This window comes from Streptopelia decaocto (genome assembly GCF_964273445.1).
Source record: "Streptopelia decaocto genome assembly, chromosome: 11".
In the NCBI taxonomy this organism is placed as follows: Eukaryota; Metazoa; Chordata; class Aves; order Columbiformes; family Columbidae; genus Streptopelia; species Streptopelia decaocto.
The window spans coordinates 8,631,639-8,703,727 of record NC_138666.1 but is presented as its reverse complement, the minus strand read 5'-3'; the positions used below and the strand labels follow the sequence as shown (position 1 = coordinate 8,703,727).

Below are 72,089 nucleotides of genomic sequence, written 5' to 3'. Positions count from 1 at the left end.
ATTTAATATATATTCCTGACATCTCGGTTCATATATGATAGGTGATGAAGAAAAAGGAGAATTAATAGAACATGTATAATTTATTTGTATGTGAGTGATGTATGCATGATCTCACATTAACTCTCATCTAAGAACCCATAATATAAAGTCCATATAAAATATATATAAAAGAGTGAACATATATCTTTAGTGAAAGTACAATGAAATATTGTATGGATTATAAATGGAGTGGAACTAGAAAATAAGCTCCTGCTGAGGTTGATTGCTCAAGTCATTCCAATTATGCAGGGAGCTTGTCATCCCTCCAAAGAATCAAAGTAGAATATTTCGGGCTTCTAATAATCTGTTCATTACGGTCTCACAGGTGAACATTCTTTCACAAAAAGTGAATGAAGCATCACTGAGAACCACAACAGAGGTAATCTGGAGGGTACTCCAGAAGAGTGGGTAATACAATTTTGTTTTACCTTTTGGGGCACAACTGTCAGCTGTACTGGCGGCCAAATATCCAGAAACTACCAATTAAAATGAAGGTGGATGTTCCCCCAATGCATCTGCTTTGATGGGGCTGCAAATATAGATGAGCTGAAATTTAGATGGCACTGGACTGCATTCATGACAAGGACTGACTAATGGAAGAAGGAGATCCAAGATTGAGGCTGATAACAAAATAAGTTTCAAATTTTATATTTTCATTATTTTTTTGCCCTTCAGTGAGCAATAATAATAAGAAAAGCCCCAGAGATACAGCTGGGTTCCAAGTAACTGTGTTCCTTAGCAATTCACAAAGAGATTAATTGCTGGCTTTGCTGAATGGTGGACAAGTGATTATTTTATGGTTCCTGTTGATACAGTTGTTTAAGTCTACACAACACAAAAAGCATACAGACAAATTATTTAAAGAGACATAACTGTATTTCTGGAATAGCCTTGAGATGCCTATAAAAGTTAAAGAAAAAAAGAAAAAGGAAGAAGCAAAAAAGATTATTAACAAAACCAAACTCTTATAAAGCCAACCTAAAAGCCCTTGAAGGGAATACCTAAGAGATCTGAACATCTCAGGCCCAGAGAAAAGGGAGGACACAATCATCTGCACCATATAGTCATTGGAGACCAACCCTGAATGTTATGTAGAGAGCTGGTTCTCTCATCTCAGAAGGAATATATCAGAAGTGGAAAAATTCAGAAAATGGAAACTAGGCTCTGCAATAACTGTCCATAAAAGCAATAATAGAGAAAATTGGGACTATCCAACCTAGGAAAATAATTACTTGGTGGGATTTGACAGAAATGTACAGAATTTTGAAAGGAAGGAGAAGGAATAACTGTTCAGCATCTCATTCACGCAAAAGTGGGGGCATCAAGTGAAGAAAGGGTGAGCATGTTCAAAACTACGGAAAGGAGGTAATTCCTACCACTACAGGTAGCAAATCTAGAAAGCTCTTTGCAAAAGGATGCTAGAGATTCCAGACATTTACATGGAGTCAAGAAAAAAAAAAGGAAATATACTTGGAAGAGAAATTAATTGCATATTGAAGATTAACAACCAAATTCGGCTCTCACTATGTATGGCCATCCTGTCAACACTGCAAATAAATAATGGATTTCTTTATTTACTCTACACAATGCAGCCTAAGGTACAGCTCTAGGCAGTGGAGACTAAGTTCTGACACCAGGAAACTGCTGGCAAGGTATTTCAGGTTGAATAGGCAGGATTAGGTATTAACACGGGAAGAAGAATACCACAAGAATATGTCAACGGTGCATTTTCAAAACCTAATCGAACACATCCACTTGGTGCTATGCTCTACTGAGCATACAGCTCAGGGTACCACTCTTTGCACTGTAATAGCAGTATAAAAACAAGATAATTACTAAAATCATGTGCAAAATCATGTGCATGGGGTTAGTTTTGTCAGTTAATTTACATCCAGATTGAGCCCCCAGTGGTGATCTGGATGTCTCATAACTACCCCAAGAACTTGGGCAGCTCACCTTCATCACACTTCTTCAGACTAAACTTGTAACAGCAGTGTAAGATTTGTTATTAAATCTGTTAGGCAAAAGCACATGAACTTAGTCAGGTATTTAAAACACTGTTTGCTTCATGCAAATGGGGATGCCACTCAGGGCCACAAGCAATTCTGGGAGCTCCAAAGACCCTATTGCTTAAAATGTTGACCTAATATAACCATTTTGTATACAAACTTAATTAGAAGTCTACTAATTAGACAGCTTCTTTGTAAAGTAAATATGCATGGATTATCATATGAGGTTTAAAGAAAAATCAAAATCAAGTTTATTTAAATGGATTGCAAAAAAACAGAGCAATGGAGATGGCAACTTAACATGTACATGATGTGTCAATATTTGCTCTACACAATTGTTTCTCTGAAGATTAGGAAGGCTGAATATATGGACGTGGTAGATAATTTGAGTTGAATCACAGTCCAGAACATATTTTTTATTAGGAGGAGGTGAAGTAATAGACTTTGATTAGCCATTCAATTAGTAGCCAGTACATGAACTCCAATTACTCATCCAGTATTTTCAATGAAAACTTTCAGACCAAGAATGAATAAAGCTTTTCAATAGTTTAATCTTCCCCAAATCACTTCAATTAATCTGAGGATCTGTAAAACTGGTGTGAGCCTACAAAGCAGATTTCCACCCACACCCCTCAGTTTAAGTCCTTTCCTTTCCCCAGAGGCAGCTCTTTGTTCCTCCTTCTTCTGCACCCTTACCCACTTCTCACAGAAAGATCTTCCAGCAAAAGGAAGATTCTCCTATTGAATTTCCCTTTAGCCTGTAAAAACATTAAGCTCTTACCAGAGGTGCTTCATGTACAATGCAATAATATTTGCACATGTTCGTAAATAGTTATTTTCATACCAAACATTTTCTCTATATATAGTGTTTCCCTGCTATCCCCCAAGTCTCTCTTTAGTTGCTTATTTCATCCTATTGTCGTTCCACCTGATGCAAGCAACATTAAAACTCCTTTTTCAGGGATGGGTTTAAAGCACCATTGGACTCTAATGAGGCAGAAGCACATGCTTAACTGCTTTGCTGAATTGGGGCCAAGAAAACTAAGTGACTTGCTCACGTATCTCCGTAAGCCAATTGATTTTGGCTCTTTTATCATCGTAGGTTAACACTGAGCTGAGAATAGCTCAAGCCATCCTCAGTGGGAAGGCTCTGCTTAGGGAAGTCATGTCTTGAAGGCAGTGAACATTCACTCTGAAAATCCTTCTCTGAGTCATCTTCTCGACGACTATTCAACTCTCTCTGCTCCCAGGGTTTGATATTTAGATGATCTGCAGCTAAGCCTCATGATCCATATTTTCCATTATTAATTGTTGGATATTACTTTAACTAGGCACTTTGTAAATTGGCTGAATAAGGAAAAGGTATTTCCAGCTACAGCCATCCACAGCTGCAATGCTTTATTTGCTAGATTTTGTATCAATATACTGAGAAGTTGTACTAACAACACAATCTTGAGTGTGCCTGTGTTACAGTCTGCAGAACCATGTACAGACAGAGGAGATGGCTGTAAACAAGCTACAAGCTACTGGAAGGAAAATTGCAATGGCAATAGAGTGATCACAGAGGTGAGCTTACTCCATTCCTCAGATGCACAAACCAACAAGTTCCATGAGGCACACAGGTATCTCATCAAAAGAGAACTCAAGATAAAAATGAAAGTGGAGATACTTATGTAGTAAATTAAAGTGGTGGTACTTATAACCATAATAAAAATACTATTAATTGTTAAGTCTGCTCAACTGGTATGCAAATCAGCACTGCGACACATGGAAATTTTATGTAATATAAAACCAATCCATTTGATTTAATGTAACTTAGAGTGGCAGGAATAGGAAGGGAGGAAAGAAACAAGCAAAATATGTATTTGGTTAATGCCGTTGCAGCAACATACTGAGATCAATTCAAGGCAAATTCCAGGGAGCCATAGACATTGAAAAAATATTTGTATGTTCCTCATTAAGTAATTACTATGCTTTACCACTTGGAAAACTCCAGTGAAATACAGAGAAGAGTCTTTTTATGACCAAACTGCATCCAAACTGCTTCATGCAAATAAGCCCCGTAAAAGCAGATTCATTCAACGCATGCAAATCTAAACTGCTAGATCCAGAACTAGGCTCATCTTGTGTAAAATTAGGTCAGTCTCTCCAATAGATGAAGGAATCTACAATGGTCGACACTTTTCAGAACAAATGACATCCTTTTCAAATTGGCTTCATTAGCCTTTCCTGCATGCAAGTAAAATGCAATTTAATTTCTTAAAGGGACTTCTCTCAACTGTAAAATTCATATGACTTGGTTTATGGAACAATATTTTCTTCTAACTTCTGATTTAAAAGTATAAGCTTAATAATCCATAAGGCTATGAACAACCTTTGTATTCAGTACAGAAAGCTTTTCAGTTAGCTGGAGTGAGCAGTCAGGTTTAGACACTTCCAGTCCATTAAACTAATTGAATAAGCAAAAATTCATTCTTCCAGAATAACCAGTTGCTCCAGGAAGTGATGCTGGCAATTAAGTAAGTGACACTCTTTCTTCTGAAGCAAGTGTCCCAGCAAGGAGTTCTGTGGAACTACACATATCTCCTTAGAACAAATCATTAAACAGAGACTCAGGCAACTTCAGAGAAGTACTGTGCACGCCCTGTTCTTTAATCACTTCCCAAGCGCATGTGCCCTATGAACTTCTCTCTGACCAAAGAAGGGTGTAAGTCTGTATATTTCAACATTATTGGGAAGGGATGACAGATGGGATGTCATCCATCTCTGCACACAGCAATGGCTGATGCTGTTTATCTGGGAGTGTTTCTCATCTCCAGAAAGGCAGCCAAGGATATATAAAGTAGGGATATGAGAAAGCTAAAGTGATTTAGCTGGATGAGCTTGAATTTAACAGGATTACTCCTTATTTTTATTAGAAAGCTATAATGTGATTCTGCTTTCTTTTTTTCCCCAGAACGGTCATCATGGTAACAGCAGAATTATCTGCATTCTATAGAATTCCTGCAGCAATATTATTGCACAGACTCACAGCAGTGTGGCATATTAAAGTGGTTTCACCATCCATCATATGTAACTGTCTGCTACACACTCAAGCCTCTGGAAGATTTAAAAAAACAACTACATTTTCCAGCCCCTTGCAAATGAAGAGCACACAGAGTTCAAGCTAATCCTAAAACCAGCTACCACACACAAAAGAGGTTTAGATGAAGAAGAAATATCTGAGACAAGAGTGACTAAAATATAATAGAAGTAAAACTGCTGTAATTTCTACTTTTTTCCCCCCACAGAGAGGGAGGCTGGGTTTCAAAGCACAGTGTTACAATTATCATTAGTAGAGCTGAATTGCTGTAGCATCACTTCCTAATGAGAGATTACCAGTCAAGGGTGTCTACTTATGTAAAAAAAATTGACTTGGTGACACAAATCCTAGATGGCAGACAAATCATGATATACTCAAGGACCCTCAGTTGACACTGGAGAAGGAAGACCATGCAGTACATGGCAGAACCTGAAGGAAGGAGTCAGTGACTTTTACCAAAAATAGCCACTACCTTTCAGAGTAATCCAAGGAAAAAACGTTTTTGCTCTATGCAGGAGACAGAAAGACAATAAGTTGCTTTGTATTGAACAGAAGCATATGTTTCTGAATATCGAAGTACCTTTTTACACAGCATGTGCAAGATAGAGTGATTAATTTGCTCTTACTCTATGGGTAACAGCCCCAAGTTTCATTTTGCAGGCTGTTAGGGATCACTAAGGGTGAAGGCTGTGCACCAACGGGGCCTGGTAACACCATCGTGGTAATGCCAGTCAGCCTCTGGAAATGCCTCTTTTACATCCTGCCCTTTGAGCCAGGTTTTCTGAGTATTGCTCCACTTTTTTATGTACAAATTTTTTCAGCTGTTGTTCTCAATACAACATCTGTGCTTATAGAACCAGACAAAAAAAAGATAAAAATCGTGGCCTTCTGGTTACTCAGTGACTTAGTTTTCAGGGGAGTTATGCTGAGCTCAAAATTTGGAAAACTTGAGGAACATGTTGGATGGAGCACGCTGAATAGATATCACTGTTTGTTAGACTAGATTCCTTCAAAAACCACAATAAATCCAATTCAAAGCTAGCCAAACAGTTCTCCTTTCTTCTTCTGGGAAACGAAACAAGATGTCTGGGTATAAGTTTTGAAACGCATGAGTTTCACAAAAGAAAGCTCAGACCTTTGTCAGCTCCTTCAGGCCATGTGAAAAGCAGCTTCAGTCACTCTTTTACAGCCTGATTGGTGCAGTAATAACTTAATTTGGCTGATTCTATAATTAAGAAGATACTTAGACCTGTCAGCAACAACACAGCCAGTTTGTTCTAAGTTTAAGCTGCATGACAAGGAAGATAGCAATCTTCAGGCTTCTGAGGATAATACATTAATATAATAGCTAATGCCCTGATGTAATTTTTTTCTCAATTTTATTTTCCCCTTCTCCTTTCTTCTCTTCCTTTTTTTTTCACTATCCAGACAAAATTGCATTAGAAATAGCTCTTATCATTTTAATAGTCTTTAAATTAGGCTGGCACAGCCTTAAATAAAGAGATATTTTATGGAAGAAAAAAAGAAAATAGAGAAACTGTTTGTAAAACATAACTCTTGTGCCCAAAGGGACATATCATTTTCATATTTTAAATCTGAATGCATTTTAGTTATTTTGTGTTTTTGCAGCAATCAGTTCACATTATGAGAATAGGGTAGTATAATTATGGAAATTAAGTACAGATTTCAGTTGAATGAACTCATCAGATGGAATTACAGCCTTTCTAGATTGGTCGTCTGGCTTTATGTCAGATGATTTGCATAAAACATTTAGCTTAATGAGAAGTAAACAACAAGACTGTGGAATGTATTAACCCAAGGGGGTCTGAGCTGACATGTAAGAAATATTAAGGTTGTAGGGTTGGGCTTTTTTTTTATTTTAAAGACAAAAAGGAAGCCTTGAGAGCAGATTAGGGACATAAAGGTAATTCTGGCTTGGATCGTAATTCTTCACGAGTGGTATTTTTCACCACCTACAGTCATACACTATAAAGTAATTTTTCAGGTTTATTTACTTTCAGTTGCCTGTAAGCAAAATCTGACATAATCTAGTTACCCTGTCAGATAGTGTTCATGGCTGCAAACGTGTCTTTGTGTTCAGTAGTTGAATTTTCTTCTGGTCAGTGATCTGGAACTTGCTCACATTACATTCCGGGATACCTAGTCATTTATCCATAATCTCTAGAGGGTCTGATTTTCGTTGGAAAACACAAAACCAAACCATACTTTTGCATCTTTAATCATTAAACTCAGAAACGCTGCCATCCTAAAAGCATATTGATAGCAAGCCTACATAGCGCACAGAATATTAAAGGGCTCTTTCTTTCTGTTCCCATGGCAGCATCTACTGCTGGGATGGCAGCATCTGGGCAGGGATTCTCCAGAAGGCCTAAGCAAAGTACGTGAGTGGTGCTTTTAAATCACAATTCTTCCTGTTAAGATTTTCAGGCTCTGCCAGTGGGCTGCCTTCCAGCCTGGTACAGCTTGGCATTTCCCTAATACTATTAATTCTGTGCTTCGTCTCATTGTAAATCATCTCTTGACATGTCTCCTTCTTATGCTAGAATCTGAACGTGGCCATTTACTATAACCCGGTGGTGTACTTGCACTAAGGGCACCTTGTTCTCTGCCTACAGTACCATGGGCTGTGAAGCGGAAAGACTGTAGAAGGAAGCAGAATTCCTTTTCTAGTATTTAAGAGACTTGGGACTTAATTAAACCTTCAACACTGTACCTCCAACAAGAGTAAGAATGTGGACAGATGATCACAAGAGACCAAGTTAGCGCATCTTAAGACATAACCACTCATTAGCTGAAAATTACCACCCGCAGCAGATGGGCAGCACTGCTTGTGAATGCAATTACTTCTGATCGTCTGGCCATACCTGCAGAGCCTCTTCAAACTCCAGTCCCTCTGATTGCAAATAAGGCGCTTGATTACTGAAAAGAAATGTCCCCAATTAAGAATGTACCATTCGCCATCCTCACACAGGGAAAAATAAAAGTCTGCAAAGACAAATTAATCCCTGTTGTTCTATCTTTCATTTAATCCACACATGTGAACATTTCAGGGAGCAACCCAGATCAGCCAGTGAAGCAGTGGTTAGAAATGCCATGGCAAGTGTTTTCATTAATGCAGTTCTGACTTAGAGGCATGAAATCAACCGCAGTGTTTAGACAGGATCCTGGAGCTGCAAATTTTAACTTTTTTTTTTATTCTCTGAAGAAAATCACCATATGAGACTGTCTGAGTAGAAGGGTATGAATAATCTTTCATCCAGAAGGCAAGGCTTCTTTTAGCCCTACCTAGGAAGGAACAGCACTGGGAGAGATTGCCTTTCGCCAGTTCATGATTGCTAGAGACAACATACAGAGAAGCAAGTTACCAATTCATTGAGTTGAAGAACAGCATGCCACATGTTGTGCTTAGATTTCAAAATAAAAAATTGTGTGGCAGTAGGAAATGGAAAAAGCCACTCTGCTTTTGCTGCCACACGTGTTCTTTCTACTGCTGAGCTCTCCTTAATGAAAAATTGGTCCAGGCTCGAAGCAGAGCAAGAGATGAGAATGAAATGGTGGTGCAGAAAACTACTGACCCTTGTGTCTAGTTGAATACAGAAGCAGCATAGGTAGGGGGTTCCTTACAAGAGTGTGTCTGACTCTATGAGCTTACGACTGGCTGCATTTAGGGAAACAAAGTGAAATGAGGAAATTTCAGTGTGCTGGATGAATGTGCAGATCTGAAGATAAAAGATGAGCTGAAGCAAATGAAAGGCTGATGGTTCAGTGGCCACAGAGCCAGTGTGAGGAGAACAGGATTGCTGTTCATTTCAGAAACATGTTATATAAAAAGACTTTGGGACCTGTCCCGTAGCAATTAAAATCAGTGGGAATTTTGCTTGCTATAATAGCTGATTTGGTGCTCCATTCTGAAGCCAGACCATGTGCCACCACCACAAACACCCTGGAAATTCTCTCATCCTTCTAGCTGCTCTGGTGAATATCATCCACGAAGAAATCCGTATCAAAACTGCAAAGGTCTCTTTGGAAAAGACTGAAGAACTCCCTGACTATTTGTTTTTCAAAATGGGCCCTCAGGTAATTCTAAGATTCAGGGGCATCCCAGCTACCTCAGACACTCCGGTAACATCCTGCTCACAACGAGCAATTGGCACCTTCTGTCCTATGGGGAATTTCCTTTCAGGAAAATGATTCTCTTACACAGTCTCACTATAGAAAGCACTTCAGGATGGTTTGGGTGAAGAAGGCTACAGGAGACTCTGAGATTGGTATATTTTAAAGATGTGAAGAAAGCAAGTGTCCTTCCTCTGCTACCAGAGGTAATGAAAATTATGTGCATTTCATACAGCTAGAGTAAATCAGCAGCAAAGCCCAGCCCCTTTTCATTTGTAATTCAACTGAATGATTGTTTCTTTCTCTTTGCCTTGCTTTGTGCTCTGCTGTATGAGGCCCTCAGCTCAGTCCTCAACTAAACAAAGTAATATTTCATGCTTAATAAACACATTCTACCCATTGATCACAAAATGCCTTCCAAAGGTAAATGAACATTCAAGACATGGAGAAAGACTATATGCCATTATTGAAGATTAGAAAATGAGGCTGACTGAGAATACAGGTACCTAAGTACAAAGTATACTCATATTCCCTTTCCTGTCACAGAATCACAGAATGTTAGGGATTGGAAACCTGTCCTTTAGGATCATCCTCCCAGGGGTAATACAGATTTCACTCAAAATTTCCCCGAATACCCAAAAATTATATTTTATAGCATGTGGTGCGGAATCATCTTTTTTTAAGAGGAATGGATTTCTTGCTCCTAGTTCAGGCTGAACAACTTACACACATGATTACAAACACAGCATTCAGCAAAATTTTTAACTCAGTGAAACCTGGCAACAAGACAGCCCCTGCCTTGTAGAAAAAGTGATGATACTGCGCATCATTTGATTTGTAGTAGCTTATTCCTTTGAGATACATTATGTCCCTGCTCCCTGTAAGCTTCTAATGCCGTCCTTACCTAGAATTTGGGGAAATCTTGCGGTCTCCCCTGGTCATTTCCCAGAACAGTTATATCCTGGGGACTGGGAAAGGATCTGAAAAAGGAGATTTCAGAGGAAAGACTGTCACAAAGTGAATACTACCCTCCAGCTGTCCACTTGAAGCTGGACCTGTGCAAAGAGGAATTCAAGATTCATTAAGGCAGAAATGGGAGCACTAGAAAACATAGTCTGGTGATTACACTATTCAGCTGGAATAGTTTGGGGATGTAAATTAAAGATTGTGAACAGTGCTCAAGTTGTTTACTGCATGTGGCTGCAAGTCACTTGTCCTATAAATCAGTGTTAGAGCTCCCGATGCCTCTACTAGTGCCTTATCCATCTATATTCCATAGACCCCTCTTTTATCAGCTACAACTTTTTATCAATTCTACAGCAAACCACATTGTAGAGAGGAGGAAAATTCCTTGTCTTTTTGGAACCAAGAAAACAATAAGAAAGTTGCAAACTTTCAGAACCATGGGAAGGAAAACTGTAACAAAACCTGAATCCCTTCAGCCCATTCCCTTCTGGTCTGCTCAGGGAACATTAAGTGATAACTACATTTTGATACCATGTCCTCTGTTTGAAGTACATATTCACAGAAATATTTGCTGTTCATTCCAGAACTTTCCCCCTGTTTTAGATTATGCCTTTGTGACATAAACTGCTAAACCGCTCAGAAAACAAAGTCTTATAATCATAATTTCATGTTTAATGTTGTCTGAGGGTGCAGAGGAAAACTGCGGGTGGATCTGCAAGTGTTATTTGTATTTCAACAGCTGTCAAAATGTACAAAAATAATATTTAGGTTTGAATAGGCATTGCCACTCCCATACATCAAGCAAAATGAATTTCAGAATGACTTCTTTACCTTCCAGAGGAAGAAGAAGGAAAAGTCTTTTTGCATGTAACTTCTTCCTCAACATTTTCTTCCCCAGGGGTTTTCCCTGTGGAGCAGCTCAGCCGCAGAGATTGCTTCTGACTCGCCACCTTTCATCACAGAGTAGCTCCGTCCTCCCTAACAGCAACCACTGTGCTGCAGTTCACACATCACAGGTGATGGGGACTGAGAATCCAGGCCCAGTCTGTTTTAAAGTGTGACATTTGGGGCACTTCCCTATCATTTAAATCACACTGAATTTTTAATTCTCTCCTTATAGAAGTCCTTCCTGCCCACACATTTCTGTTTCTGTATTTATTTATTGATCTACGTGGGGGTGGCAGGGAGGGGCGGGGATACGGTGTGCTAAAAGCACACTTATCTGAGCAGAGAATGTGTGGTGTGGGCGTATTTGTGAATTAACTCCTGTTTGAGGTTTCTTAACAGTTCGATGAGATTTGTAAAAATGTTGAAAAAGACCTGTTGATTGCATCCGTTTGTAATTACTAGTTGTTGAATGGGAGCATGCAGTAGGTATTTATTGAATTATGCTCTGAATGTGAATAGCATACTGCTGATTCTTAATTGCCTACTCTGATAGGTGGCTGACAGTGGGGCTTTTCATCTCATCCCACTTCCTCAGGAAAAAATAAATACATTTTCCTTTTCTTTTTTTTTGTTCTGTTTAACAGTATGCTGACATTTTATCGGCTAGAGCACGTATTTTTTGAAATATTATTTCAAAACCAGCGTTGCTTAGTAAAGTATAAGAGAAGTGGGGAAAGGACAAGCAATTACAGAGAAAAAACTACTCAAAAGCAGATATTATGAATAATTTCAGTGCTTCATGAAGTGCCCATGGAGGCCACTGAGACTTTCTGAGAACTTAAAGGAATTTTGCATCAAGTTCTTATATGTTTTGCTTTGTTTTGTTTTCTCCAAAACATGGTCAAATTTTCTGCCAATGTTAAGCGATGTAGCTTCACTGAAATCTCTGGAAATGTATCAGCTTATGCCAGAAGCATATGTCATCTATAGTATTTCTACAGAAAAAACAAATTCAAGCAAAATGTGTCTATATGAAGGTTCTTGACCCATGTCACAAAAGAAATTTTATAGTGATCATACTCGTCCATCTGTGCACACAAACACTGCTCACAAGTCTTAGAGGGGCAAAATTCTTCATATCCTTGTTTCCATTCCATAATAAATATCAGAAATATAAAGATGTATTTATTACACCTGCAGTCATTCACACTAGTTGAAAAGGAGCTTCAGCAAAGGGCACATTAGGACACGGTTTAGAGATAGTGACAAATCTCCTGATTTAATGCATTACCACATCCCACATGTGGCTGTAGCAGTTTTATCTTTGACAATAAAGGAGACATGAAACCTAATTGAGTTCAATTTAGAAGGGCTGTAGAACAAGCCAGATACAGTGGAAATTCTGTATTTTATAGTAGTATTGTAGCAATTTTTAACAGTAGCTGAAACTCATTTCCACACTTCTGACGCAGCCAGGGCTCCCAAATATAATTAAATTGGTATTCATCATTCAGCAATAAAGAGTACCATAGCACTGTGAAACAAAATTTCTTCAGGGCGTCTTAGCCCTTCTGTTTCAATTTCCTGAAGGCCAAGACAGCTGGAAGAAGATAAGCAAACATCCCTCCAGAAATGGGAAATAGGAATGTATTTCTGAGAAAGACTGGACAAGCAGTAGCATAGCAATGAAAACATGGAAGTGTTTACAAATACTTCAGGGGCATGCTGTCAATTTCGGGAGATGGGGACTCTGCATACAGATGGATAAACTAATTTTCTTTTGATGAGCTAATCCAATTCCTGCTGAAATACAGGCAAAGAACTGTAGTTTTGGGTATATGAATTTCATAATGTCCCATGTGATCTATTCCCACTTTCATCAACCAAACTACAGCACTATGAGGCCACAATAACCATAACAATATTTCCATGTCATATATGGGAAAGTTTAAGTTACAAACATCTCTGAGGGCCAGGAGCACAACAGTCACTTCTCTTACACCTTTAACTCACTAAAACAATCACAGATTCGTTCTTCTAAAATAATTGTTGCAATAACTAATCCCTAGCAGTCTTAGAGTCCAGAAACAGATAAAGCTGACAAGGCGGTTGACTTGTTTTCACAATGATTGTCATCCTTTAAAGGAAAAAAAAACCCAAAACACTGCATTTCCTCAAGTAGAACTCTCTCATTGCAGGCAGGAATTCTTTCTCCATGGCTTTGTATTGCTGCAGTTTCTTCAGCCCGGTCTCTGAACTTCAGTAATGCTGAAGACAGTGCTAATAAATGCCGTGTGTGCAGCATTGTTATCTGCACTGCACCAAGTCTGCATGCATTAGCAAAGCAGAACTTTTAATCATTTATGGAAATGTATGATGTAGCTCTTCATGGCATATTAGTGAAGTATTGATTGCTGTTTCAGACTTGTGTTTGTGCATTCTGTGCTAATGAAATTTGTACCAAAGACCGAATTGGACAGTGATGCCAATATACATATGTATAAACAAGGGTTATTTTGCAATGGTTCAGTCTCCATGATTATTTTAAGTAGTTTTATGGGAATAAGAGCAGTAAGCAGTAAGCTAGTTAAACCGCCCTTTAATGACCAATGAAAACAACCCAGATTTTCTGTTTTAAATGCTAACTTCACAACATAAGCATCAGCCAAGCAGCCTTTCCCAAATCTTTTGCATAGTCAACGTGTTTTGGCTCAAAATTAATGCACAAAGAGTGGCTCTTGAGACACAGGCAAAGGCATCTGTTATGCAGCATTTTGCATCCAAAAGCCACCTGTGGGTTCACAGATATTGCAAGGTGTTCACACATCAGAATGGACACTTTGTGGGATTTTCTGAAGTTTTATCTAAATAAATTTATTCTGTCAAGTACATTTGATGGGGTTTCCAACCAAACGATAACATGATTTTTCTGAGTCCCGGTTAACTCGACTGCCTCAATGTATGTTTTTCACCTGTCTATCTGCTTTGATTTGCATCTTTGTCATTTTTTCCCTCTTGCTCCAGCCAGGCTTTCTTTTGCTGATTCCCTTGCTGCTGCACAGCCTTTACCTTCCATGCTCACCACTGGACTGGACCAGAATTCATGTGGAGGGGACTATCAGCTGATGTTGCCTTCGAAGTCTGTATTGGCTCTTCAGTGTTGCTCAGAAACCAGCTCAGAGACTAAAATAGCCAATACTTTGTCACAGCAGCTGAAAGTAGTTTCACCTTTCACCAGATTTAATTACAGTATTCAAAGAGTTATGAGAATAAGACTTCTGAAAATCTGGCTTTAAGAGCTGAATTCAGTAACTACCCTTACGTTTCAAAAAAATAATCACAGTAGTAAAAAAGCCCAAGATTTCTGGGGTGGGGCAGGGAGCGGGAATTATAAAGTAATGTCAAAGGGAGCAGTTTCATTGCCCTTTGAAGATGTTTCAAGTTTTTAAAATGTTTGGATTCTTGAATACAACAAAAGGGGGGCAGGGCAGGTTGTTTTGGTATGTGAATATGCTTATGAACTACGTACATATGAATAAGGCTTTGTGTTCTGTCAATACTGTCACCTCCCGCCCTCACAATCAGAGGAATCCTGATGGATGGATGAAGCAGGTAAGGGAGTGCTCTGATTGCTGCTTTGTTTCCTTTTGTGACTTGGCTAAAACCCTGATGAAATTCTACCTCGCATTTGACACATTCTTCCTGTCAAAACTAGCAAATATATTCCCATGAAAAGCTTTTCTTGCAACAGGACTACATTTTTCTCACAGCAAAATTCCAGCAGGTTCTACTGACTAGATATAAGAAATAAATTTTCTACACTGAAGGTGGTGAGAGCCTGGTCCAGGTTGCCCAGAGAGGTGGTGGATGAACCATCCCTGGAGACATCCCAGGCCAGGCTGGACGGGGCTCTGAGCAACCTGAGCTGGTGAAGATGTCCCTGCTCATGGCAGGGCTTGGTCTGGGTGAGCTTTGAAGATCCCTTGCAACCCAAACTCTTCTGTGATTCTAAGAAAATGTGAGTAACAACAGTCTCAGAGACAAGAAGATGAGTGAATATAGAGGAGTCTGGTCTGCCTTGCAATTTAAGCTCTGTATCCTTTATAAAAAGCAATTCAAGACCTCATTTAAAGGTCTTTGCATTCAATAAAGAGACCACAGTGATTTAATGAACTTTGAGTCATATTCCGGTGCCGACGTTGGACTACAAACATTACCAACTGCAATCCTGTTTCCTCGCTAACGAGGTACAGCCTTGTGACAAAGCTCACCCATCCTGCCAGCCAGCATGTCCCATGTCAGTGTAAAGGGCAATTTCCAAATAGAGCCATTTGGTTTCCGTGCTGACAATATTAACAATGAGGCCAAGAACACTTTTCATACAGTGGACACCTGTATGCTTGGAATTAGACAGAGAACATCAGCTCATTTCATTTTGGCTTGCAGACAGTTGCAGGTGGCAAAGCTATTTGCTCACTTACAGCACAGAATGGACTTCAAGTATGAAGGAAAAGGCTCTATTTTTATTTCACAGCCCCCTCCTGTCACTTCCATATACGCTCATTTAGGATTTAGTAACAACCAGGTGTAAAATGAAGTATGTTCCTTCAGGAAAAAAATAAACAACAACAAACAAAACAAAGTGACCTTATATAATTCTGTAAATATTGTCAGGCCACAGGAATCAGAGCACTGCATTGTGTGGCATGGCTACAATTTGTCACAGCACAGTTATCAAAGGCACTGCACTAAATTTAGCAGAGCCATCTTTAGAGAAGCAGGAATGCTCCACACTGAAATCAAACGCTAAAAGCACAGACAGGATCTGAGTTCTGGTTCAGACTCATATGTGAGTCCACAAAGGGCAGCTGAAACCTTTCCTGTGATGGATTGGTTTGGTTATCAAGCTGTATTTCTTTAAAAAACAACTCAGGTGAAGTATGGGGGCCAGGAGGGAATGGACACGATTGGATTCTGATGGGTGGCTGAGAATGCTTTGGGGGTTTTGAGGCTGGTAGGCAGGAGATTTGCAGCACAATCGAGAACCTGTGGCTCATGATAAGAATGTGAAGAGCAGATAAACAGGCCCAGAGGAAAAAGTATATCTTTCTAGAGCCATGGGGAGCTGAGTTTGCTGCAACTCAGAGACTCATTGAATGAAGCAAACCTAAGCTTGGAGGCAAGAATCCATCTCCCTGGGCACCATGGACAAAGGGGGTGTTCTATTTTTGAAAATGGGATAAACTACATTTAACTACACGAGTTTGAGAAAGCAGTAATTTGAGAAGCACTTTCAGATCTTCAGAAAGGAAAAGCTATGTCTTAGACAGCAAGAAAAAACAGCAAATGAAATTGAGTGGTAGGAATAAAAAAACCCACAACATGTACAGTTATTTTCTATGAATGGTCTCAGACAATATTAAAAATACGGTTAGTAACAATAAAAATGCTTTTCTCAGCCTCATGCTTCATCTCAATCAACAACCAAACAGGCCTTTTAGTTTATGACACACAGAGCAGAACAAGACAAGCAGAACAAATGTAACAGAAACTAATTTTTGTCAATAAAGGAAGTAACTATGAGTGGCAAGACTCCCACTAGGACAGACACAGTTCTACCTATCAACAATTAGCCAACCTTGCCTATGAAGCCTCCACGGTCAAAGAATGTTTACTGCCCACTGTACCATGCAGGGGATGCAAATGGAAGAAAAAGCTTTTGGGGAGCTCTCTGCAGTAAGAACCAGGAAAGTGAAAGCAAGTAAAAAGAACTGAGAGAGAGAATTAAGCATGTTCCATCTTAGCTTTGGTGGGCATAGAAGCAGCTGTAAAGAATGACTAAAGGATGCAAAGTGACAGTGGCGGATGCAGAAATCAAGCATATGCTGAGGGAATCATCACCATAGTGTCACTCAGCAGAGACGGAGGTGTCTGCGTCTCCAAGAACACTGAAGCAGATGCAAAGCCCCTGCCAGCCCTAAGCCAACAACTCTCCGCAGTGCCCTTGCAGAGCCCAGGACAAAATCTCACCTCACAAGTGGGATTCTGAAGTGCAGATGCCACTCAGCAGACAAATAACACACGTGCACTGAACTGCAGCCAATTTCTCAGCTCTTCTTCCTTGATTTGCATATGCCAAATAATATGCCCTTTTTTTTTTTGCTGTAAAGATGCATACCTTTAAGATATCCTAATTTTTAATAGGAGGCATGATTTTTCTTATCATTTTTGTCATATAATTAAACCAAGTTTTCCTAGAAATGTGCCCTTAATCCATAGAAAAATACATAATTTGCTATAGCAGCTGCTATGAAATATTTTAAAAATCATTATTTTTAATCCCTATGATTACGTAATCTTAATTAATTATATTTTTAACTACTTTTCTCCTGCCTTATAAAACACAAAACTCTACTGTTTATCTTGTTATATCTAAATTAGCAGCATCCCCGAGCAGGTGCTACATTTGGAAGACAACATATTGTAAGCAATTAGAGAATTGTATGTAAATACATAATTTGTCTGAGGAAAAGAAAGCTCTTTGGTGTGATTAAGTATCATTTAAAAATTTTGTGTTAAAAAAAGGTAAACAAATTGCAAACTGGATGAGGCAGGATTGGAAAACACACTTCTCTGAAGGATGAGCCCAAGGAGACATTGAGTGTCTCTCTGTGATCAGCTGGTGAAAGTTCAGGGCTGAGTGCACAGTCTCATTTTGCAATCTTCGTTCCCTGGGGACTTTGCTCTTTGAGGAACTGATTAATTAGAACGTGGTTACTTCTCCACGAGCTGCTCCTTAATAAGAGTACATATCTGTGGCACACACACGCACACACGTACTCTGGGGATACTCCCTGGTTCGGGATGGAGGTGACTGTGATAGGAACCGTGAACAGACAGGGAATGCACCAGGAAAGGTGGACAGATGTTCTGATTTTTGGCTGAAAGTCTACAGATGTTAAAACTGAGCCCACGTAGAGATATGTTTTACAGCAGATTTTCCCTAGAGTTTTGTCCTCTCATAGGATTAAAAAAACCCTCAACTTCATAATGTCCAGAAGGGCAAGATCCACAGCCTTTCAGATGGCTGCAAACACCTAATACCCACTCATGGGTTTATATCTTGACTTACAGACCCAGTGTAAAACTCTGCAGGAAATTAGTGAAGGACCTTGGAAAACTCCTGCACTCCACAGCACTCCTGTGACAAAGTAAGTGGAATTATCCTTATTTTACTACTAGATAAAGCATTGTGAAAGAGAAAAATGGAGTGAGCATTCTCTCTGTCTAACTTTGGGTGCCAACTGCTTTCCAAATGAAGGAAAACAGCCACCCTGATGGATCTCTTCTGTCAAATGAACACATTTTAACATGAAGCATAACGAATATGGTGTGATTTTTATTCCTATTTCTGCCACTAAGTATTGTAACTTCACAGGCTCTGTGGAGATATGCCACTTAAATTAGACCCTTGAGGCCCCATGTAGTTGAAATCACTTACCAAGAATCCTACACCAAATAAGTAGTAAAAGCAGAATATTTTATTTTATCCACTGCAGTGTTCATTGGCACTGTCTTTTAGGCACACTGATGTACTTGTAGCAATCTCCTTAATAGCAGAACTGAAGCCTTCCACCAGGGCTGAAGTTTCCCTCTCTCAAGTCAGAAATCTGTTATCCTAGTGATCGCTATAGCTAGCAGTAGTGACTGCAGAACCATAATAAAGCATGGCTAAAGCACGTCCACAACCACGGCAGCAGAAAGTAGCTTTGCATTAAAGACTGCCTACCCTACCACTACAGCCTGCTCAACCTTGAAGAAAATTCTCCAAATCGATTTTATTTATTTTCAGGGCATATGAAATACATCAATTTTCCCCTCTGTTTACCTTTCTTAGATACAGATTGCCTCTCTCACAGGACAAGCAAGAGCTGAAGTCCAAGAAGTGAAGATTTCCTAGTGGAAAAGCATGAGATACAATGTTAGATCCATTTTAAATATGAGATTTGAGGATTCCAAGTTAAATACTTGAGTTTTTTCCTTACAGTCTGTGAGAAAGATAAATCAGTTGCGGACGTTGTATAACAGTGCAGCTGAAGTGCCTTTAGTATCTGACCTCATTCATTTGAACTTAGCTTGGGTGTCTTTACTATACTGCACTTTGCAATGCAAATATACCCTGATTTGACTGCACAGAAGTTGTTCTGCAAAGATATCACTGACCCCACCAACAACAGGAAATGTAGATCTGCACCGAGGGCAAAAACAAACCCATGAGTATTTCTTTGGCCACCTCACAAGGAAATAAAAGCAACGCTGCAGTAATTTAGGAGCAAATTGGCAAACTTGTAAAAGCCTCAGACATTCACTTCTCCCTACCGCATCACATCAGGCTGATTTGTACGACTAAGCTACAGCGGTGCTTTGAAGAGTATGTAGTGATGTCATGTCAGTATTTGCACTTGCCAGGAAAACGGGCTCTGGAAACCATGTCACACGTATGTCTATCAAGAAGTAGGGAGATGCAAGTCTGAAGAACTGGCAACTCTGAACCTCGTCTGAAAAAGCTTCTCCTTCCTTTTACTTTAGAGCCTTGACTGCCTTGCCTTCACAGATTACAGTGTTGCACATGATGAATAGCATATAGCAAATTAATACTTAAAAATTCAGCACCGAGAGGTAATTACTCAGCTAGCACAGGCTCACATTATTGATGCTTGGCTCCTTAAGAAGTTTTTTTTTTTTGGAGTGCCTATAAACTAAATTAAGACATTTAAAACATTACAGTATTACATATCATTAGTTTTTCTGATCTGCATATTTTAGCAATTGGTTATGTTATGTAGCAGGAAGAGTTGTTTCTTGCAGGTTATTACTGAGAAAAGCTTGGACTCGATTATCTGTTTGTAACATTTGATAAGAGAGAAAGTCTCCTCCATTTTGCTGCAACGGATTGCAGGTAAATGTAAAAAGCATCTCCTTCGTGTCCTCTGAAGATGTATACTGACGCATAAATCTCCAAAAGCTCTAGTTTTCCTACAACCACAGTGCCCAACTCCACCTCTCTCCAACTCTTTAGAAAACATCAAAGACCTCTGTGTGCTCTGTTACATACACCAAAGTACAGGACAGGTTCCTAATTGGGGCACTGTTAGCCTTGGCTTTAGTCAAAGCCTGATTTGTCAAACTGCACCATCTGAGGGGTCCAGAGTTAATCTTGCTATGATGGGAGCAGAAAGAACTCATTACCTGCCAGGAAACTTCAACTGATAAAAAAATCTGTAGCCCACAGCTCAGTGTTATCATCTTGCATAAAACATCAGGCTTGTTTTCCACTCAATTTTCAGAGACATAAAAATATGGATAAGGGTTTGAGGATTCCAGGAAACAAGAATGGAATAATGTTAGACTGGAAGTATCTACAACACATTCAATAGCCTGTGTCCGATATGAGAATGAGCACCATAGATAAATATCATTGCTCCTCTGGAGTAAAGAATACATTTATAATGATAACACATATTTTTGTAGAAAAATGAACTGTTCTAAGAGCCCAACCTAGATTTTGTCTCCCTTCCTCCTCCCTCCCAAAGGTCTAAACAGCATCACAAATTCTAAGTCCTTCTAATCCAAGGAGTTTTGCCCTGGCTTTCTTCACCCCAGAAAAATACAAGAGAGATGTTGGTCATAGAATTGTGGAGAAATTCTATGGGTGGGACCTTGGGAAGTCATCTAATCCACACTTCTGCTCCAAACAGGGTTGGGTCTGGAGTTGTATAAGGTTGCCAAGGCCCTTGTCCAGTCAAATTCCGAAAATTCCCAAAATAGAAATGCTGCCCCCTCTCTTTTTCACTCATTTGACCCCTGTCCAAGTGCTTACAAATCCTCACTGTGAAGAGTTTTTTCCTCATATCCAGCCGGAAATTTCTATGTTAAAATTTGTCATTGTTTTGCCTTGCTGTTCTGCGGTGCACTTCTGAGAAGAATCAACTCTGACTTGTTTAAAACCCTCATTTATGTCCTGGATGGTTGAAATTCCCTCAGCCTGCTGCTCTCCAGGCTAAACAAACCCAGTTCTCCCACCCTCTGCTTATATGTCATATGCTCCATCTCTCTTCCAAATTATGTGCTACTCAAAATGGATTTGGCGCTCCAGTTAATAAAGGTGTTTTGGGAAACTACTTTATTTGCATGCATGGCTGCTTGTGCATAATGCAACAGGTGTACCATGACTTTAAAATCAGTATGGTATAATGGCTCCAAAAATATCAGGGGCCAAAGTGGAGAAACAGTGTCACATAAAGAGATGGGATATAGAACTTAAAAGTTTACCAAATACATAGGACAAATCTATGAAGCACTTGGATTGTACAAGAGATTTGTACCAATTTTTGCAGAAGGCCATTGACAACTAGAACAATATTTGAATTTCCCTGCACATACCATTGGATGTTGAACCAAAACCACACAGACACTGGTTATAGTTAGTTGAATGACAGAATTAGGATCCTGAGGGCCTTGTGTGAAGTGGTTTTGGGTTAGGGCCAGGTACAGTTGGAATCACATTTGGATCAATGCCACAGGGCAAGAGGACTGCACAAAAATAATTATACAAACAATATTTTGCACTGTTAAGCAACTAAGGCATGATTTTGAGTGTATAATGTCTATTCACTTGCAATTGATCCAAATTGGATCTCATTCTTCATGAAAAGGTCTTGGGGAAGGGCCTGACAAATTGTCAGCTTTGTGCTGTACCTACATATGTTGCACAGCATACAGGGGTATAATCTTAAATTAATGTGGTTTATAACTGAAGCAAAACTCATCTAGTTCTGTGGTGTAGAACTGAATGGCTGCACTTGGCAGGCATTTGTGAGCATTTAAGACCTCTCTTTATAGGCAAAATAACAAGACTCATCAATCCCATATTGTGCTCTTTGCAAAAAAACAAAACAACAAAAATTCTGAAATTGGAAATACCATTTGTGAAGTAATCTTGCATTAAACAAAAGGCTTTAATTTGCTTCATTACATTTTATCTGAATAGATGTGCAACCAATAATATAGTAGAACTCTCTACATCAGCTATTAGTCCTCACTTGGCCTATCAACTTACCAAGTACTGGTTTATTCTGGGTCCTGGGGTTTACCTGTGAAAGTTTCTGTTGTCATGGTAGTTTCCTAACTACATGTTATGATAGGGAAACTAGTGATAGTAAAAGACACTTATGCTTGACACTGGTTCACAAACGACAAGGCAAAAGATCTGTGCCTCTGTTTTGTGTGAAAAGGTTTGCTTAAGGTGAAGGAACCGCAGGACAGTTTGGTGTAGAACAGAGACATCTACTGGAACCTGCTGCTGGCTGCTCCGCTCCTCCACCTCACCCACCTGCTCCCAGCCTCTGCAAAATTAACCTCGCATCATTTACATCCATCTCCCATTCGCTGCCGTTCCTTGTGCTGCAACGTCCAGGTGAATACTAAATCTCTGGTGTTAGTTGCCACATCTCTGGCACGGCAACAAGTGAGCAACCTCTGTGTTTAAGCTGGGTTTACAGAGGAATAAGGTTGTCTGGCTTTTGTGAGCTGGAGGTTTATTTGGGTCTATGTCCTGCTGCTGGCCACGCTCCAGTTAAGTTTAAGAAAAGGAATCCCAAGCAGAGAAGTTTGTTGTGCTGCAAGACTGTTGCTCATTTCTACAGGGAAGTGAAAGAAAAATTATCTTGCTTTTACAATGCACTTAAACTTCTTTCATGGTGGTTTGATTCAAAAGTGCTGAGAATCATTCTTCCTGCTTTGTTATAAGAAATACTGAGTAATCTCATCTCCTACTGAGGTGGGCTTTTTCTATTCTGCCTTTTTTTCTGCTTTTTTTTTTTCTGTTTTTCTCCTCTTTTTCTTTTTGAAAGCTGTTTGTGTACCCAAACAAGTGCTTTGTCTGGCTATCACATGCTACTTTTTCCCCAGCAACTATTCAATTTCCTGTAGTAATTTTAATTGAGATCTTAGATTAAAAGTGTTATGATCAGCCACCATTTTAAAGACACCCAAAGCTGCATTTGCATCTATCTTAATTAAGGTGTTTGGTAAGTGAAGCAGTACTCCTAAAATGAAGCTGATTGCTTCTCATGTCCTGCAAAATGATGTGGATAGACAATAACTGAAAAAATATTCTCTAATCTGCTTTGATAATATTTTAAAATTTATATTTGAGCTTACCATTGCACTGGTGTTTCCATGCAATAAGCTGCCATCCTATGGAGAGGAGTAGTTAAAGAGGTCAAATGATGCTGCAGTGAATCAGTGTAAACACACAATTATTAATGTTGCAGAAGGATTCTGTTCTTCAGATAACTGAGGAAAAAGCAAAAATGTAATTTAAACATGGTCAGTTCCACACAGCTCATAAAATTTTCATTTTAATTTTATTAAATATTACATGTAACATGTATATGTAATAAATATAATAACGATTCTATTTAGCATTACATGTTATTCTTTTTAAGAATTTTATGGAAGCCAGTGGGACAAAGTCCTTCTCTGTTCTTAACCTAAATTCTCATTAACTGTAAGGGCAGCTGTGTCAGAATAAGGGCAAAGAACTGCAGGGTTTGGATCAATACAAACAGAAAAAATGCAGAAGTTTCTATAGATTTAATATAAATGTTTACTAGGAAGCTGCTCTTTGGACCCCACACCAGCTGTAAGAACTGTGTGAGAGTGCACAAAACGAAAAACCAAACTGGCACGAACCCGGAGATCAAACTGATAATCCTGCTTTAGAGCTCAGATGGCAAGCACATCAAAATAAACAAACACACGCTATTGGTGAAAAGTTATTCTTTTTTTGATGGTGCATTTTCAGAAATGTGTCAATAGAGCATTAGAATTGTACATACAAGTCACCTGGCAGCTACTGATTGCCTACTGCAGCCTGTCTTCAATTAGCTGTTTAATTTGCTTCTTTACTCTTGAATTTGACCCTTTAGAGGTGACAGATCTGCCTTACCAACCCCATAGGTGTGACCTCCTGCCTGCAGAGTGTGGGCACTACAGCCCTGCTACCAAATGTGGTCATGTACCTTTCCCTCTGAGCATCCATGGGAGTGCAGCGAATGGGTTGAAACCATGGACAACTGGGATGAAATGTCTACATTTCAGGAGTGAAGCAAGGCTTTCTATGATGGGAGCTCGTGGTGTGAGAAGTGGTGGGTGTGCTCTCACAGCATTTTGAAAGGGGAGTTTACACTGCTGAGTAGAGCTGATGTCAACTTTAAAGAAATAGTAACTGTAGGTTACTGTCTTTCCTCCACCGAAGCAATGTGTCCTCCATGTCTTTTTATTTTTTGTTCCTCCCACAGATAATGTAGTTAGATGAAAGCTGTCAAACTATCTTTCTAAGAGAAAAGTTGTTTCTTTCCACCAAACCATTTCATCTTCAAAAAAGTATCTTTACTTTCACTTCATGGAAGATTTTTCTTAGAACTATTTTACAACCATTAAACCAAACGTATTTTATCTTTTTTTTTTTTTTTTCCTTCACTTAAATCCTGAAATCATGATGAGCTTGTAATTAACCACAGTTTGTAGGGAATTTGTGAAACTATTCTGCTGTACTACAAGGACATACACTTTATCAAGGCTTGAGCATGGTCTAATTAATAGAGATCACATGCAGCCCATTAATTAACTCAACATAGTAATCAAACATCCAGAAACACTGGTTAACTAACCCCTGGTGTACCCAAGGGCAACGCATTCACTGAAGATGTGGGATGTCATATTGTTGCCTGGAATACAAGGTTGTTACCTTGGAGGGCGGGGTACTCAGAGGTTAATTTGACAGAGACCATACAATAGCAAAGAATGTGTTTTAATGTGAATTTAAGTGTCCATGCAAAATACTGAATTAGTCTTAATGGAAAGCTGAGGGTCACCACCTTCATTAAATCATAGCTACAGATCTTAGCACCCCATCCAATGCTGCCCATGCTGATCTAGACAGATCACATGAAATACTGAGAAGTTTTCCAACTGCAAATCCTGTTATTTATTTGGTCCAGTATGACCACCTAAGTATAGTTATCTCCTTGATATACCTGCTCAAGGATACAACTGCATGAAGATTTCCTGGGCAGCAATCCCCACCTACTCCTTGCTCTCATTATTCCTGCCATCTCCCCATCCTCTTGCATCAGGGAGTAGGACAGTTCCCCAACAATTCATGTCATGGCTCCACAAACAGCTGGTGCTACTAAATGGGCAGCATGAAATGAGAAACCATAGGTAAAGGGACAGGGCTGTTCCAGCCAGCACTGAACATTTTTCCTGTTGGAGTCTAAAAGTTAGGTATGTCTTTAGAATACTGCTCATGATGTGTAGTAATACAGATATTTCTAGAAGTTATGTTAGCCCACCTATCTCAGGAAATTATAATGGGATGATCATCTTTGGAGAGGCTTCATTCTTTCCACTGGACTGTAGATAGAACCTATATTCCTAAATTAGACCAGTTTTACCTTATACGCGGCAAAATTAAATGGTATAAATTCCTAGTTGAGTACATAAATGTGATTTACCAGTGGCCACCTAGTAATCAACAATAGCTATTTTCATCTTCATGGAAATCACAAAAAGAATCGATTCCATGTTAATACTTAGGTGGTAAATTAGTTGCCAAATCCCTTGTACCTCCTTTTTCTCCTTGGCGGATTGCTGTTTCACTAGTACTATATTTGGGTGAATTGTAACTTAAGGAAAACCATCCCATTCCTCTTTTATAGGATCCCTTACACTCAGATGAAAGTCACTAGAAAGACGGAACAAAACAAAAATAACTGAGCTAACAAAATTTAACTCTGAAGCGGTTTCCTCTGCTCTGAATCAATGTACTTATATTACTAAGTAAATCAAAGAGCAATAAACCATTGTCCTCTGACATGAAATCACCACGCTATAATTCTGCGTCTAATCATTTGCGGTGCTAGGAGACAGTGAATGCTGTCACTGCACGCTGTGAGCTCATGGAATTGTGACACCAGCAGGGAATACTACGTTCAGTTATTTGACTTCCAGTATAATCTGGGTCAAAACACGTCACTTGGTAACTCCTGCATCATGATCATATTTTGTGGTAGGAGTTAGAGCAGGTTTTTGGAAATGTAATAAAATGAAATAATGAAAACTCTCCTGTGGCTCTCTGCAAATCATCCCAATGTTTGGTTACTTTCCCTCAGAAACTTTAGCACCTGAAGTCTGACCTGAACTTCTCCTGGCTCCAGTTGTCTGCCACCAGGTCTTATCCTGCTTTCAGTTGCTAAGTTACTGTATTTTGACTCAAAGTCAACACAGGTCAGTTATTTTTCCACTGACCTATAGGGCCAGATCTTCAGTTTGAATGTCACTATAGTTCTAAGCAAATTCATCTGGATCTTCTCCTGACGTAGCTTGTTAAAGGAAGGAAACATCTGCTGTACCTCACAGAACCTGCTCTGTGACATAGGCTTTCATCAATGTACATCAAAACCTTCATTGAAACCAGATTAATACACAGATTATCTTGACTTTTCCACAGCAGATTATTGTATGTGTATTCTGAACCTTTTCAGAAAGGAATTAGTGGTGGGCTGATCTTGGGTTTCATCCAAACACCCATGTAGCCGCTCGCTCTCTCACCCACCACACAAGGATGGGGGAGAAAATGAGATGAAAAAGATGGCTCCAGATAAAGACAAGAACATCACCTACCAACTACCATCATGGGCGAAACACAATTGACTTGGGGAAAATTAACTTATTGCAAATTAAAACAGATTTGGATGGTGAGAAAAAGACAAAATTCAAACCACACTATCCCTCCTCACTCCTCCCTCAAACTTGTCCCCTGGGGCTCCACCTGAATCCATCCATGGGCTGCAGCCTCCTCAGGACTTACCCACCTGTGTGGGTCCTCCAGGGGTGCAGGGAACCCCTGTCACAGCACCTGGGCCTCTTCCCCTTCTCCTTCCCCTTCCCCTTCCTCTTCCTCTTCCTCCTCCTTCTCTTCCTCTTCCTCTTTCCCTGGGGTTCACTCCACTCTCTCACACCTTTTCCCCTCACTCCTGGGCAGCATTTTGCCCCTTTTCTAAACACGCGTCCACAGAGACTCCACCAGCCTCGCTGCCGCGCTCATCTGTGGAACCGCCTAGAACCACCTAGAACCACCTAGAACCAGCTGGAACCAGCTGGAACCGGCTCTGTGCAGCAGGGCAGCCCCGTCCCTCCTGACGGGATCCTGCAGCGCCCCCTGCAGGGCCCGCACAGCCCGTACAGCAGATGTAAAAAGAGGCACGATTTCCAAATGCTGACACCACATTCTGCCACCAGAACATTAGTTCTACAGTTAGTAAAGCAGCACAACCTGCCTGGTCGTGCTTGTTTCTAGAGACACGCATCAGCCTCCATGTAGGAAACTATCATCTTGCCAATATAATAGGCCCAGGCAGGATCTCTCAGCAAATCATATTTTATTAATGATTTTGCAAGACCGGGTGTTCTACCTAATGGCAGGCACACAGAACAGAGCAAAAAGCCCCTGTTTATACCCCCACCCCCCCAAACCTCGACCACAATTTCCCTCCTCTGTTCCCTGTCAGTTGGTACTTCAGGATTTACAGACTACCCGACCCTGCCTCAGTTTACCTGTCTCATTCATCTAATTCTAACAATCCCCTTCCCCTTATCAATCTTTTTAAAGTGTGAGTTCCTGGTTCTTTGGTTAACTTTCCCCTTAGCTGAACTTTTAAAATACAGTAATCAGTTTGCATTCTGGGATTAGCTTGAAGAGATTTTGTTTTACATTAAGGATTTATAGTCTGGGTTCAGGTGCCAGATCAGTTGTAAAAACAACATTCCCCCTTCAATGGCTCCTTACAGTCCTCAGCTACCACATTACTCCGAGCAGTTGAATACACGTGATGTCCTACATGCCTTTTCAAATTAACTCCCATTATGCAGCACTTACTGGAGAAATTTAGACTGAAGTATGAGCTTGGTTCTTGTTATATTGAAAACACATGTTGCGTGACTTTCACCCACCACACAACCCCAACGTGCTACCAAAATCAGCCCTTTCAGAACTTCAGAGGAACTGGAAACTTCCCCCAGTGTCGATTCCTGATTTAGAGCTCCCTTTCGCAAGCTGTCGTCGAGACAGTTTGGGAGCCGTTTAATATGTACAACACCGATTTTGTATAGCGATAATTGTTTTTAATCAGAATGTTGTGCAGTACTAAGTCAAACACATTACAGAAGTCTAAATATATTATGTCAACACAGCTACTTAAATTAAGCAGAGCTAGGCCCAGCTCAAGAGCTCCATGGAAAACCGCGATTCATTAGGAAGTAATGTTGATTTAGTAGTATCTATCTCGCCCCAGAAGAACCATTATCCTAATAATGTTTCTTGGGATGGATCTACTGGGAGGGAAAGATGAGGTGGCCCCTTTATTCACTATGTGATGTGGGGTCCAGTCTTTCTGATAGAGGATATAGCAACATTTTATGTGCATCATGGCTTCTTTTAATCCTTACGATGCCGTCACTGTTAACTTTTCAATAGCATAGATAACAGACATCACCGCTTCGTCTGCAGTAATTGAACATCAAGGCACGTTTTCTAAGTGTAACCATGTTATCGAGGGAGAAGGAGAGTCTTAAAAGCTGTCCAGGGGTTAATTTTGTAGATATATTGCTTTTTAAAAAATCAGTTCATAGAAACATTTCGTATAGACAATAATAGAGTCATTTGTCAAAGGTGCTGATCAATGGACATAATGTCAGAGCACCAGAGACTATACAAGCTTCAAAGAAATAGTCACCAAGCTACTGTCTGTGCTGTCCCTGCCATGAAATGGAGCTCACTGCTTGTGCATTCCTGTGCTGCTTGTTTGAAATCAATTTAAATTGGATATTAAAAGTTGTAGATACTGCTCAGCCTGCAGAAAACTGACACGGGATCATGGAGAGGGGACACAGCAGGAGTGAACAGACTCTTGTCTCCAGCCCTTCCCTCTTCACAATGCTTTTAGTGGTCTTATCAGGTAAAAGGGAAGAAAAGAAAACCATTTGCTTCAGCTGGCAGCGGGGTGGGGGGGGATCAGGAACAAATTGTCCTTAAGCACCACTCTAAGTGAATTAAAGTAACTAACTAACCTTAATGATCGCCTTGTAAGAGACAGAATCACTCAGTATTTTACTGCTCCTTTAATACTAAATGGAAGAACAAGCAACACCTGCTTTTCTTCAGTTTCATCCCATTCGCTCTTTAGACCAGACCACAACTCCAACAATGCTGTATTTTAGCTCCCACCTCTATGCCTCTATGAGTCTGGAGCATGCAAAGTCCATCACAATCAGTCCTTACCAAAGATAACATTTTGACCCCTAAGCATTTTAAGAGATTTATATTTTCCCCTTTACAAAACCTACCTAAACCCTCCCCCAGCCAAATATATGGCATCTTTTTCAATGAAATAGAGCAAACACGGACAATTTTGGGCCATATGATGGAAATTAACAAAGAAAGGAAACCTGAAAAAAATAGCAGCTTCCAAGCCATTTCCAGATATTCTTTTATGCATTCAAAAATAAAACTCTCAGATTGTAATGCCTGAGCCTAATGATACAGATGTCTGAGAGAAATAGACCTACCAGAATGGAAAATTGTGTGGCTTAGCGCTAGAACAGAATTTCCACCTGTCATCAGCATAATCAACCAGAACCAGCATCTCAAGGGACAAAAAACTCTCCTTCCTACAGAGAACCTGATGATCCAAAAAGCCTAATGCAGCAATAAGTTCCGTGGTGTCCTACACATTATGGTGTCTTCATCACAAGCCACACACCCTCGTTGTCACTGCCCCTAACACAGCAGCAGTAAAGGACAGAGCATACTTCAGTAAAACTTGCATGCTCTGAGAAACAGTGACTGCTACACAAAGCAGAATTACAGAAATGAACTGCCTTTAAACCCAAGAGCATGTCTCCTTGCAGAGGAATTTGCAACAAAACCACACAGCAACATTATGGTTATGGCACATTTTCATTGAACTAACTCTATTTTTTTGGTTTCAGTGGTTGTAAGGAACGTTTAACGAAGGAATGTTGTTTTTACAAAACTGGGGACCTGACGCCTGATCCCAGGGTGGGGAAGGACTGAGAGACATCAGACTATGAATGCTTAATGTAGAACAAAGTCTCTTCCACCCAATCCCAGAATGCAAGCTGATTACTGACTAAAAAATTCAGCTAGGGGGAAGGGTAACCAAAGACCTAGGAACCCATATTTTAAATAGATTGATAAGGGGAAAGGGTTAAGGGGATTGATAAGGGGATAAGGTTAGAATTAGATGAATGAGACAGGTAAACTGAGGCAGGGTCGAGTAATCTGTAAACCCTGAACTACCAATCAATGGGGAGCAGGGGAGGGAATTTGTGGCTGGGATTTGGGGGGGGATATAAGCAGTGGGTTTTTGCCCTATTCCATGTACCTGCCTTTAGGTAGAACAACTTGTCTTGCAAAATCGTTATTGAAAAATGCTTTGCTGAGAGATCCTGCCTGTTATATTGGCAAGGTAATTGTTTCCTACTGTGTAAACAAGCCATCAGGCCCTACCTGCTGTACCACAGGTCACCTTTCCTGGAGAGGACCATGGTTCATCCTTCTACACTCTCCAGCATCCTTCCGTGCTCTCCTGCAAGGAGCTGTGCAATCCCACACACCAACCACGCCTGTCTCTGTGTCAGACCTTCCAGGTCACTGAGGCTGGATTTGCCTGTTGTGTGATAACTGTTCGACATGCAAACCTTTAGCTGGAACCGTCAAAGGCAACCCACTGTCACGTTCTCCCCATCCCCTGTGATCTTTTAGAGTCTCTTTCTCTCATAGGCTCCTGGTTTTGGACACAACTCAAGGCGCACCATGTGCTATTTGGAACGGTGATGTAGAACCACCCACCACCCTGGCTAAAATTCAGATTAATCAGGACCTCTCCAGTCTCTGCTTTCTGATGATTAAAGGTTAGAGATGGCCTGTAGAGATGACACCTGTCAGCATGAGTTATCGAAATGCATTAACCACACATTTAGTGGGGGCTGCTTTGTTTTTAACTAAAGGAACCATTATGTTTAATTCAAGCAGTTTTAAGTACCATCAGGATACTTCTTCAGCATAAGAAGTTATTACAAAGCTATAACCCCTTTTGAAAAGGGAAGACAGCAAGGCCAAATTAAACCGGCAGGTTTGGAAATTTAAATTCAGTGGCAGTTCAGGTTATACACTATACTTAGGTAAAAAAACCCTAATTCTATTTTAAAGGCTCATTTTCCACAAATGGCTGAGCTGTTTAAGTTAAAGTGAATAAATACCTAATGAGCCATTAAAGTCTGTAAGACTGTGTGGCCTCCAGGCACTGGTACCTGGTTTCAGCCAATTATAGTTCCATAAGATAAGATGAAGACATCAGGTTGTTATTGGAATATATAAAGGTTGAAGACACTGTTAATAAGTCACTACAGGATGTGATAAAATTGTTTAAACTGTTTAAAAACTCTCAATGTGTTTTGCTAGACACATTTTTACTGCTAGGTTTTTTCCCCTGTAAAGTCTAATCCTTTCTTTGCACAGCCTTGAGAACTACACTTTGCAATATTGCATTAATACTAAAAGGTGATTTGTTTCTACATTTCCATGTTTTTAGCACATGCTCTGGAGGTTATGAAATATTAATGGTGGCAATTCCTCAACCATGGCATAGAGAGAATAGAAAGGAAAAGAAAGAAATTAAGAAAATAGCATTAAAAAAAAAAAGACGACCATCCAAGAGAAGAGTCATAAATAGTGAAAGTTATATTTGCCTTTAAGCATTACCAATCTTATGGAAATTATTCACACATAACTTTTATATATTTATTCTTACATTTTTCCAAGCTGGAGGACTCAGCCTATTTATAACTAGAATTTTCTTGTGCTGAATTTCTTTATTAATCTTTAATTATTTTTCCCCACAAAGCTAAGCATATAAGATTTGACTATACAATCCAAATACATAACTAGAAACACGTGAAAAATCACCCTGAACACACAGGCACCAGCCCTGCAAAGATTTGTGGATAGGTACCATTTTCCCTCCACTGGTTTAAGCTTTCCAGGGGGAACTTCCATTTGTCCTCTCACTAAGACGTGAACTCTTCAGTACCTCCGAAACAACTTATTTGTCTTATTTGAAACCCTTCAGTACCATCAAGCCTGCCCAAAGTCAGGCCTGGATAGACTTTGACTTTCAGACTGACCATCACATTTTGGCACGCTCTACCATCTCTTTGAGCCTTCTTCTCTGAATCCGCCTGCTTTCTCTTGGCTGTACCTGGAAGAGTTTTGGGCAGAAACTGTCTTTTTTTATGGTGTGTCTGTATAGCACTCAGTGCAATAGCATCCTGATCTCTCCCCAGGGTTTCTTGCTGTTACCCAGCTTAACTAAGGGATACTAAGGCAGGGCATCAGGGGGGCTGTTAATGGGACAATTCACAGAGCCCAAGGTTAAGCAAGTGAATAAATATGTACAGAATAAAAGGCTGCCTGATGGAGGCTGAAACATTTCATTTGTTAAAGTCACAAAGCCTTTTAACACGAGAAAAATATCTCAGTACAATTTCCTTTATGACTTGCTCTCCTATGACTTAAGTATCAGTTATTTAAAAAATTGTGATTCCGTACCTAACTGCCATATAAAAGCCATAGACCATAGTATATTTTTACAGGCATATTATAAACTTCCCAGACTGATCAAGGTTTCTGACAGGCACATTTACACATTTTCATTCCCCCTGCTTTCTCACACAAAAGTACTGAAGGTTAAAAGCACGCAACATGGCTAGAATAGCTTTATTTCCCAGCAGCACAACTCACATCAAGACTTATGTTCATGCCTTGAACTAAGGAGCATCTCGCCTTCTCCCCCCGTGCCCCCAGCAGAGCTCTGGGCCAGTGCTCCTGAATTATCACCTATGACTAATTCAGCTTCCCACTGTCACAGTTCTATTCTGTTCTGGCTCAAGGTCACCAAAGGGGAATAATCTTTCCACTAACCTATAGGATCAGATCCTCAGCTTGAGTAAGCCATCGTAATTCAAGTGACATCAACAGAAATAAGGCGTATTATGTCAGTTTAGGGGCCAGCCTGTGGATCCTCGGGACAAACCAGCACAGTTGTTACACCAAATCATATATAGTAACTCTGTCTCAGTTTTGCAGCATGAAATATTATTATTTCCCATGTACTCCTTCCTTATCAGTTCATCAAGGGGTGCCTAACTCCAAATTTACTCAAGCTTGTAAAGTCTAGAGTATCATAGTACAATAGAAATTCCAGGTCTCCATGAGAATGTTTTGCTGTTCAGAGCTGCATCTTGCCAAAAAAACATATGTATATTGATGTTACAGGCAGGAATTTAATGAAGCACTTCAGTAAGCATGCAGCTCTTCATGGCTTGATAACACATCCTTGGAAAACACAGTATCAGATGGCTTCATCGATTGGAATCTCCTGATTTTTTACCAGCCCTTCTCATCAATATCTTGTGACCGAGCCCCCAACTTCACAGTGGTTTTCTTTATGACACTGTAGTCATTCCCTTAATGGCAACTCACCAACCCTGAATTTGTTACAGACCCAAAAAAGAAGGAAGGGGAAAGAAGACACAGTTAAAGTTACACAACAAAGCAAATAAGGAATCTGGCAGTGTGAAAAAATGCATTCTAAAGTGCAGCAATCACACCTCAGATAATAAAAGGACTGGAAGTTGGAATATTTGGTTACTTCCAAATTACTTTTGCATGAGCCCTGCCTTTTTGTGTGTTAGAGATTGCTCATAGCTGCAAATTAAATATTTCAGGTATTATAGATAATGGAGACCCAACATCCTAATGGCACTTGGAGTCATGACTATGTAATGCAATCTCCTTTTTTTAAGGGAGATTATTTTCTTCCTTCTTGATTATATTTCCTGGTTATTTCTTTGCCTTTTATTTACTGTTACTATTGTATATTAGAAGCATACTGTTAGCTAGAGGCCAAGAACGTAATTTAAAACCTGCTTTGAATGGCTGTGTGCTTGTTGACCTAAGACATATTGTTTCATAAGTCCCAAAATATATTAAATACGTATAGGTGACAAGAAAAAAAAGCATAGGTTGGGTTTGGAAGTGAATACTAGTGGAGTGTGTATTTTTTAAAGATTATTACAAACATGTTTTGTAATGTAAAGGATAGATTACTCACAGGTTGGATGCAAGAGTAAGTTTTATTACTATTACTATTATTATTATTCTTTGCTTAGAACAAGTGGAATAACATAAGTGACATTAAATAACAATAAGTAAAATGCATGTTTAATTTTCCCCAAGAAAGGAAAGACAGTTGTATTCTGGTTTGCAGCTATGAGAAGAAATCTAGAAATTAAAATACTGCAAATATAATAGCAATCTCATATAGTGTAAACTACAATTACGCTACAATTTACCGCTAGCATAACACAAGAATTACCTGGAAAGCCAAACTGAGCTGGCTAGGTAAAACTTTCCTATTTGGAATGGAAGCCAAAGAAAAAGAAATAAATTACTATCTATACTGAAGACTATGCTGCAGGTGAATACCCCAAATACTCCTGCTGCAACTGCTGCCCAGCTTTGTTGGGAATCTGCTTGGCCAAGGCAAGGGAATATTGGCCCGTTTTGGATCAATCTATTAGGACCTTCACAGATCATCTAGACCTAGAATACCAGAGCAAAACTCCTTTGTATTTTTTCAGTCTCCAGTTTCAGTAGCTGAATCTGTACTTCGTGATGCTGCTTCACTTTTAGCTTAATGACAATGTTATATTGCCGCCTCCATTCCAGGATCTCCATTTACTATCAAACAGCTTTTATGTAAGAACAGAATACTACCCGTTGTACAAAGGAGCCAAAAGAGATTAAATTATTTCTGCAAAATCACTCAGCAAATATTAGCCAGGAAGAACTGAGGGAACAAACACCCCCATGCCAACCAGCACCCGTAAGCCAAAGAACTCAGTAGTCATCATTCCTGCACTCCTAAAACTACATTTCACTGCTTAATATGTTTATGATCGGGGAACTCCTATTTGCTGGATGAAATGCGCAAGCAGTGATTCTGTATTTAGAGTGATTCTGGAAAACTGAACCTTTAAGGATACCATGGGAAAAAAGGTCTTCCATTATTTGCAGCTTAATCAAGAACTGTCCTCAAACCCACTACCTCTGATGAGCAGCAAATGGACATTTTCCAAAACCCAAAGGAGCAGGAAAGAAAATTATAACAGATATATTCTCTTCAGATCTAAAGAGATACCAAAAAGACTTTTTAGATCAACATTTTAATGTGTTTTTTACCTTTATTTTCTTATAAGAGCTCTGAGAGAGCTCTCAATGGATAATTCATATCCCTGCAAACCCTGTTTTCTTTAACATCCATAAAAATTCTCCTCTGTGTTTTGACATTTACCAGACACCAGGCAAGCCTGGCTCTCAGCAGCACAGGGGGATGATTTGGGTGTTTACCAGGAGATAAAGGGCAGCGAGGTGTTCCCTGTGCTACTGACACAGAGCCCAAAGGATCAGCCCCACACCCGAGAGCCACTTGAGACTGGAATAAGGATAAATTGTGTTCGGTGACTGCATCACTCACCTGGAGCCTCTTCCCAAGGGTTGGAAGGATGGGGACTCTGCGTTGTCACTCTGTCCCCCAAACCTGCTGTCCAGGTGGACACAGACCTGCACAGACCATGTCCCAGCAAGTCTGACCCAGATGGGGCAGATTTAAGATTCTCTAATCTCCATTTTCCCACCCTTAATTGATGAGACTCCTCACTTGTCAAAATAAGTTAGACCTACAGATCAAAACATGACCCCTGGGTTATTATTCATACCACATACACTTGGAAATGTCTCTTCTTCTAACTAATGAACTAATGAAGAAAACAGGGTCACAAAGATGTAACTAAGCGATTTTTTTTGATTTGCTGAATTTCCTCAGATATGACAAAAGAATCTGCCCACCCAGCTGTTTTTTTCCAAATCTGTTTTAAGCAGAATCATCTCACAATTAAAGAAAATAGTATATTCGTTTAATTTAGCACCCATCAAATGCAATCCACTTAGAGCTGTGCAATTTCACAGGCTTCAGACTGACTGAGTATTCCTTCTTTGTGAATTATACATTACAAGCACTTTACAAAATGGTAAATTGAGACATATAGGGATTAAGACTAACAAAACACTGATTTTTGTGGCTCAGCTGGCCTGGTTTCTGGGGACACCAAGAAAACATCTCTCTCCTTAGGCCAGTTTAAGCTGTAGCCTCTCACTGACTTTTGCTTTACAATCTGTTTATTAGGCTGGACATCTACAACTGGTTATTGTTGATTGCTCAAGAGAAAACGGGAATGGCTGAAGTTAATCCAGGAAAGAAGTGGGAGACTTGAGACCTGAATATTGGTTTCCACATCTAACAACACGGATCTGGCTCCTAAAGTAACATTACAAAAAGGTTTGGAAGGCCCTCTGAGCTTAAAAGAAAATAGATAAGTCAAGGAGAAAAATTAATACACTTAAATTAAATATGGCAACAACAAATAAAACAACAGACAATTTCTTATATACTACAGATTCTGAAGGAAAACATTACACCCATTATTTCTTATTATTGCTCCAGGAAAGAAATTCACAGTGAAAGCAAAAAATGAAGTTAGAAATGATTTTTCACTCATGAACCTTTCTCCAGGGATGAGTCATAAAGGAAAAAAACGTTGCCTGAAAGAAGAGAGAAAGCAAGGATTACCTATGTTTAAGTATTTAGCGAGTCACTTGCACCCACGCTTACACTGCTATAGGAAATCCATCCAACAGCACTTTTACACTTTCAATGTTTTTGTCCTAATATCTGAAAAAACTTTTTAGTCAAGAAGTAGTAAATTAATAGAAGTATTATAGCTAAAACTGCAGCAGGCAAAAAGAGAGCATCCTATATGAGGTAAACTCCAGAGCCAGGCTAAACTTTGGTCATTTGGAAGTCAGGTAATTAAATCTGGGTTAATTACTGGAGCGATTGTGCACGCTCTGTGTGTGACTGGCTCTGCCCAAGAGTTCATTGTTCCCATGCACAGTTTAAGTAAAATATCCATATAACCTTATTCTGTGCTTTATCTTATCTGAGGAAAGCTGAACACCAAGGCTCTCTAAATATCTGCTGGTTGACAGAGGAGCAATAACACGAATACAGATTATCTTATAGAAATGTGTATGGCTGAGGTTTCAAAGAAAAGCGGGCAGATGGAAGACAGGCACGAAGGGGTCTGCAATAATGAGAATATGGGAAGTTTTCAAACACAGAGTGGTAGGGGAGGGAGTGCAATTAGAAAAGGTTACAAAGTGTTGCTTTTAAAAATAGTTCCAAAATATCACAGAGCAGGAAGTCAAGAATGATGACAGCATTTGGGGCCACAGTAGTCATTAGATCAAAGGTAATATCACATGAAGCAAAGCATCAAACATCAAACATCATACGAAACAGTAGGTTCTGAAATGCAAATAGTAAGTAAACAGAAGAAAGGCGAGTGGAAATACAGAAAAGAAAGAACATGTGGAGTGGGCACACTACACAGAGATTGGAATAACTAAACACAGTCAGTGCAGGAGGAGTTTGAGTTTGCCATTTAATAAGTTTGCACCAGCTGCTCAGTGGAGGATGGAGGGATTGTGTTTGTTATTTTATACGCTCAATTGCCAAATCAAACCTTAGAATCTTCGGGTATGTTTGTCTACTGCAAACAAGGATAATAGTAAATCTTTTGCAGAGGTGTTGAAATGAATCAAAAATGCATTTTCTGCCTCTGAAGGTGGTTTAAAAAGCCATGGATCAGAAGTCTTAGGACCTACCAGTCAAAACCCTCCCAGTGCCCCACCAGCCTGACACTACAGTGGGGTGTCAGCATGTCCTGGTTCTGCAAAGGACACGACACACAAACCTGAGCTCCTGGCCTTGTGGTGCTGGGGGAGGAGATGGAGCAGAGCGCGGGGTGAGGAGCTCAGCCCTGCACGTGGCTCTGCCCGCACTGCTCATCCCCTCTGAGCATCTCCCCTTCGCACAGAGGAGAGGACTGCAAACACGGATTGCCCGTGTGATAACGGCTCGGTGTGAGCTGGCTCTGCCCTGAAACCCTTTACACGACCAGGTCCAAACTTTTACCCAAATTCACCACCAAAGCTCAACCAACCATTTCATTAATGGGCCTGTATAGTTTCCAAAACGGAACCAACACACATCTGCCCAGCTTGGAGCAGAGACATTGACGCTAGATTTGTCTGATATAATTTAACACCATGTTGATACAACCTGTAGTCCTAATTCATCAGGGTACATCAGTAATTAAGTCAAAGAAATGGGACCATTTATAGGCTCAAGTCTTGGCACACACGTTGCTTGGGGCACTGGAGCTGATAAAGACTCTGAAAGATGCCTTGACAGTGTGTTTAGTCTCATCTAGAGCACTTTGTTTGGGAAATATCTGGTGTTGAATTATTGATCATATAAATAAACATAGGTGGAGAGAACTGAAACAAAGTGAAAACAAACAATGGAAAGGAAGGAAACAGGAAAGTACAGAAAAGCTAAGGTATAAAGCATAGACATTACTTATATTAAAGGACATTCACGTTATTCTATGACAGAATAACAACATTAGATAGTCTGGCTTGTGTTAATGCTTTTGGTTAAATCCCTGAAGTAGATTAAAAAAACTTACAGACACTTCTGGAGGAAAAAAGCCTACCAGCAGGTAATGTGCATGTTTTAGTACATATGGCTACGAACAAAGTGCTGCCATGGTATAGAAATACATGGAGAAGCAGATTTACTTGGATTCATGAAGGGGAAGTTAGTAAGAAAAATAAAGGTTTGGAATTTTAAGCTTTACATGTGCCCTTCTGATGATTTCCATGTTCAGCTGCTCCTCATCCCTTTGGACAAATTTCAAGATAGATCCCTTCCCTTATAAAACAGTAACCCCCAAACTTCAGGAAGGATTGCAAAAACAATCTTCAGGTTTCTTTATTTCATATCTTCATGTCTTAATGTGTTTTTTACACTTATTGATTTATATCCTAGCCAGGGTAAGCTGCCAAAGTCCCACTGAATCAATAGGGTGGTGCTAATTCCTCTACAGGTTCCTCTGATTTTCACTCTGTAGCTGGCATTTTTACAAACTAAACATATGACGTTATTTCACCCTTCTTTATTTGTAAGAAAGGCTTCAAAATACAACCCAGATCACTCCTATAATAACCTGCAATAAATATACAAAACCTGAATATGTATTCATGTTCTTTCCAGAATCCCAGAGATGAGGACGGGTTTACCATAAAGCATTAGATGTTCTTTGTTAGCATTCAAAAGCTACATCTCCTTGGTGCCTCCAGACATTTTTCATTTTCCACTTCAAGCAGTATTTATCAGGCCTCATGCCTCTCTAATTGGATTGTTTGCCCATTCGAAATGCACAGCAACATTCTACTCGGAGAACAATACATCCAGACAAAACAACACCTTGTTTAAAAATACATAAGTACATTTCTTCTTTGAGCACAGAAAAAAACCAACATTTCAAATTCCTCAAGAAAAACTGAGGACATCAGAACATCCAGGGCACTGATACTGACCCAGCAGAAGAAATACCTTTGATAACTTGCCCTTTAATCCGGTTTTCTTCTACAATCACCTTTTGCTTATTTTCCCTCATTGGTAACTTTCTTTTTATTTTGAAATGTTCCTAAGACCTCTTTGCTATAACCTGAAACTTCTGCACTCTCCAAGATGGAGAAAAACACCGGAAGCTCAAGGCACCAAACACAACTGAAAACACACAAACCACAGTTGTTTGGGGATGTACATATATCTCATAAAACTGATTAAATATAGCACATTGCAACACTATTTCCTTCAGAAATCACAAAAGGAGATGGAGATCCAGACTTAAATCCCATTATCAATTATGACTGTGTTCTGATTTACTTGGATTAGTTATTTTGCAGGTTTTCCCTTCAAAATGTCTGAATGCCTCTTATTGCCAGAACATGTGTGACCACTCCATGATAGCCTGTCACTCACACGAGCAGCTTATGAACTTTGCTTGCTGTGTACAGACATACCCCAGTGAGAGAAGGTAAATATCACTTTTTCTTTCTTCTTTTTCTCCTTAAAAAGGGCAATTCCCTAGAAGCTCGCAGTAATATGCCATAGTTTCATGTGAAGAGCTCAGCTGAGACTGTAATATAAGTGTCAGTCACTTGATTGACAGCATGCGAGGAACATGATTTTTTTTTTCTCCCTCACCCCAATGAAATTCTGATGGCAAATTTGTGGTTGTGATGCTAGACACTGGTAGTTAGTGCTCAAAACCAGTGTTGACTCCTGTAAAGAAAGCTAATGGAATCTAAACTGGAGATACAGCCCTGTAACCCCAGTCACTTTACAGGCCATTTTTTTTCCACACAATGATTAGTGTGGAGCTGCCATTAGCTGCATCACTCATCAGTTAATAAAAGTACAAAACTGTCATGGATTATCTGAGAAAGAAGATATCTCTTTAACAATAAATTGTCCTTTTAGGAGTATCTCTTAGAACTCTGGATTTTTGAGACCTGGTTACCAGGTGAGTTGTTAGGGAATCCAGCTCCCATGAAACTTCATCAAGGTTTAAGGCAACATTTTTAGGCCTCATTGAAAATATCATTCTGACATGACATTCCAGTGTTTCTGTTTGCAGTTTCACTGCTCATTTATATGATCCCAAGAGTGAGTGAGAAGCAACATACAAAGAGGAATAATAGGAATTAATCACCCTGTTAAAACAAGTGCATAAACCCCAGGCCTTATTGAAATGGACATCAAAGCGGTTTCAGCAGGGGCAGGACTTCACTTGCTGGATGTTCCCTGGCACAAGACAGTGCCAGCAGATCAGTGTCACTGCTCTGACAGTGATGGAGCACAGGCCCTTCCCAGTTTTCAGTTTCCTTATTCCCATTAACACGTGCCAATGATGTGCCTTGCTGTGCCTTTTTTGCTTTAGCAATCTCTGTTAATTCCCTGTTAAAACAGATTTTTTCAGTCATCCTCAGTAGACTTTTTTCTTCCTTTGATGTCGAAGGGAGAGAGAGCAACAAGCAGTGATGGAGAGAGATTAAGAATGGCAGAGCAATAAAGCACAGGAATGAACACTGAAGTTACCTTATTCTTATATTAAGAACCTGATCAGAAGTAATGGACTTAAATGTACATTACAGAAACATTCAAACAGCAGAGGTGTTTGTAAACTCCTGAATACACTTGTCAGGTAATTCTCTACAGCATTGCATTTTTAGATGTATCTTTATAACTGTTGCAGAACAATGGCCTTTGCATATGCCATAACTATGTTTTGAACATATTTTTCAGACATATGCCATTCAGTGGTGGTTGTTAAATGCTCCATCCATAAACCATTATGCTCTTCTATATGGAGGTTTCACTGCACCAGGCAGCTGTTTGACAGAGAACAAACTCCTGGGGAAAGCAGCAAATCAAATTAAATACATCTCCACAGAGCCATCATAGGGGGGTGCGTGGCTTGATGGGCTGCACCAAGAGCAATAAGCACACGAAGGAAGAGCAAACCTGAGATAAATCAAGATGGTCCAAATGAGGGAGCAGACAGACAAATCACTATGGGCTCCGTGAAAGCCATTAGGAGTTTCAGTGTTGATTTCAACAAAGCCACTATTTCAGCTGTCTGTCTGCGGGCAGGAAGTTCTTAATCCTGCAGAAGTCAGAGAGATTAGCTAATTACCGTTCTTTTCTCACTCGCTTTTATAAGCTTGGTTATGGGAAATGATACTCACCGATATGCCAATAAATAAGCTCACTGAGGAAAACAAAAGTGGAACATGCTAATAGTTAAGACTTCTCTTTTCTAATATTTATTTTCCTGATATAAACCTGTAACCACCCTAAAGTTTACAAGAGGCTAAACAAATAAATGGCTTGGTTACTTCCAGGAACAGACGCAGACATCTATTAATCTCAAACATTGGGTTATTCTTGTTAAGAACTTTTCTACAAACACAACAATATGAGTGTTTTCTTTCCTCCTAATTTTCTATCACATATGCATAAAAGGCTGTCAAATACATTCTGGTAGTATGTGCACACTCTACATTAGGGAGGGAGAAGAAACAGCAAGAGAAGTGCCAACATAATAAATAAATTCCTCTTAATAAAAGCCATTAACAGTGGCCTAAGTGTAGAAGTGTCCACTCCAGGGAAGCACGAAGTGCTCACGCAATACCTCACTTTAATGTATTTTCTATTAAAAACCTGCTCTTTCATCCCTTTCTCAGCCGCTTATTTCAGCCTGGATATACTCAAATCCTCAGAATCATTTCCTTCTGGAAAACAACTGGTAAATCTATGTCAAAATGAGAACAACCTTGTTCTGTTTTAAAAGTGTTCACTCCTACATCATTCATGCTGTTCATACTCTTTCTAACTTAACATTTCACAGGCTCCTGACCAAACTCTGGAACTGGGGTCTACAATAATAGTCATTTTTGTTTTTACAATTTTTCTGAGTGATCTTATCTAAATCAGATGCATAATGAAAAACAGAGAAATATACCTATGCTGCTCCGACTCACGGAATCATTTCTCATCATCAAATATAATGTCTCGTGGATTTTTCAAGCATCCCTGCCCAGCCTGACTGGGGAAAGGTGGGATGGAAACAGTGGGCACATGTCCCTAATTAGGCTTGTCCAGTATTATTTTTAAAACATCACAAATTAATTTGCCTGTGTCCAAGCTGAATTGGTCCATCCAGCTTGAAAGTCCCTTACACCACTGTAACGTTGGTAAAATTTTTCAGCAAGCAGAAAAGCCGTAGGTGTTTCTTTCAGAACAAAGTTATGAAGAACAGGTATCATTCCGCAGCGATGACACTGGGAGATCACCTCGTTCCTGTGAAAGATGGACAAATCTGGTCTGATTTTTGGCCCCTGATTTTTCAACAGTATTAATGCAAGGCTCTTCCATGCACCAGCAGCAAAAGACGTGCAAATTCAAATACAAAGCCTCTTGTCACCAACAACTGTGACCACTTTAGAATGAACCAGTTCATTCCACGCTGAAGCAACATCGTCGGTCAAGAAACCAGTTTCAGGCGTAGGGTTATTTGGCATTACTTTTGCTTTCTCTGAGAGCCTGCAAATCATAAGATGTAGACATTAACACCTCGTGAATATATTTAATTTTCAATTTAGCTATAGCTTTATTCAGCAGGACTGTAGATAAAGGTAGCAGCAAACAATCACTGAAGCTTAAAGAACATTTTTAAAATAAGTACCAAGGCCTCATATTTGTTCTGAAACTCTTATTTTCAGGGAATACTGTTTAATTGTTTTTCAGTGAGATTTTCAATGAGTTTGAAAAAGGAAAATACCATGAGGTTTTATATGAGAGTTTTTGAAGGACAGATAATATTGAAATAAAATTGTAGATTACTGTTTTACTAATATATTTGACCAAAAATTTACCTTCATTCAGTACTTCCAGGTACTTTAGCACTGAACTACCCTGTTTCCCCAAAACTAAGACCTACCCAGAAAATAAGCCCTGGCATGATTTTTCAGGATTTTTGAGGACACTGGAAATATAATCCCTACTCCAAAAATAAGACCTAGCTACAGTTCATTTTAAAAGTCAATTTAAATAGCACCCAGGCAGCTACACGTGTAAAAAAGTAAGCATCTTTTGGGGCAAAAATTAATATAAGACCCTGTCTTATTTTCGGGGAAACAGGGTATCTGTGTTAGTATTATGACAAATCAGTTCTGTAAGGGGCTCAAGGAGCAGCCGAGAAGCAGAGATGTGACGTCCACCCCCAGAACTGAGTTTTGCTGGGGCCTCTCCCCATATCTTCTCTGTGGTTCTGCAGAATTCGGCTTTCACAGGCACTCTGGTGTTTGTTTTTTTCCCTCATTGTTCTTGAGTCTCAAGCAATAGACAGCTGAGCCGTCAAGCAGCATAGACCAGAGCCAGCGAACAGAAATTCCACTTTGCACAAATAACGTGCTACAAAAGGACGAGCTAGAACTCACGGCAACATCTGCAACTGTCACACTAAAGCAAGGCCGAGCAGTGCGCCATAAATAAAGCACAGGGCTTCAGATTTGGAGTGGGAGATCAAAGATCTGTGGTGGAATATATATTTCGAACACAGAACTATCAGAAATCTGGTTAGAAGTTAGAACTCAAAAGATGATTATTCAAAAAATGCAATTAAAACTTTTTCCTTTCCCTGCAGCCATCTTCTGAACTTCAACACAACTCGTTATGAGAATTTCACTCGCAGTCAGTATAGGAACTTTCAAGGCCATCTTGTCAGAAGAATATTCTTTGAAAAAAAAAGACAAAAATATTTATTTAAAAAATTCAAGCAAACATAGCTAAAAATATTTAAATTGCATTTTAAATACCTTTCTGGAACATAAAGTCTCTCTAAATATATTCTTAGACACAGACTGTAGTAACTTAATGATTTTTTTCACTATTTGAAGTTCTTGCATCATTTCCTTTTGTGGTAATTAAGCAGAAACAACCTAGGTCATTTTGATTCTCATTCTTTCCTTTCTCCACCACTCCCCCCAACACTTCCAAATTCGAGGTCTGGTTAAGATTCAGTAAATGATTCCAGCCTAATCCTCAGTAATTTGGTTCATGAGTTGTCTGGTTTAAGAATCACATTTGGAGGAGAACTTTGCATATGTTTCAGCAAATCAGTTTCCTTAATTTTCTTTTGTACTTCCTAATCTTAAAAAAAAAAAAAAAAAAAGGGTCTATCACTTTGAACAACTGCAGTCAAAATTGCGTTTTTGAATTCCATTTCTTAAAATGGAAGCAGAATATCTTTTATTTCCTCACAATCTTACAAACCCGATGCTTGCCTAGTATATCTCTTTCAGCTATTAGTTGCACGTGCTGCTTTTCAGAGATTACAATTGTTAATGCTACCCACAATTAATAGATGATAAAGAGGAAGAGATGGATATTGAGAAATATAATACATAATACAGAAATGCAATACAACCTTCTGTTTTTCAGCAGTCTTGCAGTGAGCTAATTCATCGTGCAGGGAGTTACTGCGTCTCCAAAAACAGCCACATGAAAAATGAACCCAACTCCTTTAAAATAAAAATTTGTATTTGCACATGTTCATTATAGCCTTGGCTGCACAGAGATCCCGAGTTCGCATTTGTCACTGTGACAAAACAATCAATACAACCCAAATCCCGCACTTTTTAAGAAAACAAATCTCCCATTGACTTCAACAGTGGCAGCACTTAAAATCAGCAGATTTTCAGCATTTAGCAAACCAAATTAACAGGGAACTTGTGGGGTCAAAACCAGAGTTTGACACCTGTTGATAACAAGAGAAAAGTTGACTACAATGCCAGAAGCTGCTCTTCCAGCCCTGCACCACTGAGGAACTATGAGAACCTCAGGAAAGTAGTCCCAGCTCTTTTCAGGAGCAGCAGCTGGTGAGTAGGCTGGTATTGGATCCAAAGAAGCCAACGAACCGTGACAACTTCAGCAGAGTTTGTGTTGTGTGGAGCATCCCCTGCTGCAGGGCTCGTCGGGTGGTACCGGCTCCCGGGATCGCGGAACAAACCGCTGCGGGGAACACGGACTGACGACAGAACCAATCTCACATTCAGCTCTCCTCGGGCTTTCAGCTGCAATCTAAGTTTTAACCACTTATCCAGCATGTCAGATTACACACTGCTGTATCTCAGCATTCTCCAGGTACTTATCAGTCCCAGTGCAGATTTAAGAGGAACGTGTAGGCGTTCATCTATTAGATATAATGCGGCAACAAGCGATTTCTTTCTGAATGGTTTCAGGTATACTCAATAAAAAACTTAAGTCTGACTACAAATTACCTTGAATCTAACTCACACTATGCCCAGTTCCCTAACCACAAGCATCTATTAGCTTGGCTGTAACACATCAAGGCAGCTCAGCTTGCCTTAGTACCCTGTGCACCATGTAGCCGATGCCTTGATGGAAGATTTATGGCAGCTGCACATGGAAAAATATCAATCAACAGTCACTTGAGTGAGCACATCTCAACAAGCTTATGACAGGACTTCCTTTTAGGTCCATTTAGAAGTTCTCTTTGGAAGACAGGTGCTAAATGGTGACAAACATCCATACAACTTCCTAGAGGCTTGCACACTTGCTCGGGAAACATTTGGGGCTTTCACCTCTGAGTGATATTAACTTGTGATATTTCTTGTACCTGATCTTTGTTGTGCTTGGAAATGCATATCTTTGAAGTATCTGCTGTTCCATCAAATCTGCTGAAGAATTCAAATGTGATTGCTTATTCCTTATTTTCTAAAGAAAACAATGCTAAGAACGTGTGAACTGCTCCTGGCCTTCTGACCGTAACCCTGATATTTCCCTTCCTAGGGGAGGTTCTTTATTAAGAGGCTGAAGAATCAGACTACCACTACCTTACTCTGTCTGGTTTAATAAACCTTTGTACCCATTTCCACAAGACCACAGCAGGCTGCTTTGCAGGTTATGGCAGTCAATAACTAAAACAAACTACAGTAATATACACAGAAGGCAAGGAGAGTTTGTCTGATTCGAGAAGCACTTACTCCTTTCTTTTTGTGATGGCTCAGCATCTGCAAATAAACTGAATATCCTTCATTCAAGCAGTATTTTGGGCTCTCATTACCCTTCTGGGGCACATGTTAGAACACAGGTCCTGCTCAACTCCATGCAACTTGTACAGAGAGGCCCTACAGCTGTGACAACAAAAACGGTGTAAGTTGATCATAAAACAAGCACAAATGACAAAGTAACATCATTTCTATTGATTTGCTTTCAAAAGCGGGATGTGGCTGTGAAACTGCAATGCTTTTATACGCTGCACCTAACAGCACAGCCGGTACCGTTGGTTACTGAGTAAGTGAACCTCGGAAACCAGCCACAGCTTTTTCTTTCTAGACACATGGTAGGAGAAGTTGCCCTGAAAGAGTCAGTTGAAGGGCCAGTGATGCTGGCAAAGCCCCCTGGCAAATCCTGCACTTTTCACCTGGCAAATTCTGCATCATGGAGGGGTTTCCAGCAGGAGCTGCGGTTGGGGTGTTGCTTTGAGGAACGAATGGCGCTGTTACTGTTTGCTACCGACTGCACCGAATAGGGCAGCCAAGAAAATAAATGACAGTAGAAAACAAAGCAGCCCATCTGGAACACGGGATGTCTCCTCCTGGGGCTTTAAGGCCTGAAATAAACTCTGACTTAAAAGCTAAGTCCTACAGGCTGTAATCCTGTAGAACAGTCCAGATAGTTCACATTTTGTACTGCTGTTTACTGACTCAGTGCTACATCATGATCTGGAGGGTCACTGTCCAGCTCAGTGGTACCAGTTAAAAACCTGCCCCCAAAATCAAAATCACTGCCCCCACCCAGAAACCTGCAGCTCACCCTCTTCAAATACTTGAATAAAATTAGAATGGTGAAGGCTGCTCAAAAGTAGACATAGTAGTAGAAAGTAGTAACTTTACCAAATAATTCTGTCTTTACTATGCCTCATTTTTGAACCTAACAATCCAAGTCATAGATTTAAGCTACTGCCCTTTTATTAATGCCAGTTTTCCACCCATAACACACACCTTTGGGTATTGTTCTACAGCCATACCATTAGTTCTAACAACTTAAGCCTCGGTAACTACAGGGATATTTTCACTAATGTAACAGTTGCAAATCAGTTGATTGATTGAGGTATGTTTAAGAAGTCTCTGACATTCCGGATGGCACAGGTCTGATGTACACACACTGTGGCAAAACTTACTTGCGATTTCAGCCTTGGCCCTTCAAAGGGAAACACGGCGCAGTATCCCACATCCTAAATTAATCTTAAAGTATATTGTTTGAAAGACATTACTATAGTAAAAGGAAGCAACGACTTCAACAACTTTCAGTATTTTGGCTTCCTTAGAGGAAAGGCAGTTAAGTCGTCTTTCATGTTACATGTACGCTCTTCAGAAATGGCATAACAATTGTTGCACACTGAGCGGGAGAAAAAGAAACCAGACTTCTCTCTTCTTCCTGAGTTGTTTGAGAGAATAAATCCTCTTTTAGTGACACAGTTACCATCCTAGTGAGTAGTACAGATGGTAATTTTTTTTTTTTTGGCTTGTACCATATGCTGCTGGTATAGGCACCAGAACACCACAATTCAAGGGGAACCCAACTGCTCTTTAGTGGTTTTGGCAACTGAGAAAATGTTGGACACATCTTGCTTGCAAGAGGATGAGGGTTTTGTGTTTTTTTTTTTTAAATCATACCTGATCAAAATCAATAAACTAACTTTAACCTGTTGATGTATGAGAAAGCTGTAGACTTTTTTTAGAATTATTCTTAAAAATAAAGGCAACATGGCATAGCAGCATTGCCACTGCTAACATGGCATCACTGCCACCCATGACCAGATGTTGCATCAAAACGTTTCTGCTCTCATGGGAATAACAGACAGTAAATAAACCCCCTCCTTTAACTATCGGCGTTGCAAAAATCTACCATGAACAGACATCGAACTTTTCTCTGCTTGGAGATATGTATAATAGGTTCGCATATCATGTTACCAGCTTGGAGGATGGGATTTTTTTCTAACAATGAACACAAAAAGTGTATCCAATTATACAAATTCACTCTAGAAGAAAGGCTAATTGGACACTTACAGCTTTCTTCACTTCTGTTCTCGTACATGAGCAGGAACCCTACCATTTTCAAATCCTCTGTATAATTCTTGTCTTGAAAACAGGACTGGAATTTGACCAGACACGGAATAAATCAGAAATCATAAACCGGCATGAAACTCTGTTCAGATGGTCCATCTGCTGTGGTGATGCTGTTATCAAGGAGGGCTGTTAAGTCACAGAGGGTACATGCTGGAATAAACAAGACATGATTTATTCAGAAAGTTTATTTTATTAGTTTATAGCTCAGTCCTACTTCTTTATTAAAAAAGCTCTTTGTCAACATAAAAAATTATCAGAGGCAAAGTATAATATATATTATACTATATTATATTATGTATATATATATAATATATCTTATATTGTATTTTTATATATATATTCGGAAGCTTCTGAACTGATCCCCAAATATCAGTCTCTCTTATTCTCTTCTCTGATTTGAACATTTCTTTTTTGCTCATTATATTTTAGCGACAAAAGTACAAATGTAATACTACATACCTGCTGCACTGAGAGATCCTGATTTTTCGACAATATTAATTCCGGGCTTTTCCATGCCCCAGCGGAAAAGCATGGACTCAGTTTGATTTTCAATGGGTTTGGAAAAGGAAAATACCATGAGGTTTTATATAGGAGTTTTTGAGGAAGAAAGAGACAGATATTATTGAAATAAAATTGTAGATTATTCTTTTACTAATATATTTGACCGAAAATTTACCTTCATTCAGTACTTCTTTCCAGGTACTTTAGTACTGAACTACCTACGCTTGTATTATGACAAATAAGTGCAGCTCCTTTCAAAGACACAGTTTATACAGGTTTATTGTCAAGAGAATAACGGTAGGGCTCAAGTATTTTCCATTCAAGCTACCACTGAGAAACTGATTGACAGAATTTTACCCCTCCTTCAGTACAAACCTCCAACTCATTTGCACGTAACAGATGTCTAGAACTTGCAGTGACTCAATCACAGCAAATCAGGTTTTGAGTATGTGGCAATGTAAGCATGAAAACAGATAACCTAGATCACCTGGCATCCCGCTGCGCTGAGTACAATTTGGTTTATAATAGACATTCTCATTTAAATATAGACATTGCGAAATATTACAGATCTTTATAGGCAAGGAACTAGTTCTTAGTTTTCATACTATTTAATTAAAGCTTGCTATTTTGCTGGAACTGAGACACCAAGGAAAGAACCTGCTCTGAGGCTTTAATCTGTTTAGTCCCCAGGTAGGCCGCGCTATTACTGGCAGTCTCCTCGAGGAAATAGCGGTAATTGACCATCATGCCACAAGAAGCAGTGATGCCCCGAGGGCTTGTGTCCGCCATCCAGTTTATCCGCCACAGCACCGAGCCGTTCTGGAGATGAAAATTTGCTACAGGATTAAGAGCATAGCCGCGATGCTTCTCTCCATACAGATACCAGGCACAGAGTCTCATCAATGGCGAATGGAGCACTTTGACTAATTTTTCTGATCTCACCCACTCATTGTTATTTAAGAGTTTCTTTAGTGTTTCAGTAGTAGAGTCTCCTGTGATCTCACAGATTTCTTGCCGCTCTGATTCCGTAAAAAGTTCATTTCTTTCCAGTTCTTTTGTTTGTGAGGAGAGGAGACCAACAAGCCACTTTGTGAATCCCGGGATAGGTGAAAGAGTAGAAAAAGTTTTTATCTGAGGAAGTTCTTTCTGCAGACAAAAGAAGAAAAAGAAATCATGAGTTTGGCCATAATTGACAATGAGAAGTTTGAGTGAAAGAACAACTGGTACCCTTCACTTGATGTAAAGTGAAGACTAGGGATTCTGAGAATAACTGATACACATAGACAAAAATATAAAGAAAATCACCCTGAGGGTAATACATTAGTGACTAGAAATACTTGGAGAATCAAGATTTTAACACTGATGGAATTAGAGTCCACACACACCATCTATATAAAAGTACTTATGCAGTCCTCACCAACACTGCATTCTGGTTTATTGTTTTATAGGCATAAATAAATAAATACAACTGTGTGCCATAAAGAAGTTAATCAGAGGAATAAGAGTTTTTCAAAAGATAAACTTACAAGTTTTCAAACCTTTTAAATATCATTTATTTTTCATATGCAACTATATGTTTTTAAAGTCAAGGGCATTTTATTATTTCAACTTATTGTAAGATCATGAGAGGCACAATTTCTAGATTTTAATGGAATCAAAGTATTTTCTGAAGTTTTGAAATATGTTCTTTATACAGGCCAGCTACTTTATAAGCTATTCCCAAACTATAAACTGAATTGATGAAACAGCAAGATCAGAAATACATACTTGCAGTAAAAAAAAAAAGTATCACATAATTTAAGAAAATTATGTTTTAAGAAAATAAAACTTCTCCTACTAATTTACGAGTAAAAACTGTTGACTATGTAAACATGTAAAGCAAAACATACAAAAGGAAAACTGTGTTAGCTTTGGGACACGGTGACAGAAAGAACAGAGAAGGTTCTTAAACTCAGTGCCACTTGGAATTAACCAAAATTCCATCAGTCAAGCCTGCTGAAGGAGTGGGGGGCAAGGAACAGAGGGAAGATGAGCTGAACTGAAACAACCACAGTGTTGTTTTAATTACTGTTCATATAGGAAGAAGTGGTAAGAAACAAGACATTTATCAACATTACAGAAGCATCTGAATGTCAACAGAAAATTATCTTTAAATGATTACAAAACGCATTTTTTTCTACTTTGCGTATTACAGAGATAACCATTAAAAAGCCATCGTTGCTCAGATGTTGCCTCACACTAGCAAATGTTGATGGACCGCGTGCTGCGAGGTTGGTTGTGTCGCACCTGCGCTGCTGCATCCTCAGGTACCGCTGTGCTCCTGCACCCTCGGGTACCCCCTCTGTTCCACACAACGCTGCCATCTGTGTCCTGCTTCATGAGGATACAGGACCCAGGGAAGGCAGACCTGGCATCTCCTCATTGCAAACTGGAGCCAAGCACCAGTTCTAATAAACTTCGATAACTGGAATAATATTCAGCTGGTTCACCTTTTCCCTTCCCACACAGAGCTTCCCGAACGGCTGGCTGCTGTTCTGCTGGCGCCGGCACTATGATACACCAGCCAGCTCAGATCTACCACCTCCTCCGTTTTTGCCTAAACTGAATAACCTTCCGTGTTCCCCTTATCTGAAGTTCTTTGACTGTTATACAGATATGTAAGTTAAATAATTTGTCTTTTGGGACCAGATAGGAACAAGGGAGGCAGACCATGTTACAAAGAAACACCCCGTTTCATCTCCTTAGAGAACTGGATAAAGGTAAATTATTTTATAAAAACACTCTTTTCTGTATCTTACTGAAAAAAAAAACCAACAACAAAACACAACTACTTTTGTAATGAGAGTGCCCAGGAGATCCTGACTGTGTCATATACTCAACTGCTCCAGCTACCATGGTCAGATAGGGCAATACTAGTAAAGTGTTAAGCTCCTGTGACTTTTTCAAGTCTGCACTAAAGGACATGATGATATTTTATTTCTAAGAGTAATTCCAAAGCATAAGTCTGTAACAAGACCTGTGAAATATAACTATCAGATTTCATCACATATGCATTTCGTAAAAAGATTCTTTGTAAATCTATAGAAAGAGATGTCTCTGGAAGGCAACTTCTGCTGATATCGTAGCACCTCTCTGGACAATTTTAGCTAATACAGCATTTATAAAACAAAATAATTTACCAAGGTTGTGCTCCTACTGTGGAACAGGACTACAAAAGGCATGGATATAGAAAATATGTTTTAATTAAAAGAATGTTTCTTGGAGAAGGCAGTTAAGCCTTTTTAGAAAAAGTTTCACCTCTGCTTTTGAAAAAGAGAGCAATGACCACAGTAAATTAAAAAAATATATATTTGAGGGCAGAAAAAAGGCAACAATGAGAACAGAACAAAGCAACTCCATAAACTTCAAAATTCTTTCCGTTACTAACCCTACACTAAATACTTCCCCATGGATATAAAGACTATTTATCTGCAAATCAATTCAAAATGACTTTATAAAATTTGACTACAGAAGCTAATGCACTCATTAAGTCTTCCTTTGATCACCCTCCATCCACCCCCTTGCAGGGTTTCTCAAATCAAGGAGTATACCTAATCATCACATTTGGAATCCAGTTTTCTTTAAAGCAGCAGGATCTTAATTAGTCCAGCAGAGGAGAGTTCTGCTCAGCTGCCTCCTTGTCAGCTGCACTTTCCTTGATTCAGCACTAACTCCCACCAAAGACAACCCACAGCCCTGCTGGAGAAGGAGGAGGGAGAAAGATGGCACAAAAGTGAATTTTTAAAGACTACTGGAAAAATGCTTCACGAAATTTGTTCCTGGAGAAGAAGCTGCTAGCTTTCAGTTTTGTCAAGATGGTAACGAGCGTCATTACCTGCTGCTTTCCTTTCTGCATCAGCACCACTGACCGGCGGTGACTGCAGTGACCGACTGTAGTTTAGCTGCTGACACACTCTGCTGTCAATGATCTGACCTTTTGTGTGTCAGCTCTTACTGCAGCCAGATGAATTTCTGCCCCAAAGGAAGGGCCACAACTCCCTTCTGAAGGATCAGTGACCCAGTGCCCTTCTGCCTGTCCACACAAAAACGATGGGTGACAACTCAGCAACTGCCCAGGATGTGACAGACCTGCAAATGAACCTTACGGTGCAGAAACACAAACCTGTAATAACGAGAAATACCCTTTTCATGTCAGCATCCTTAAGCAGCAGCAAGTTCCCCCCAAAAGACACTGGATTTCAAAATGCGGTTTCATTCTTCGATGTCTTCGTTCCCTGTTGTGGTTTGAAGTTCGTGTTTAGTCCGTGACACAGAGAACACAAGAGACAGGGATAAATTGGTGAAGTTTACAAATTAAAGACCTATTAATGAGGAATCCTAAATGTGCTGCTAGAGGGAGTACAGATGTTACTATTGTGCATTGGGCATGAAAAAGAAGGGAAAAAGAAAAAGGTTGTTAGATGCTATTTTCCTCTAGGTAGGGATTCAAGGAATAGAAGAGGTGTTTCTTTATGACCTGAAGATGGGATTATATTCCTGAAAGGTGTCTTTTTTTTCCTAACTATATTACTCATCCTATAAAAGACAGTGTCTTGAGAACATATTCCTTAGGTTTCTTTCACAAATTCTTCACCGATGTTTGGGGTTAAAACCTGAGAGAGGAAGAAGGAAAGTAATGTTGAAATCTGAGCAGCAGAGATTCTTCTTTCAGGTAAAAGGAAAAACTGATTGGACCAAGAGGAAAAACTGCTCACCACAAAGCCAAGTCTGGAAGTCTCCTGCACTATCTCTGCTAAGAAAGCACCATGTTGGAAAATACTATTTTGCTCCTCAGCAGAGCTCACAAATGGAGCTGAGCCGTGGCCATTGTGTTGTACGGTGACAATTCCATCTCATCTCCCTTGCAAAGCCGAGAGGGAACCAATGCATCACCCATCCATGATGACAAAAGTGAGAATGAACTATTTCTTCCCATATTTGTGTATTTATAATAACTACTGCAAAGTTCCTAATAAACTAACTGACATTTTGCTTCTTTGTGATATTGACTGCTCTTTGCTTATCATTCACTTTCAGGAGTGACCTGTTCACCAAGCCCTGCTCAAAATATTTATGAGGAAGTTAGTAGCTCCTACTCTATTAATAAATAAATACAAAATGGGAAATCGTGTGTATTTTTTACTTCTTAGGACAGATAACACATGGGAAAGCGACCCCATTTTGAAGTTACAGTACAGACTACAACATATCTGATAAATGCTTGAGTTCAGGAGCTTATCTGAGGTAGCCATTTCTTGTAGAAAAATAAATAGATGCAGCCAAGTGTGCACATTTATGTTGTTGCTAAATCGATGTGCTAGTTTCTAAGGCTATTGGTGGAGAACCATTAATGTATATTTTCTTGTCAGAAACCCACACACCATTAAGAAACAGCTGCTCATTTTGTTTGGGGGTAGGTTTCTGGTTTTGGTTGTCTTTTAGGTTTTGGTTTGGGTTTTTTTTTTTCATTGCAAAAGAGCACAGATCTCTCCTGTCATCCATATCTCATCTGAAACTGTCTTGCACTCTCAAAGCTGTAGTCCAAGGTCACATTTTTCATCAATGAAAGCAAAGCCTGTTTTGGAAATTATGATCTCCCCAGGTCACCTAGATCAAATTAAGGTAGCAATTATCAACAGCCCAACCAGAAAGCTAAAATCTGCCACCAATTGTTAAGCATTCAATCGAGTCACACAGCAGCTATCAGTTTTCTCCCCCAAACGCCACAGGCTATAAAATTCTAAGCCATTTTCTCAAAGGCTTCACCACAGTTATCTGTGTCTGTCATCTGCAGACTGAATTGCTATGATGTACCTTCTGCAGAGCTCCAGACCATTTAGAGTGGCTACGAACACCTTCTGAATTAAATGTCTGTCTAATGAGAAATCTGTTCTATCTGTCTACACATTCACCAGCACCCATCGCTCACTAGAAATGCACCTTGCTGCTTGTTTTTGGGGGTTGGTTTGTTTTCTTACTAGTTGTCTCAAATAATTTCAGAATCAAATTCGTTTCTGGGAGCAATGCAAGCTTAAATTTAAGAAATACAAGAGATTATTTCTGTTGTCTAGTCCCTGCTTTGTATACATTAATATAATCATGAGACTATACAGAATGCATACGGAGCCTATTCTCAGATTTCTACTGGGTCCAAAGCCGTATCAGTGGACTAATGAGTTCATCCCACTGCTTGCTCCAAAATAATCTGAACAGATAACAATAGAAGCCTGTTTATAAAACCCTTCTAAATTGTTTGTGTAGCAAACCTTTGTCAAGCAACTACCAAAAAAAAAAGAAAAATCTCCTATTTATCACAGGATCCTTTCTGTTAGGATGCCCTTTGTATGCGACACAAGCTGCATCCCTAAGGGGCTGTTCTGATCTCCATTATATCCCTCCCCTTTACCCAATTATATCACAATACCTGTGGCAAATGCCAAATCATAATGTCTAGGTGGAGATTACAAACTGCAAACTGTGCACATATAAAGAGATGAAACTGAGGACCCATTTCTGTGACTCAACTTCATACGTCCTCCATCTGCTTAAATCAGTGGAAGATCATAAAAGCTGGGGCCATTAACTCCTGTGCAGGGCCTCAAACTAACGGTGCTTAACATCAAGGGTTGGAATCTTCACCAGAGCCTCCACTGCTGCAGTTTTCCTAACAGGCCTAATAAAAGCCCGTTTGCAAGAGAGACTTTAATGGGGGAATCTATACTCGACATACTTCGAAGGTGAGCAGTGCCACCTACACGTGTTCATGCTCCGCAGTGTATGTGACCAGTTCAGGGAAATTAGCAGGAAGATTTCTAAAAAATTAAGTTCCATCTTAACTGCCCATTGATGAGATTTTAAGGAATCTGGTACTAACTGAATTTATAGACATTATAGAGTAGACACCTGCTAGATCAATGTTTCAGTACAGTTTATAAAAATCTCACCAAATAAAGACTTCAATGGCGGAAAAAAAGAGTGGCTATTAGCATATTTCTACATTTGTGCATGTCTCTTTCTGATCTAATGATATACATTCGTGACAGCTCCCATCTGGAGTTTTCCTTATGAAGAATGACAGCTGAGAATTCAGTTTGGAGGTTACAATGGCACTTACAAGTAGAAGTGTCAGAGCAGGTTAAGTTAAGGCAAAGTCAGATAAAGGATTTTTACTAGAGCATAAATAAAGTTCTAAGAGTTTGCAGTGCCCTGGGAACATATGAATCAAATAACATTCTGCAGATCAAACACAGCCACAAAAGTTAACTCAAATGGCAGGTTATAAAAGTGTATCATCAGTGATTCAAATATAATGAAAAACAAATGGTCTTCAAATGGTCTCCTCTTCCCAAAGCATTTTATTATCCGTTAAATTAAAGAGAGTCTCAACTTACGTAACCTGGAACACTTGGTGATTTAGCAGCACTTTAAAGACTCATTTATTGCAAAGCCATGCAAAGGTTATATAAAAAATCCTCTTCCTATCAGAGACCTCAACTATCTATTTTTACAAAGGCTGCTGGAAGTTTGCTTAACGAGATGTAATTTCTGACCCAAGATTTTTTTGCTGAGGCTCTATTGTTTCAGCTGCTGCCACCGAGTCAACTCAGCACTACTGCAGTACCATTTGTCCCTTTTAAACTAAGTGACTATAATATTGCTTCAAAAATTATGGCCAACCTAAACACAGACAACCTTGGAAAGTCCTTTGCTTTGCTTACACCTGACCAAAGCAAGCATGTGTGTGCAATTAATGCACTGAAGTAGGACCTCCAGAATTTTGGGAGACAAGTAAAACAGGCTGCCAAGAGTATCACTCATCATCTGCTCTGCCTTTGCCCTGAACTACCTAACTCTGCAGGAATTTCACAGTGGAAGCATTTTGAAGTTGAAATACATGGCTCTTCTATCCAATGAATCAAGAACTCCACTGAGATAGGAGTCACAACATCTGCAACAAAAGCTGAACGACCAGGCATTAGAGAAGTGCATTGAATATTTCTGGTAACAGTGTGATGACTCAGGGTCACTTCGACAGATGTGAACAGGTAATGGGAGATGGTTCTTGCAGAATTCAAGACATCAACAAAGAGTGGAAGAAAAACTATTAGAGAGTCACATCCATCATGAATAAACACTCCTGGATTATCCTTTTATCTCTTTTAGCCCGACAATGGTACACAACAAGGTTCATCATCAAGAAAAGGAAAGGTGTAGAGACAATACATGGAGGTCATTTACCTTAATATATTAACAGATATAGAGAATAAATATAAATAGGCAGTTCAAGTTTTGCTACAATTTCATATTCAACTAAGTACATGTCCAATTCACCTTACTAATAATAGCACATTTTTCACAACATCTTAAAGCAGTGTACGAAACTTAAGTAGGGAGGAAGACCTGCATCTTTGGCACCGTATGCCGAAGTTACTGATTCTTGAGGCAATAATTTTATGATAAGAATGTATTCAAAGTCATCTCAGCCAAACCGTTTCCTATTAATCTTGTATTTGATGAACCCTGAAGGGCTGGATTTGCAACACTGAAATGTAGAAATGTTGTAAGTATAAATAAGAAACACGTTCTTCTGTTTGACAGATCAAATTTGGGAACTTGCACACAAGTTATCTAAGTATGATATGTCTATTTTCCTTTATAACTCACTCATAACTTTTCTAGTGTTATAAGCAATTTAGTGATGGACAAATACATTGTCAATATGGTTATTTTATGAGAGCAACTCAATTATCCAGAAATTATTTTTCAAATGTGAGAGCACGTAACTGCATGAATTTATTCCAATTTCCCCTCATTTAAGATCAGACAGATGGCCCAGCCTAATTATACCTGGACTGCTGCACTTCAGACAATTAATCTAAAAGCCATTCCAAAAGCAAGAAGCAACAACATTCCGTCAAAATATCCATTAAAAATTAAGTAAAATAAAAAAAAAACTTTAGGGCAGCCAGCTATGATTCAGCCATGGACTAATCAATCATTTTGTAGAAATTTGGTGCATCCAATTTCAAGTTATTTTTGTAAGCAGAACTGAAGTTCTAATCACAGACAATTTTCCAGACTTTACTAATCCAGATGTTGGAAGAATGAATATAAACACAAGTAGAGACCATTACTTTTAAGTGGTAGCTCTACTAGTAATTTAAGTAGTAAAGAGTATTAAATAAAATAATGAACTCAACACACGGTACATTGAAGGTTGATCTGGTAAGAAGTTCCAAGTATAGGGGAAGACTTAGCAGCTCCTTGCCTTGAGCCCTGACACAAAAAGGAAGCTAAAACAGCAATACAACGGGAGGAAATTGGCCAAGCAGCATCTGAAGTGCACCCTGCAACACCTACCTGCAGCTCTTTTACAACCCGTTTGATGAGGTAAGTCCCAAGCTCCACACCTTGCAGCCCCTGCTGAGTCAAACTGATGGAGTAGAAAATTGCTGTTGTAATTTTGTCTGTATCTTCTGTTTCTAAAGGTGGCACTTCTTTCACTATGGCCTGGGAAAATTAGAATAAAATAAAAAAGTGGTAGTTATTATCATCATTATGGGGCCCTTCTTTTTAACTTTCAAATGAATTAACACTTTTCCCCACTGTTTTATTCCTTATCTTCTGGGAGAAACAAAAAAAAAAATCTAATCAAAAAAGCTGCTTATCCATTAGCAAGTGCAGGAAATAACCGTAATGTGGATTAAAATATTCAGAAGTAATCACAACTGCTTTGAAGTTTTAATCTCATTTGCTACCTTTTCTTACATATTCCTTATCTTTTCTTACATATTTCTTATCTTTTCTTATTCTTCTTGCACTTGAGCAAAACCCCAAAATTTCAACTTATATAATACAGGAGATAGAATATTGCTGTAATTTTTAAGTGCCAATTCTCTCATCTCTTAATAAAAAGAAAAAAAATGAAACAAAACCAAATATTCCCAAATTATAAGGGATTATGGATTTTAAAAGAAGTAGATTGCAATTTGAGCACTTTGCTGTGTACTAAATGCATCAGTGACTGTACCTGGATGCTGCTGGAGATGTCACTGGTTAGTGCAACATGCAAGACTATCAAGGGCTCTCCTGGGATTGCACAGTGAGAAAAAAAGTAGCATCTTCTGTATGACCCAACTCGACGCTTCATATCAACCCAGTTTCTAACAGGATGCACGGCTTCAGAACTCAATGAGAAAATAAATAAAAAAAAAAAAGTAAAATTATATCTTTCTTTTTTTCATTTCAAAATAGAGATCGGCTGCCAACCCTACAAGCTCAGCACTTTTCCCACTGATGTCAGTGACAAAACTCTCCAATCAAAAAAGGAAAGTCAGGTTGCAAGTGAAAAAAAGTAAAATTCATCAGCAAACTGCAACAAAGTAGATTGTAAAGGTGCTGCATACTCGCATTCTCTAGTTTTATTTGGGATATGCTTATTACATAACTGAGATTTCACGTGCATTTCTAAGCCATTGAATGAGTCTGAACACACCTCTAAGGAATTTGTTTTCCCAGGCTACAAACTAGTCTGTTAACACTCCCAGTCTTAAGTACTTCCAGAACTCTTTAGAGATTCATTTTACTTTGAGCCTTTTATATAACAAAATGCCACACAACAAAGCTTTGATTCTGTCACCTTCAACTTCATCACTACAACTTGGAATATTTGGCAGAAATTCAGAAATAACTGTTGCAGGATTTAAGGAAGGGGAGCCTCAGTGCACTAGAAGTAAAACGTGCTCTTGAGCATTGGGCACCCCATGCTGCATCAGATTTAAATACTGATTTTCCAGCAACACTGCTGGTGTAGGGTGAGGGGAGAAGGTGGTGGCAGCCGTGATGGAGGCAGCAGCACCAGTGCGAGGAAAGAGAGTGTGAGAAGACAGAGCTGCACAAATCTGCGTTTGTAGGAAAAGTACCAGCAGCACCTCTGGGAATGTGGGAAGAGTAACTAAGAAGGTTGGAAGAAAATACACCAGTTTGTGAGTGCAAATGTGAGCAAAAGGATCAAATTACGAGACAAGCGATCCCCTTTACTGTTTACTTAATTCCATTTTAAAAAGTGTCCTCTTCGTGTGTTAAATGCAACTATTCCTTAATTATACTTAGCCTGTTGAAAAGCAGTCTCTTGAAAATCGTGGATCTGGGCAGTCACAGCATTTCATCACCATTTCATCCAGGAGCATCAACAACTTTTAGCACTTACTCACTAATTTTCTGGAGTACTTCACAAGGTGATTGCCAAGTGACCCGTTCCAAGTTCAGGAATCCTGTTGAGAACCACTCTGAAAGCATGTTCTTTAAAACTCCACTCATTTCCTGAAAACAAAAGAAAAATGGACATACCTGCTAAATAAAGTAGGTAGAACACACAAATGTGAGTAAAGATAACCTTCTTTCCAACTGCAACATGGGGAAGTATATTAGAATAGTTTCGTTTATTCTGGCTTTAAGGTACTTCCCTCACGAATCTTGTTTCTGCACAGCTCTCAAGCTTTTAGAAAACAACCACAAACCATTTTGGTCAAACACCCCTTGGTGTAGTGAAAGTCTCCAGGTATTTCAGGATTATTTGTCATGTTTTCTTTTGTAAGGGCACATTGCAAGCCAGAAAAATAAGCTAGAGTTGTCAGACCTGGGGTCAAACTAACAGATTCCTATGGCTCTCTTGTCATCCACCTGTTTTTTGGAACAGCATTTCAAGCTGCAGTCTAGCAGCTAGGAGGGAAAACTGCTGATGGCTGCGCTCCTGTTAGGCATTATTTTGAACATGCTGCTCTGCATCTATTGGCAGTAACACAGCTCAGACGGCAACAAGTGACTTGGGAGAAAGCCAGTTATACTACACAGATCCTGGTAAAAGTGGAAAACCTACGAATCAGATGCGTTTTGTTTCTTTGAAGCACCTACAGGTTTACCAAGTGTGCTCCATACAATGGGATATCATGGTGCTCAAATGAACTGAAGGCCACTTGTCAAGATGCAGAACGCATTACCTGAGAGCAGCCCTGCGGAGAACTTGGGGGTACTGGTGGATGAAAAACTGGACACGAGCTGGCAACATGAGCCTGTAGCCCAGAAAATAAATTGTATCCTGGGCCGCACCAGAAGGAGCGTGAGCAGCAGGTGGAGGGAGGTGATTCTGCCCCTCTGCTCTGGTGAGACCCCCCTGCAGTGCTGGTCCAGCTTGGGGTCCTCAGCACAGGACACACATGGATCTGTTGGAGCGGGACCAGAGGAGCCACAGAAATGATCTGAGGCTGAAACAGCTCTGCTGGAAGGACAGGCTGAGAGAGCTGGGGTGTTCAGCTGGAGAAGAGAAGGCTCCAGGGAGACCCTATTGTGGCCTTTCAGTGCTTAAAAGGGGACGATAAGAAAGGTAGGGACGGACTTTTTAGCAGGGCCTGTTGCGCCAGGATAAGTGGTGATGGTTTTAAACTAAAGGAGGGGAGATTCAGGCTGGACATGAGGAAGAAATTGTTGGCCCTGAGGATGATGAGAGCCTGGCCCAGGTTGGCCAGAGAGGTGGTGGATGAACCATCCCTGGAGACATCCCAGGCCAGGCTGGACGAGGCTCTGAGCAACCTGAGCTGGTGAAGATGTCCCTGCTCATGGCAGGGGTGGCACTGGGGGAGCTTTGAAGGTCCCTTCAACTCAAACTATTCTATGATTATAGAGCTACTTCAGGCCCAAGTTTCAGCTCTATAAAAGCAATGCATTTGTAAGCAAAGAAGAAAGTGAAGCAGATGTGCCTTCAGCAATCATTTTGGTAGAAAGGAATATTGTTTATGGGGAATTACAACTCAATTCAAATAATCTGTCAATAGTAAATAATGAAGCTTTATAAAACAACAGGGCAGCATGTAGGGCAAAGAAGCAGCACAGTCCCAGCTGGAAGGGACCTACAACCATCATCTCGTCCAACTGCAACTGAGGCTGTTGAGAAAACTTCTTAGTGCAGAAAGACACAAAACACTTCATACTATCCCAAACTGTGTTTAATTCAACTAAACTGCACAAAATTTGGAGTAGTGTTTGATATAATGGTATACGCAAAGTTCTGAAAGGCTCGACCCCAACAATGCCAGTCTCAAGTTAGGTTGTCATATTTTGTAAATTTAGTGGTAAGTAAATTCTTATTTTCATTTCAGAGGCTTTTCTAGTCATAAAATTACATCTCCAACATTTCATTAAAAAGAAAATAAAGCACCCATTTATTATTCAGCATCCCAATTTTAAATTTGAGCAACAAGACATTCTCAGATTAGTATTTATAATCATAGGCTATGCTTCAGTTTCTATTAGCCGAGTATAATAAATTGTGATTACTTTTTTTTTTTTTCATTCCATGTTCTGGCTACAAGACAGTAAATTACAGGCTTTTTGATCTTCACATCAGGTCCCTATTTATTGAGCAACAAATGGGAAAACTCTTTATGAAAAACTCAAATTATTATTTTTTATTATGAAAACCCACCTCTCTGGTGATGGAACTATTCCAATTTCCCTCTCAAACTACCAAAAAATAAAATACTCCTTACAATGAAAATACATATACAGGTATTTACAGATAACCACAATACGAACAGCAGTAACTAACACTCCTTGCACACCGAATGGATGGTTCAGTTACTGTTAGTTATTGGTTAGATATATGACAGGGCTACAAGGGAAATATTCTGCCAGCCTTCTGAGAGCTGAGTTTTTCCATGGCTTTGCAACGTTTGAAGTTTTTAACTTGATATGCTTTGCTTGGGCACACTGACTTACAGACCTACTCCGACATTGCCATGGGTTTAAAAATATAGGTACAGAATACTCTGGGTGAGATACTGACAAACGTACCCATTAGTAAAATGAAATTCAATAGTGTGACACAAATAAAAGGGAACTGTTTTCCTGCTTTTTTATTGCTAATAGCAATTACTGCAGCAGAAGTGGTAGTGCTGAGAACTTCCCCAGCTCTTTCATTTTATATTGTCTGATGTCTTATTCTTAAAAAAATGTATTACCCTCCCCTGTCCATTTTTGCTCATTTAAACAATGTGTGCACAAGCATTTTCAAGTGACTCAGTCACCTGCAAATGTTATTTTACTGTAATCTCTTGAACAAACACAAAATAGAAATGCATCAACAACCAATATCTAACAGCGCAAGTTGCTTCTGTGTTGATATATCTTGAGGAAATAGAAAAGTATTTGATATTTACAACACAGCAGTGGGCAATCCTTGCTTTAATAGGTCTTTCAACATGCAAAGTAAAAACTAAGATCTGTCTAAGAAATATTTTAGACAGTTTGGGCAAAAATAAAATCTCAGTAGGCCATATAATGGATTCTGTAATTCTCCTCCAGCACCAAGAAAATCCCTTTAATTTTATTTCCACATTTCCTTGTCAGTGCAGATATAAATACACAAAAGCTGTAAGATTCTTGTTGCACATTTGCCTTCATGTAGGTGTTACGGGTACGCTCAACACCTTGAGCAGACCAGCGGTAGTTTGGTACCAGCTCCAAAGGAAGCAAAATCTCACATAGAGCCTACAAGCAAAATATTCTGCCTTCAAGCCAGTTCGAATTCCTCTAACAAAATTTAAAACCACTTTCCCTGATTATACGAAGGTCGGTGTTTGAATCTTCCAGAAAGCTTTACGAAAAATAATTCAAAACTTCAAAGAAAAGTCCAATTTTAAATCCTTGTTGTATTCAGGAGTGGTTGCTATTAATGGAAAAATAACCCAAATAATTATGATATTTCTTTCTTTGTAGTAGACCAATACAAGCGCAACAAGATTACAGGTACATTCCAACTACTGCTTAATTATGGAAGCAGGTTTATTTATAAATCAATTTGACAAAAATGCCATCGTTTTCATTACCTCTTGCCAGCAATTTGAAACTTTCACTGACTTTTTCTAAATCATATGGAAAGATGAAGCATATTTTAAAAGCAATAGCTGAATGCTTTGCTACCTGAAATAACAACACTGTGAATTTTTCACCAGAATCCATATTTCAAATGCTGAAACAGAGTAAGCAAGCAAAATATAAAAAAATCTCAAGAGGAAAATGTTGGCACAGAAGTAGCACTGCAGGTGAGAGGGTTCTGTGCAATAAGGGGAAGAATGACACTCAGGAAACATGTTTGCAGCAAATTTCACTCTGTGCATTGCAAAGGCTCATCAGAAATTCAACTAATTTATAAAGACACAGGAAAACGTCCATGTCCTTTGGTGGAAGGAACAGAACACATGGAAAGTATGGAATAGCAAGAGGAAAGAAATGCAAACAGCACCATGAAGAAGAATTAAGCCCAGCTTTACTGTAATTTAACTTTTCAAATGACGTCTTATTTGCAGTACTGTTTTTTTGAAGTGGTCACCTTAACATTATCCATGAGGCTCATGATAGTAATAACTGGTTCATATATTTAATAGAACAGAAAACCAACCTCTGGGACAGATTGGGACAGATCATGAAGAAAAATTCATCTTCACCATATATCCTGAATACATTTTTGGTGGACTCTTTGGAAAAAAAGGGCTGTATAGCTTCAAATATATAGTTTACTACTAAATTTTTGCCATCTGATTATCAACAAACTTGTGTCAAGAGTATTCATCATCTTTTACACATCCACAGAAAGACATTTACTATGTCAAAATAACTTGTCACTGAGGACACCTATAATTTTCCCGTCTCACTCTAGGTGACAATTCTGCCTTCTAATAACTAACTGAAATAGAAACTAAACCTTATTTGCAGCATGTTCCTTCTTTTTGCACAATCAGTCATTTTAAGTATTTCCAATGCATTGTTCAGGGTTTATGTTCATGATCTATGGAATTCTTCCAGTAAGGTAGTCACCATTATTCTCAATTTCTCATAAGTTAGCTTTTTCAACCCAATCTGTCATATGTTGGATCCCAACAGCTACAGCACCATGACATCTGATTTAATGGACACTGCTAAAATATTTCAGTGACTTCAGAGTCTTTACAAGTCTAATAATGAGACACATTTTGGCACACAGTGCAGCCAGGCAAACGTCACACAGTACATAAAGTCTGAGTAAGGCATTTGCATTTTTTCATTTACTTTAAACATTAATTCACCTTAAGAGGTGATTTCTGAAAGACAACTGACGGCATTATGAAGATGTGTATACTTGGGAGTAAGTGAAGGCAACACTGCCCCACTCTGCAGTGGATCATCTACTTTGTTAATGATTCAGGTACAGTGAAACCAATGGAGAAACAATCATCAGGTAATTTGCATCTCTTGTTTTAAAATAAGACCTTAAGAAATTCAGGCAGACAATAATTCATCACATGTAACAGTGAATCCTGACACATGAACATCTACCCCAAGTTCCAGAGCTTTTTGATATCTTTTTTTGTCTCTCTCCTGCAGTTATGGAAACCAGCAAAGAACCACTCTAAAATTGTCCTCTACAAGGTCACAAAATCTGTTATGGAACAAAAACATTTCTCAAGACTCAAATCCTTCATCAAAAAGGAAAAGCATTCAAACAACCCCTCCCACCCCCAAATCTATAGCCTCAATATTCTGCCATATACTTTCCTGTGTTCTTGACATTTAAGTCTCAGAACAGGTAATACAGTATCTCACACCTATGGCTTAAGGTATCAAATTAAATACATGTGATCTCACAAACCACTCATGCCAGCTTGTAATCAGCTGCGTTGCGGAGGCTGTCAAGACTTCCTGCAGTTTGGGTTCTCATGGTTATTCTGACACTCACTTGCAATTGAAACAAATAGATTTTAAAGGCAGAGCAAGACACTTATTTCAGAAGCAAAATGTAACACCTTTCTCAGGCCAGAGCACTGGAACAGCACATAGTTCTAGGTCTTGGTTGCTGTGGAAAACAGATGAGAATGACTTAAATAAAACTTCAAATGGAAAAGAAACAGTACCCAGGGCAAATTCTTACAACCAATACAGTCACAAAAAACAATGCAAATCAGTTCTAGCTCAATCTCTCCTGGCTTATGTGCCAATTTATCACCAACCCTCAGTTACAGAATATATCACCTTTGAAAATAAAAGTGATCAACAAGTGCAGAGAAAGACTAGGAGAAGAGATATGCAGAAAAAAGCCCAGTTATATGATGAACCCAAACATGTCTAAAAATACTTTGCAGATAAAACATAAAATGCTTACAACAGCCCTTTTATTGAAGCTTTAGTTTTGCAGACAATATTTTCCTACTTTCAAATGGGTCTAGTATGATTCTAAACATATCACATTACTTGAGGCATGTACCTTCAGCTGTTTTACACATTTCTATCCTGCTAATTTTTCAAATTCAGTCTGTTTTTACTTAACATGACCCAACTGGATGTGGGATCTTAGCAATGCCCTTGCTACTTCAGTTATGTGATGACTGTGGCTAATTGACAGCACTGACAAAAAACAACTTTTCCTTGTCAAACTTAATTTGTATCTGAATATTGACAAACAAGTTATGGTCAGTGCATCTGAACAACTTGTGTCTTTCTTTGTGGCCTTCTGGGAAGCCCTGTCAGCTCCTGCCACTGTCATCTTCAGCTAGAAGGGACCCACAAGGATCATCAAGTCCAACTCCTGTCCCTGCATATGACAACCCCACAGATCACACTGTGTGTCTGAGGATGTTGACCAGTCTCTTCTTGAACACTGTCAGACTTGGGGCCGTGACACCTCCCTGGGGAGCCTGTTCCAGTGTCCAGCACCCTCTGGGTGAAGAACCTTTTCCTGATGTCCAACCAAAACCTCCCCAGCACATCTTCCTGCTATTCCCTCGGGTTCTGTCATTGGCTACTAAAGAGAAGAGAGTACATCATTCCCTCTTCCACACCCATGTCACCTCCTGCACCGTGTAACCAGAGGGGATGTTCCACCTCGCCTATTTTCTACACACCGAGTTAAGTCATGACTCCTTTCTCCTATTCATATTCTTCATCATTAGCATGACACAGTTGCTATGTCACTATATCACTGAAATACCAGAGAGAATGCAGAGGAGGCGATGAAGCTGGTGAGGGGCCTGGAGCACAAGTCTGATGAGGAGCGGTTGAGGGAGCTGGGGCTGTTTAACCTGGAGAACAGGAGACTGAGACCTTCTCACTGTCTACAACGACCTAAAAGGAGGCTGGAGCATGGAGGGTGTCAGCCTCTTCTCCCAAGTAACAAGTGACAGGACAAGAGGAAATGGCCTCAAGTTGTGCCAGGGGAGGTTTATATCGGATATCAGGAAAAAATTCTTCCCAGAAAGGGTTGTCAGGCATTGGAACAGGCTGCCCAGGGCAGTAGTGGAGTCAAGGTTTAGACAAGGTTCTTAGGAACATGGTTTAGTGCTAGAGTTAGGTTATGGTTGGACTCGGTGATCCTGAGGGTCTCTTCCAACAGAAACGATTTTATGACTCTATGATTCTATGACTCTACCAGCCCCAGGAGTCACGCCACTGCACGTCACTCCTGCAGCGAGCTCCTGACACAGCTTGGCAGCCCCAGCATCAGCTGCATCATGTCACACTGCGTCATTGTGGTGCTTCCTCCACCGCCCCAATGCCAGCACTTCCCAGCCTCCCACCCCCACCCGAGCTTGACAAGCCATTGCTTCACACCACAGAGTGCTCCCCTCCCAACAGAACCAGCTTGCACTGGAGCCACAGCCATTGGGAATGGGCTTTGGTCATGTCCCACCACGGAGACCCCAACAGTAAACTGGGTTCATGGGCCACTCTTCAGCCCAACATGGAGGCTCCATGAGCGTCAAGTCCAAAAGCCCATCCCCTGCCAGAGCCGCCCATCCCCAGTCCAGCCCTCACCTTGACATGAGGCCCGTCCACCGCCTTGCTCGCCAGCCCCTCCACCAGGTCGCCCCTCAGCTCCACGAGGAAGCGCAGCCCCCCCTCCAGGCGGCCCAGGTGCTGGAACAGCCCCCGGTACTGGGGGTTGAGGTAGTAGCGGAGCCGGTCCTCGGCCTGCAGCAGGGCCCCCGGCTCCCGCTGCTGCTCCCGGGCCTGCAGCACCTTGGCGCTGAACTCCGCCACCCGGCCGTGGTCCACGCCGAAGTCGCGGGCCAGGCGGGTGAGGAGCTCGGCGCGGGGCGGCCCGGCCGCCAGCCCGCGGTAGAACCGCACGAACTCCGCGCTGCGCAGCTCCAACGGGGGCGGCGCCTTCTCCTTGGTCTCGTAGGGCGGCAGTGGCGGGACGGCGCGGCTCAGCAACTCCTCCATGCCCGAGGGAGAGGCGGTGCTGGAGCCCGCCGGGCCCCGGCGCAGACCGGCCGCCACCGAGACGCGGCGCAGCCCCCGCGACACCGCCCAGGGCCCACGCAAGAGGCACCGAGGGCTCAGGCACGGGCCCAGGTGGCTCATTCCGTGACAGCCGCAAAACACCCTCGGCCAAGGCCAGGCCGTGGCACCGCCCTCGGAGCCGCAGGGGGAGAGCTGATAGGCTGGTGTTACAGACTGCCAGCCCACCTCACCAATCGAGAGCGAGAAGAGTGTGGCGGAGTTGGGGTGGTGCCGGACGCCATCTTGAGCGTGGCGCAGCCGAACGGGTGACTGGGCTGGTTCACAGCGGCCGCGCCTCGTCCCGGGGTGGCCACTGTGCCCAGTTACTGACGCTTTTTCGTCGCTCAGAGTTTCTCTCTCCCTGAGTGCACTTTGCGGAGCCTTCCCTGTACAGCCCGTTGGCTCCTGTATCGTGCTCACCTTTGGCTCCCATTTTTCCCCGACCCACCACTGTTCCCTCATAGTGGGTACAGGGGTTACCTCACAGCCTGAGCCAGCCCATGCCAGGCCTGCTGGTATTTGCTCTGAAATAAGTGCAGGAAATTGCACAAATTTGATTGTGTAATTGGAGGACACGGCCCTGAGAGACGTGTGACCTTTGGAACCTATAGCTAAATACTCCAGTTGTGAGCCCAAAGTTCTCTTAAAGTGCATCAGGACTATTCGTGAATAAAGTTAAACATACACCGCTCTTGGTTCAGTCTCACAAAGATGTATCTGCCTCCTTTGACATTGCATGTGCTCTGTCCTTCCTGGTGTTACTTGCCATTAAACCAAGAAAAACACATCGGTCACATTGATGTCGGTGAGATTAGAATTGAGCACAAATTGTCCCAACCTTTGGAAGCACCGGTTGGTTTTGATTCTCAACATTTAAAGTAAGAATAGAGGAGGGTATCAAGCCCTCTGCCTGTGAAGAGATAGACAAAAACAGAGCACTACTGAACTACAAATTTCTAGAATGATATGGGAGAGGAGAGGAGAGGAGAGGAGAGGAGAGGAGAGGAGAGGAGAGGAGAGGAGAGGAGAGGAGAGGAGAGGAGAGGAGAGGAGAGGAGAGGAGAGGAGAGGAGAGGAGAGGAGGAGAAGAGAAAGAAGAGGAAAATAAAAGAGATAAAAGAAAAAGCTACATAAGTAGTATAGCCCTGGGGAACTGAGGGTCCTAAGATATCCTCAAGAGAGGGAAAGCATTACTCAGAAGCATTACAATACATGAAAAATACTTTTTTTTTTTAAAAAAAAGCATTTGAATTCCACAGGCAATTAATTAAGTTTCAGAAATCCCCTTAACAACTTTACAACTTCATTTTCAGCAGAAGTGAAAGCCCTCAAAAGTTGGCTGTTTAGTCCTCCTTCTTAATCTCTAGAGGAAGCAGGCTGTCAAAGCAAGCTGCTATGTTATATTCCCAAGCTAATGTTTTCAGAGACAGAGGAATGAGTAAGAAAAAAAACATTATTTCCTATATACACTGTTTATAGACAGCAATGCTGCATTTTTAAATGTGTATTCATTAGCCAAGTACAACCTTTTCCATTTGAAACCGAAAGAAAATGTTTTTTAGCATTGCTTCCTAACAAGAAGTGGGCAGATTTGTTTTGTTGTTGTTGTTTGTTTGTTTCTGGTTTTTTCTAGAAATTTAATTTTTCCTTCTATGTATTTAATAATGATCTTTAATCTTCTGTGTTTGTCAAATATATGATGATATAATAAACTCATTTATAACCCATGAAGTAGATTTGGTTAACATAAGTCTAAAAATTGTACTAATAGTCTCCACGAGCCTAGTTAGTCTTTGTGGCAGTTTTGGTTTCTGAAACTATTAGGACAAACCAGCTGCTTTTAACTCATGGGCAAGAAAATCTAAATACCTTTATGTACATACATATCCATGGGAAGACACATTAATGTCTCCTTAGTGTCTTAAGACAACTCTTGTAACTGTGTGTAAACTAATTAAATCAAAGCATTAAGGAATTAACAAAAATATCAGGAGAAAGCCTTCTGCACCAGTTAAGTTTCTATATGATTCAGAGATTCCTGGAAACTTCACAAAGACTGAGATATTGGTACAGGGGGACGGGGGATGGAAGCTGAAGATTTGCAGCCTCCCAGGAAATGGTCGGCATTTCTCAGGATTAAAACCAATGTTTCTAGTTTTTAAAAATCCTGCATAGAAGTCACTTCTGTTCATTTTGACAACCTTCCCAGATTGGCATCAGTTACAATTCTTAAAATAACAAGGTTCTCTTGTGTAACCCACAGGCCATAAAAATAGCTGCCTGTATTGTCCATTGACCAAAAATATCTTGATGTAAGTTACAAGGCTTTGTAAAGCAAGAAGTTTCTTTTGAAATCTTCTACTGTTTCTTATTTTTGCCTGGGGAAAACTATTATCTGCTTCAGCTGCTGCTTGATAAATGAAAACACGAATTTCTATCAGGACCTGAGGGCACTCTTAGACTTTAATGACCCTGACCAGTCTCACCTGGGACCTTCTCCCACATCCTCCCATGGGCCCAGGAGCCCATTTCAGAGAGAGATTTTCTGGCTCACACTCCTGACTTGACCTTACACCCTAGAGCTGCTTATGAATCTGGACTTGTGGTTGAACACGGCTGCTACCTGGGCCTGCCCTGCTCACCTAGCTCAGGTACGGTGGGGCTGTTATCACCTCTAGGTCCTGTCCTACCAGCCCTTCTGACACATGCGGGACCACCGATTGGAAGGCAGATAAGCATGTTATTCAGGTCCAAGAGCTTGTTTTCCTTGAAATAACAAAATCCTTGCTGAACTTTGGAAACAAATTTATAATGCTCCTATAAAATGCATTTCTTTGGTCTTTGTTAAAAACTGAATGTTATTATCAGAAAACTGGAGTATTGAAGGAGACTAATTACACTTCAGTAGTTGTAACTTTTGTCACCAAGCAAAAGGAGGAGGGTATAAAAGATGGATTAACGTCCTGGATTCTCTGCTGTAATGAAGACTGACTTATGCTAGATGTGAATATATTCCTTGGGTTTTTGGGTTTTTTTTTGTTTGTTTTTTGGTTGGGGTTTGATGGGTTTTTTAAAGTATTTTCACTTTTGTGTAGAGTGCCATGTAAGTGTATGTAGGACAAGTGTCTTAAATGACCAGACTGTGCTACTGTTAAAAAGA

The 72,089-nt window shown here is 40.0% G+C and overlaps 1 protein-coding gene across 1 annotated transcript; it reads right to left on the bottom strand.

The window, feature by feature from the left end:
• Positions 1-49,840: 49,840 nt before the first annotated feature.
• On the bottom strand, positions 49,841-69,049 carry MLYCD (malonyl-CoA decarboxylase). The gene is made up of 5 exons (XM_082062878.1): positions 68,459-69,049; positions 60,828-60,940; positions 59,649-59,805; positions 58,979-59,128; positions 49,841-50,725 (listed from the first exon to the last, which is right to left on the bottom strand). The coding sequence occupies exons 1-5, from the start codon at positions 69,008-69,010 to the stop codon at positions 50,192-50,194; spliced, it is 1,506 nt and encodes a 501-aa protein (XP_081919004.1). The 5' UTR covers positions 69,011-69,049; the 3' UTR covers positions 49,841-50,191.
• Between the last annotated feature and the right edge of the window lie 3,040 nt (positions 69,050-72,089).

What these genes read in the sequence shown, in the direction of transcription:
- MLYCD (XM_082062878.1), bottom strand. Translation starts at nt 69,010, where the DNA reads ATGAGCCACCTGGGCCCGTGCCTGAGCCCTCGGTGCCTCTTGCGTGGG. An exon ending in ACATCTCCAGCAGCATCCAG is followed by an intron (nt 59,129 to 59,648) that starts GTACAGTCACTG and finishes TAATTTTCCCAG; the next exon opens with GCCATAGTGAAAGAAGTGCC. An exon ending in GGGTTGTAAAAGAGCTGCAG is followed by an intron (nt 50,726 to 58,978) that starts GTAGGTGTTGCA and finishes TTTTGTCTGCAG; the next exon opens with AAAGAACTTCCTCAGATAAA.